The sequence below is a fragment of the Scomber scombrus genome, chromosome 18 (assembly GCF_963691925.1).
Source record: "Scomber scombrus chromosome 18, fScoSco1.1, whole genome shotgun sequence".
Taxonomy (NCBI): Eukaryota; Metazoa; Chordata; class Actinopteri; order Scombriformes; family Scombridae; genus Scomber; species Scomber scombrus.
In genome coordinates, this window is record NC_084987.1 from 9,738,561 (window position 1) to 9,810,649 (window position 72,089).

Genomic DNA, 72,089 nt, shown 5'->3' on the forward strand with positions numbered 1-72,089 from the left:
TACATTACATTACACTATAGATAAAATGTGAAGATTACATGAGAAATAAGAAAACAGATGGGATAATATTAGTTTAAATGAGATGAGATGGCTATAGAATACAGTACAGAAAAAAACACATTATAGACAAACAGACAAAAAACCCCATAAACAAGACTGTTGTACTAAATGTTGTGTATATGTTGTTTATTCTCTGTATAATCTTCCAGTAGTCAGAAAAAAGAAAGGAAATTGATCAAAGTCCCAGCAGGACCACCGGTGATATTTTAGATCAGTCAGGCATCCAGCTGCTCAGTCAATGCCATACCAACCAATTACTGTCCATCTGGCAACAATGTACATGGATGACCTGAAATACACCCTCTGCATCCAACAAAACAAAAACAGAGGACCATGTGCGGCAGACTTGTCAGGGTTTTCGTTAGATCAGCAAGCTGTGGGGTCCGGGTACTTACAGGCAGTTTTGGATTACAGGAAGTAACATTCAGTCCCTAATCTTGCTTCTTTCTGACTCAGACTGTTGAACTCAGAAATCTGATCTGGCACAAAGAGGCCCCCTGTTGTAGAAGATCATTTTTTCCCTCCCTTGTGAGTGAAAGGCTGATTTTGACCACACATATTTTTACAAACTGAAGTAATAGCATTAACGACAAGCCAAATAAATCACATTGGATAAAAAAGATGAACTGTTATCGCACGCTTTGATTCCTATGAAATGTTTTTTTGCGTTGTTCAGGAATAGCTGACTGAAAATGCCTGACACATTAGACAGCTGCCTCTGGCACAGCGTGGGCCGTATGTAATTTCAAGAGTAAGAGAATTGTTTTCGCAGACTTCCCATATGACACAAGATTTAATTTGGAACATTGACTGAACATTCCACTGACTTCACCAAAATGTGTTTCATATGAAAACACTTTACGTAACCAGCTGGCAGGTTAAAGCTGCTATGGAAACGAACATGGTGAAGTTACAGTAGTAGTGGTGGTAGCAGCTGTAGGAGGCCATGGCAGCCTGTTATTCACCATACTGAAAACAATGTGTTCACCAAAATCAATGTGTTGTTATTATTGGGGAGACAAACAAGTGCGGCCAACATTTCTGTGAAACACAGTTAGAGAGAGTGGCCTGTTTCCATGTTTGATAGTCTATTCAGGGCTTAGCAATGTTCAAGGAATGAACAAATCTGCCACTGACCATGGGCGGGACTAAATATGGACATTATTAAGGGTGGCAAAGCTTTGAAGTTCCAACTGTGTTTTCCTTTAGACAAGTTCATTTTTAAAGTTGTAGGGATGAAAAACTGCAAACTACAATCCCTCAGAAATAATTGCATGTACATTATTTAGTGTGTACATGTCTAACTCATAATCATATAGTTTTCAGATTTACAACTTGCCGAAAGACATAAAACTGAGTTCCCTTTTGGCGTTGCACTGAAGGCGTGCTTTGTGGTCACTGTGATGTTCAGTATTATCAGTGCTGAACTGTACAGTTATGATAAAGTTATTCTTATCATGTCTTGATCCTTTACAGGTGTGTGGTCCATGAAAAATTTAAAAGCTGTTCTTTTATCAGGGCTGATAATTCTGTTTGAATTAAGCTTTTTTTGTTAGGTTTTCATAGATGTTTATGTATTTATATTATGATAGAATTCTGTTCTGGTGAGCATAAACATGCATATTGCACATTTGAGAAATGGGGATATTTAGTGTGGTAGAATGGAGACTTCTGCCACCCTGTGTTAGATAAGTGGAATTTGTCTAGTTTGCTTTTTAGGCAACAAACTGAATTAGCTGTACTATACAGATGGGTGACAAATTAAAGGAAAAACCAATATAAAGTGTCTTAATATAATGGTGGAGAGGGCAATCTAACACGTCGGGCCAAAATCTCTCATAAGTGTTCAACTGTGTTGAGATATGGTGACTACAAGGCCATAACATATGATTCACATCATTTTCATACTCATCAAACCTTTCAGTGACTCAGTGTGCCCTACAGATTGCCACCCTTGAAGATAACACTCTCAGGATATAAATGTTTCATCATAGGATAAAGGTGATGCAGAACACGCAGAACAACTTTGTATTGATTTGCAGTGACTCATCCCTCTAAGGAGACAAGTGGACCCGAACCATGCCAGCCAAATGTCCTCCACAACATAACAGAGCAACCAGATCTCCTCACTGTAGGGGTCAAGCATTCAGACTTGTACCATTTTTTTCTTTTAATATATTTTTGCTCTTGTATATGTATGAGATGCTATAGGCCAAAAGGCAAATAAGAAAGTAAGAAAGTTTGGCTGCAGGAAACAGGGATGATTTTTCTCATTTCAGGCACAATACTAGACCAGTTTGAGGCTGCTACAAGCACAATGCACAGACATAGAGGTGACTGTGATAACAATGACTGAGATGGCAAAAATTATTTGATACAGTCACAGTGACGTCTGCTGACAGGACCTTGGTATTGCAAGCCCCTGATGTTATGGTTCAGTAATGGTTGTAGGCTATACTTTAAATATTTATTTCAATCTTGGACTGACTCTGCTTTGAAAGCTTTGAAATTGTAATCACAGTGCAACTATAGTTCAGTTTATTAATAGCTTGAGGTTATCTTTATAGCTTGGTATGTGTGGTATGTGCCTTGATGCACAGAGACAACTTCATTTACATGCATTTTTAATTATGACTGTGTGTGTTAGCAGCAGTGTTGGGGAGTAACTAGTTACATGTAACGGCGTTGCGCAATTTAAATACAAATAAATGTAACTGTCATTTGTTACAGTTACTGAGAACACGTGAAATTAAATTACAGTTACTGATGGAAATATTGATGATTACAAAGTGGGTTACATCTGAAGTCAGACCTTTAAGATTGTGCTCAGGAGGGTTTTTTCCTATTTTTAAAAAAATATTTAACATGTTACTGAATACATATAGTGGTGTTTTTAATTCTTTGAAATCAATATATTTAAAATTTTGTAAATAAATCATGACGTGGATTTATTGGGCGCACACATGGGCTTAAATGGTGTCACAGTGCCAATTAAGCCCATGCCAGAATTTTGACTTTTTTCATAAAATATCTTTATTTTATATTCTAAAATCTACATGAACTAATGAATACATTTTCAAATGAAATAAATCTTGCTTTAAAATAAATGATCCCCCTTATGCATCATGTCAGTATCCATGAAAAACACGTGGGCTTAATGGGTACACTTACCCCAACAGTTGAAAACATTTGTTAAATAATTAGAAAAGTAATCAAAAGGTAATCAGATGTAATAAGCTACATTACTCTGATTACATATTTGAAATAGTTACTTTACTTATTACATTTTAAATAGGGTAACTAACTAGTAATCTGTAACCATTACATTTCCAAAGTAACCTTCCCCAACGAGTGTGTGTGTGTGTGTGTGTGTATGTGTGTGTGTGTGTGTCTGTGTGTGTGTGTGTGTGTGTGTGTGTGTGTGTGTGTGTGTGTGTGTGTGTGTGTGTGTGTGTGTGGTCAGGTGGAGCATTTTATCAGGATGAATAATAGGCTATAACTGGATAATAAAATACTTTTTATCCCTGGCTTTTTGATTTAATTTTCTTTGCTCAGTTGGTTTTTATCAATGGGTGCATTTTACATAAGGTGGATTAGGGTAATATGGGACATTGACTAATGTGGGACAACTAGGCTCCAGTGCATTTATCTCTTTTTCTATTCAGTTATTTTAAAGCTAACTAGTATATGTAAACTGTGTATGTTATATTGTTTAATATTACACATGTGAACATAGAGGCTACTCATTTTTTAACCTTTAATCGGATGCAGAAAGCAAAACAAACAAACATGTGGGCTGACAAAATTAAATGACCAAATATGCAGATAAGGCTAAAAAATAGGGTCCCAGATTACAAAATCTACAAATTCTGAAACGATTTGACACAAGGAAAATTAATTTATGTGCCATTTTCCTTTTGAGTATAGTATCTAAATATTGTCTTCTGATTTAACAAGGAAACATCTCAGGGATTTCATGATGATATTAGGTGTTGATATAAGGTATTGGATTCATATCATATGTAAATATGGTGAACAAGTCAGAATTGAAAAAAGTGTCATGTTTCCCTAACCCACTCTACACATAAAAAAGAGAAAGAAATAGAAGCGTTGAATCAAGCGATGACATCACCAGATGACACCCACTGACACTAGATGGCGGTATGAGCTTTAAAGATTGTTAGTGAACATCTTTTAAAAACAGAGAAGAAGAGTCTCTATCACCGCTAAGACTGGTTAGCTTTAAGTCGGCTAATGTTGTAATATTTTGCACATTGTAAGCCAACAAGGACCATTTTTTATGTAACCGATTAAAACAAGTGAGCCATTTGTATTTAAATCTGGTAATTTCTGGACAGTGAAACCGCTTGACAGTATTAATCTAACATGAAGCTTGAGCCGTATTTGTTGTCGTTAGCCTAGCATTGTTTTATTATATACTGTAAATTAGTACAAATATAAGTCTGGCTGTCTTTTTTGCTGCTGAAGTGTCGATCGAAAACACTAATATTTGTTTCACAAGCTCGGTGTTTAGTTATTACGATTGACTGGCCCTAATTAGCCAACCTTAGCTAGCTAGATAACTTCTCTGTAGTCTTTTGGTTGTCTTAGCTAATTAAAGTGTTTTACATTAATTGTAGTAAATCATGTGTTTCTTTTCTGTTTGTCTCATACGCAGACTGCTCTAAGCCAGGCAGTGAAACATGCTCAACCTGCTGTGAATTTGGTTTTTGACTTGTGCCACCTAAATTAAGTCAAAATGAATCGTCCAAAGCCCACAACTCTCAGACGCCCCAGTGCTGCAAAAACAACGGGTATGATGCCAACCCCAAGTATTATACAAAATGTTAAATGATTGTAGTTATGCAGGAGAAAATGACAAGTTACTATGGTGCTTTTCTCAGGGCACCCTCCACCAGGAGATTTCATCGCTCTTGGATCAAAGAGTCAGGGTGGAGAGCCCAAAGCCCCTGCTGTCCTCTTGAAGCCAGCGGCCACTGGTTTACCTGCTGATCGAAAGAGAGAGACGTCCTCCACTCTGCCCTCATCATCGGGTCTGTCCAGCCTCGCCAAGCGCCCCAAACTCTCCACCACCCCTCCAGTCAGTGCTCTGGGACGACTGGCTGATGTTGCAGCAGTGGACAAGAGGGCAATATCCCCCTCAATCAAGGAGCCATCAGTAGTCCCTATTGAAGGTAAGGCATTAGCTTTGTGATAGGCTTAAAACACTGACTTAAGCATGCTACAAACCTTGTACTTTATATTTGACACATTCTCTTTTTCTATGGCAGTGCCACCAGCAGTGCTTTTGGATGAGATTGAGGCTGCAGAGTCAGAAGGAAATGATGATCGCATTGAGGGACTGCTGTGTGGCGCGGTGAAACAACTCAAGTTGAACCGAGCCAAACCTGACATCACACTGTACCTCAGCCTCATGTTTCTGGCCAAAATCAAACCCAATGTTTTTGCCACTGAAGGAATTATTGAGGTAAGGCTTCTGTGTATGCTGTTACATGTATGCCCAGTGCAAAATGACCCAGAAGCTAGTTATAATGTTGTAATATATTTTTTCTTTTTCTTTCCTTATGTGTTCCTATAGCAAATTGCAAAGAATGGAGTTAGTTTTTGTTGATGGTGATAATCATGAAAAAAATGTATGCACATAGTTTAAAGTACATCAAACCATCTTTTGATTTCAATCTTTTAATGGTGATTTATTCACAGATCTGTCTCAATAAAAATCCCATTAAGTCTTCTTCTGTGTAATTGCGTTACTAACTAACTTGAAACATTTCTGATCACCAGGCCTTGTGCAGCCTCCTGCGTCGAGATGCTTCTATCAACTTTAAAGCAAAGGGCAACAGCCTGGTGTCTGTTCTTGCATGCAACCTGCTTATGGCGGCATATGAGGAGGATGAGAACTGGCCAGAGATATTTGTCAAAGTGAGATTCTCCTAATGACTCCAACATTTGAAATTCCTTCTCCATTGTTTTATATTAAACATGTATGAACTCTTTTTCAAATTTGTCAATCTAATATTTTCTTTTCAGGTGTACATTGAGGACTCCCTGGGAGAAAGAATCTGGGTAGACAGCTCTCACTGTAAGACTTTTGTTGACAACCTCCAGACTGCTTTTGGCACAAAGATGCCCCCTAAAAGTATGCTGCTGCAGGCTGACACGGGTCGTTCTGGTGGAGATCTCAGTGCAGGTACAGTACACTGAGGAAAAACACTGACTTGTTTTGTTGATGCGGGAAACAAGTGCTGGTTGCTAATGTTGCCTTTGTGTTTTCATGTGTGTTATTTTAGGTAGCAGCCCTCACCCTTCAACTCCTGATGAGGACGACAGCCAGACTGAATTGCTGATAGCGGAAGAGAAACTCAGCCCTGAGGATGATGGGCAGGTTATGCCCAGGTATGAAAACCAGCCATAGAGATTTGTGGGATGCTACAGTGTACAATCACATTACGTTACATTTTTTATTCTAGATGATAAGTTATTGATATTTTAGCAACTTATAACAAATATATTATTTTTAATCATTCTTCAAATAACTAAACTGAGTTCCTGGACAATTATGTCTCTTGTCTCTGGCATACTGTAGGTATGAGGAACTAGCAGAGAGCGTGGAAGACTACGTACTTGACGTCCTCAGGGATCAGTTGAACCGCAGGCAGCCGATGGACAACGTGTCTCGAAATCTGCTGCGTCTGCTTACAGCCACGTGTGGCTACAACGAGGCGCGGCTCATGGCTGTGCAGAGGCTGGAGATGTGGCTCCAGAATCCGAAGGTGAGAGCTGTAACACATATCCTGGAATACACATCTGCAGTACCGTATTTCACTTGTCTCACTGGCTTTATTTTCTCTCTGTATTAAAACACTACATTTTGGGAAAGAATTACATGATTTTTTAATACAATACTTTTACAATATGTTGCCCATCATTAAAGTAGAATCATAATATTGGTGGCATTTTCAAAAAGCAGTAAACTTAATTTACTGGTGCCAGTATACATTCTGGTACCACTTTGTTGATTATGAATTTCGGGATTTTGGTTATGAATGTCAAACTTTTTGCAGTGTTTTATCTTTCTCTACCCTTGTGCCACTGCTACACATACAGTTTATTTTAGATGCATATAAAATGATCATGCATAAAATTATACATGTATTAACTTCCTCTGTTTTTGTGTGTACAGTTAACTCGACCAGCTCAAGACCTGCTCATGTCTTTGTGTATGAACTGCAAGACACACGGAGCCGATGACATGGAGGTGGTCTCCAACCTGATCAAGATCCGCCTCAAACCTAAAGTACTCCTCAACCACTACATGCTATGTGTCAGGTCTGTGGAGCCTTTTTTTTTTATAATTTAAACGTTTTGTTCACTCGCTGGTTTCACTAACTTTTGCTTTGGCTGTAAATCTCTAGGGAGCTGCTCAATGCTCACAGAGACAACCTGGCTACTATGGTGAAGCTGGTGATCTTCAATGAGCTGTCCAATGCCAGGAATCCAAACAACATGCAAGTCCTCCACACAGTGCTGCAACACAGCCCAGAGCAGGCTCCAAAGGTGTTTTTTTTCATTCTCAATTGTTTAAACAGATACATTTGCAAGTAGTGTCACGTTTTAAAACTGTTGCATTTTGGAAAGATGCTCATTTGTATCTATTCTCATTTTTTGGCTCTGTGTTTTTAGTTCCTGGCCATGGTGTTCCAGGACCTGCTAACCAATAAGGACGATTACCTGCGGGCCTCCCGAGCATTGCTGAGAGAGATCATCAAACAAACCAAGCATGAGATTAATTTCGGGTCCTTCTGCTTTGGTTTAATGCAAGAGAGAAAGGAGGCCAGCTATGTGGACATGGAGTTCAAAGTAAATGCATATGAAATGCCCTCAATCCTTTTGTTTTCAGCTGCAGTCTCCACTATATTTAGACTCTGAACTGTTTATCCTCGTCTCTCCCGTAGGAACGTTTTGTTATTCAGGTGACAGATTTGCTGACCGTCTCCATGATGTTGGGCATCACTGCTCAGGTCAAAGAAGCTGGCATCGCATGGGACAAAGGAGAGAAGAAGAGTGAGTGATGATTATTTGTTTTAATGGGGTATTTATTAGTACACATGATTAGCTTTTTTGCTCAACATGTATCTGGTTTTCTTCAGATCTGGATGTCCTGAGGTCGTTTCAGAATCAGATAGCCTCCATACAGAGAGACGCTGTGTGGTGGCTTCACACTGTGGTTCCAACCATCAGCAAAGTCGGTGCAAAAGACTACGTTCACTGGTAGGTATCTGTGTTTATTTTAACAGTTTGTATTGTTCAGACTGCACAAGCTATGTTTCCAGCTATATTATGAATAATTTATTGAATCTCTCTCGCGTCCGTAGCCTTCACAAAGTGCTTTTCACAGAGCAACCGGAGACATATTACAAGTGGGACAACTGGCCTCCTGAGAGCGATAGAAAGTGAGTCTTCCTCCAGTTATTCACATATTTTCTTCTGACTGTTATCTACCACTGTGACTTTACTAAGCAGATTTTTTTTTCATCCCTTAGTTTCTTTCTCCGCCTGTGCTCTGAGGTGCCTCTGTTGGAGGACACACTGATGCGCATTCTGGTGATCGGGCTGTCACGTGATTTGCCCCTGGGCCCGGCCGATGCCATGGAGCTGGCAGATCACCTGGTCAAGAGGGCTGCCGGAGTTCAGTCTGATGGCCTGCTTGATGATCGACATGGTCTGTAACTTTTTATTATCAAAGTTAAAGTTGTATATATTACACTGTGGCAGAATATTTACACATTTGCTAAACACATGTGTTTCAGCTTAATGAGCAGACAATAGAAGACTTACAAAGGGCTCTTTATTTATTTCCATCCTTACAAGTTGGGGGAGAATTACTGTACTGGAAATGTGGTCTTAATTGTTATAATTTGAATATTTCTTGGTATATCAGTTTAAAGCTCGACTGACTGTTTCTTGTTAAACAGATATGGAGGTCCTGAAAGTGGAGAGGATCCAACTCATCGATGCAGTGCTGAATCTGTGTACATACCACCACCCAGAGAACATTCAGCTGCCTGCGGGGTACTTCAAACATCTTAACTGACTTGCAAATATTTACCAGTTACACTGTTTACAGTCTAAAATAACAAATGTCTCTTAATGTTTAAGATACCAACCTCCAAATTTGGCGATATCCACGCTTTATTGGAAGGCATGGCTCTTGTTGCTTGTGGTGGCTGCGTATAATCCACAGAAAATAGGTATAATTAAAATGGTATGCTGCATACACAAGATTATAAGCTATGTTATATGTATTTTATTATATGGTGTATTATCTGGCATTTTGTTTCTGTAGGTTTGGCTGCCTGGGATGGTTATCCTACACTGAAAATGCTCATGGAGATGGTTATGACAAAGTAGGTGAAGTGGTGATCATATATGATTAAAGTATTTCATGTTGATGATACTGAACAACTAACACACACGCCTCTGTGATTCCATAGTAACTATACCTACCCGCCTTGCACCGTTGCTGATGAGGACACAAAGACGGAGATGATCAATCGCGAGCTGCAGATCTCTCAGAGGGAGAAACAGGAGATCCTGGCCTTTGAAAGCCACTTGGCAGCAGCGTCCACCAAACAGACCATCACAGAGAGCAACAGCTTGTTGCTGTCTCAGCTTACCAGTCTGGACCCACAGTAAGAAACGAAGAGGAACTTATTTATGCACATGATTTAACTCAAGTTCATTTCTATTGTAGTACATTTATCAAATCAGAAATCACTCAATTAACTGGAAAAATGTGCAGCATTTTCAACACTGATCGTTTTGTTTCTCTCTGTCATGATAGTCTCAGTGTTTTACAAGGCTTTAACAGTCACCCGTATTCCATTATATAGCATGTACCATACGTCCTACACAAAGATTTCAAAGAAGGCCAATAAGCAGCATCCCATTTGTCTCAAGTTTTTTCCAGCTCCTTTTAAACATATCAAAGTAGGACTGACCATTTGATTGAAGCAAGAGCAGCTAACTTTGCAGTCTTCGTAATTTTATGCTGCAGTCAATCCAATGTATTACCACTGGAAAATAATTCACTTAGTCCATAGTTTACATTGTGCTGGTTTCATGAAATTTTGATGAAGTGTTCCTAACAGTTGTGTGACTGGAGGATGAGCTCATGTGTTTTTTTTCAGGGGTCCCCCTCGACGACCTCCACCTCAGGTCCAGGAGCAGGTTAAGACCCTCAACCAGTCTTTGCGTCTCGGCCATCTCCTCTGCCGCAGCCGCAACCCAGACTTCCTCCTCAACATCATACAGAGACAGGTGATGAGAAGCACACACTACTACCAATACTGCCACAACTCTGTGCTTGCTTAACCATATTTCTAGAAGCTTCTCGGTCTGTGGAAGCAAAGATTTTTTTTTCTCTTGCATTAAAAAGTAAAATGAAAGGAGGTTGAATTGCAATAGACCACATAAAGAAAGCTCCATCATAGATTAAAAAAAAATAGGTTTCATCACAGCGTATCTTAAACTGATGGAAAAATCAAGGTCACAGAATCCTTGTCTCATATAGAGTAAATTAATTGACAGAGAGATTGGCAGCTGACATATTGGTTTTGAACAGATAAACTGACCTAAAAACATGTAGCCCAGCTTATACAAGAGGAAACACTATCACACTATCTTGCTTTCTCCTGTCAGTGTGTGTCCTGTAACGTAATTCATGTTCAATCCTTCCACAGGCTTCCTCTCAGTCCATGCCGTGGTTGGCTGATCTGGTCCAGTCCAGTGAGGGATCTTTGGATGTGCTCCCAGTGCAGTGCCTGTGTGAATTCCTCCTGCATGACGCTGAAGATGACAACCTGCCAATAGAGGATGATGAAGAGGGAGAGAGCAAAGAGCAGAGGGCCAAGAAGAGACAAGTATGTAGCAATGATTCATTCATTTGGATATTTTTCTTAATGACAGGACTTTATTCATCTTTGCTCTCAAAGTAATTTGCTTGCCTGCCAAATTTATATTTGTGTTTATTTGGACTTTGCAGCTGGGTGTGAAATAGTTTTGACTAATGGCGAATTCTGTTTTCCTGTCAGAGGCAACAAAAGCAAAGGCAGCTACTTGGACGGCTCCAGGATCTTTTGTTAGGCCCCAAAGCTGACGAGCAGACGACATGTGAAGTTTTGGATTACTTCCTGCGCCGTCTCAGCTCTTCTCAGGTGGCATCAAGAGTCCTAGCTATGAAGGTACGGTACTGGAAGCAGGAAACATCTTATGATCTCTAGCTGCATTGTGTTGCTGTTAAAAAATAATTATATCTTATATTTGTGCGCAGGGTTTGTCATTGGTACTGAGTGAAGGAGGCTTGAAGGACGGAGAAGAGCGGGACCAGCCCATGGAAGAAGACTCGACAGATGCTGAGCTCTTACCCGGCTACCAGTGGCTGCTACAAGACCTCCCAAAGCTCCCCTTGTTTGACAGCGTCAGGGGCATGACGTCCACAGCTCTGGAGCAGGTCAGTATCGCAACGGAGTAGTCGTTGTTCCTGTCAATAAGTAATAATCGTTCAATGTAAACATTTTAGGACAATAGTGAGAATGATTTTACATTGGAAGCATGTCTTATCTGTCTGCTCCTCCAAGGCCATCCACATGGAGACAGATCCACAGACCATCAGTGCTTATCTCATCTACCTATCCCAGCATGCACCAGTGGAAGAGCAGGCTTCCCATAATGACCTGGCTCTGGTAATCACAAAAAGTTGTTTAAATTTCAACTACATATATTTCTTTAGTCAGATTTGTCGTGAAGCTCTGCTAACACGGATCTGTTTCTCTTCTCTCGCTCTCTGCAGGATGTTGCGCGGCTGATTGTTGAGCGTTCCACCATCATGAACAGCCTGTTCTCCAAACATTCGACCAGACCCGAGTCTGATGCTGTTCTCAGCGCTTTCCTCACCATCTTCTCCACCTACATCAAGAGGATGAGGAAGACTAAGGAGGGGGAGGATCTCTACAGCTGGGTGAGCACTGGCATTAGTTGTGTTACTACTAATTACTATTAAAATGAACATAATACAACATACCCTAAAGTATTTTTGCAGTAAAAAAACATGAAGGCAGTTTTGGACCTAGTGACCTGACAAGTTTCCTATGATTATTTGGCAGGAAAATGTATGTATTTTAGCAACCAATTAGCAGACTCTGCAACTGAGGATGAATCCCTGTTTGATGACTGTATGCAGGCAATATTAGGGAAATCTAAAAGGGTGGAATCACTAGATAAATCTTTACATTGGTCTTTTTTTTCCAGTCAGAATCTCAGGATCAGGTGTTTCTGCGTTGGACTACAGGAGAGACTGCCACCATGCACATCCTTGTAGTCCATGCCATGGTTATCCTGCTGACTCTTGGGCCTCCTAAAGGTAGTCCTGTTCACTTTTTTTTCACTGGGATCCTTGCCTTGATAAAGACACTGTGAAAACATGCAATGCTAATATGTATTTTTGTGTGTGATTATTACAGGAGAGAGCGACTTCTACAATCTTCTGGACATTTGGTTTCCCGATAAGAAACCCCTACCCACTGCCTTCCTGGTTGACACATCAGAGGAGGCCCTTCTGCTGCCTGATTGGTTGAAACTTAGGATGATCCGATCAGAGGTTGCCCGATTGGTTGATGCAGGTACAACTACTCATAGTATTGAAAAATGTCTTTTGCTCACCAATATTTGACTTCTTAACAGAACAATGCATTTGTTTTCCCTCAGCTTTGCAAGACCTGGAGCCGCAACAGCTGCTGCTGTTCGTACAGTCCTTTGGCATTCCCGTCTCCAGCATGAGTAAACTGCTTCAGTATTTGGATCAGGCTGTCTCCCATGATCCATCGTCACTGGAGCAAAACATCATGGACAAGCGTAAGAGAGATTTCAAGATTTATAGTGTTACAAGCTTTAGTGGCGTTTCAACCACAGAAACTTTCCCTCTGCTCTAAGAACCTTTTGAAGAACGTAGTTCCTCTATCTGCGTTTCCATTGAAGTGACTACGGTCTAAATGCAGTTCCAAGGAGATTGTTTTATCTGACAAAAAGTCCCTGCTGGGGGTGTAGTACTTTCCAAAGTAACAGGAACATGGTTGATTGGTCAAACACACACAGTGCGGCTGCTTCAACTTGTGTGTCATTTCATTCATAAAACAGGGAAGTACTCATGTATCAATTTAGGAACCTGTTAAAAGGGGAGGACATTTCTTCATTTGTTGATGTTAAAAGTAAAGTAAGACATTGTTGTCTGCTTCCAAACTCAATTTAAAAAAGAAGGAAAGAAAAAAAGAGATAGCAAGAACAAAGCATTGAATCGGAGAAATAAAAGATTATTTTCTGATTGTTTCACAGCGGTTACATTCCAAAGCAATAAATAGTCATCTAACACTCAACAGATGTTAGTTTCAGTTGCATTTTCCTCTTCTGCATTTCTCCTTTTCATTCAGTCATTACATCTGACTCATGCAGCAGTAAATACTAAACACTGGACAAATCTGTGTTGATATTTTCTGGGGTTTTTGATTAATCTCATTTTGTATTTCTTCCACAACAGATTACATGGCCCATCTGGTTGAGGTGCAGCATGAGCGAGGTGCCACTGGGGGGCACACTTTCCATGGATTACTTAGCTCCGCTCTTCCTCCAAACAGAGGTCAGTGGCTTTAACCTCTAAGTGGTTTTCTATGTGGAATTAATTGGCTTTTATTGAATGTTTAGAGAGAAAGTAGTTTAAATCACTCATATTTATTGTAAATTAGTTTAACAATATTAATATTTCTTCCTGATTACATTCCTCCTCACAGATGGTGCTGAAACAAGTAAGGCCAAAGTTACTGTGGAAATGCCCCACAGCTCTGTGAAGATGAGAGCAGCCAGTCAGCTTCCTGCAGTCGGGCCTGATGATGATCTAGCTGGAATGATGCTTCAGGTAGAAACTTACTGTTTCTTTCACATCTTTTTGTGTTCTGACTTTTTCCCCTCGTTTTTTTACCTCCAGACAAAAAGTTCTACCCTTTAGATATTCCAAACGCTTCTCTGTAACACTGACCTGTTCCTATTTTTCTCTACTTCCACAGATATTCCCTTTAAATGTGGACCCTCGCTGGCACGGTCCACCTCCCAGCCAGCTCTCCCTGGCCTTGCAGCAGGCCCTGGCGAAAGAGCTGATGCGGGCCAAGCAGGGTCACATCCAGCAGGGTGGGTTGGCCTTTCGCCTCCTACAGACTCTTGCAGCCCTGCTCACCTCTACCCACGCAGGACCTATTGTCATGTCAATGCACCATAACCACGCCCTGTCCTGTCCTCTGATGCGCCAACTCCACCTCTACCAGGTAAAGCATGCTGACAAACACTGCATAATTCTGTACATTGAGTTATATATATTTATATGCTTCGTGCCATTCTCGTGATGCGATATATCCGAAACAGTGTGAGCTCAAAAAACACATTTTTGGCCATAACTCAAGAATTCATATGCTAATTATGACAGTTTCACACAAATTTCTATAAGCATACAAATGATGACGCTTTACCTTTTTCCAAAAGGTCAAAGGTCAATTTAACTTTGGCATAATGTTCTACATAGGCACTTTCTGGCCACTATTCAACACTTAAACTCAGGAACATTTCACATTTGGTCAGATACAGATGTTCACTACAAATATTGAGTTTGGACAGATATGGGTGTAAACTGCAACTTCACTGTTTGGCGGAGGCATAAAACTGTGAGGTGGTATTTCTAGTCTTTTATTTTCTCTTTCTTGATGCTCTCTGTTTCCAGCGCCTCGTGTCCCAGGACATCGCTTTCTCCTCGCTCTTCCTTAAGGTCATTGTTGAGATGTTGATCTGGTTAGACAATCCAACTGTGGAGGCAGGACCACTGAAAACTTTGCTCAAATCCTTTGCTGGTCAGAACTCTCACAAACACAGGCACAATGATGGTGAGCACCTCAGTTATGGTTGTTTTGATATGTTGATTCATTGATTATATATAAACAGTGAGTGACAGAAGTTTGTGCCCTGCAGTGCGTACAGGTTTCCTCCACCTGGCCGAGGCGTTGGCGTACCGCAGAGATGCAGAAGTGCCAGTGAGAGCCATCATTGCAATGCTGAAGGCTGGAGAGAGATGTAATGCAGAGGCTGAGCTCATTGGGAAAGGTAATAATAGAAGCATAGTGTGGATCAGAATTTGTATTGATTTAGTTTAAAATTAATATTACATCTAGTGTTCCAACTATAAATCAATCAGTTAGCTTATTGATAGAAGTTGATTAATTACAATCTTGAAAATTGATGTATTGTTTTAAAAAGTTAAACTTTTTCATATATCAAATATAAATGCCAACCATTTTGCATAATTGCAAAGGCATTTTAGCAGTGACGGACATTAATCATGTTTATTCACTGCAGGGGGATTTCAATAAAGAAGTTTTCTAAGTAAACAACTCAACACTTAAAAATTTAACAGCTCAACTCTCCCAGAACCATTTTTGCTCGGTTCCACTGAAGCGTAGACGCCAGACAATAAAATGAAACAAAAACCAAAGCAATGAGAAAAACAGAAGGTTTCAGCTCAGCTCAGCAACCACACATTTGAATAAAACGTGATGAGTTTGTAGATTTGTGTGAACTTCGCTGGAGAACGTCTCATAAGACACAAAAGCTCGTTTTATAACATTATAGTAAATATTGGCAGTCCAAAGTGAATTACTAAGCATGTTGGTTTCTATTATTTTTCAGTTTTACAGGGGCTGATGGAGGTGAAGTCGCCTTATTTGGAGGAGCTGTTGTCTCTGTTGATGACTGTTGGTACACAGAACGGGACAGCCGGCCCTGTTGCCATGGTGATTTCCTTGCTGCTTCAGGAAAGTGAGGATCGAGCTGTGAAAAAGGAAGTCGATTCAAACAAGTGAGCACCGAACTTTCATTTCCCTCTCAAGTCATGCAAGAAACATTTATATTTGACTGGACTAAACGACAAACACGGTTTGGCTGTGACAAAAATAGCGAGACGCCTGTCGCTGTCTGTGGTCTCGCACTTGTAAACTTGTGCCGTTGGATTTGATTTGGAACGGTTTAATTTGTTTTGCAGCTTTCTGTTTTTCTTGCAGATTTATGTGCTGTGAAAATCACAGAATCTTTTCTACGTTGCATTCACTTTAACCCTGCCTGTGGTACATAGAAGTAGAAGTGATGGTGTCTGAATCAAACCAGAGAACTTTCCAAACAATTTGCATAATTCATCTGTATGGCACATTATTTTTCCTCTGAAGTTTCATTAAGGCTTTAGGAAATTCAGTACATGTTTAGTTATATTTCCACAAATGTAACCTCTCAGTTTCATCTCTGCCAGCAGCTCAGAGGTGACAAAGTCAGGACTGAGCTCGGGGTTGCTGGTCGACTGGCTGGAACATCTTGACCCTGAGGTCACTTCAGTGTGTCCAGACCTTCAACAAAAACTACTGTTCGCCCTCAACAAGGTAAGATAAGCTCTGCCTGCAGATTGTGTGCTTGTCTTATCACAGTGGAGTAGGTGTTTGCTTGGTGTGTATGATACATCCTTCCTTATGGTTTCTCTCCTTCAGGCGCGAGGCAGTCCTGCATACAGACCTTATCTTCTGGCCCTGCTTACACATCAGTCAAACTGGTCCACCCTCCTGCAGTGCATCAGTGCTCTTCTCAGCAAGCGAAGAGACCACAAGTACATCATTTTTTGTCCTTTTCTCGGCCACTGCTTGTGTGACTTTAGTAGATTGATGTAATTGCATAGAAACAATGTGTTCTGGTTGTGATTAGATTTTATTGAGCATGATGTGAGAGATCAAGTGTCTTGTTGTCACATCTTTCAGACTGGACCCATCATCAGCCCTGGATTTCCTGTGGGCCTGCAGCCACATCCCTCGCATTTGGCAAGGACGCGACCAGAAGATCCCTCAAGTAGGAATCAAAAACCCACTTACAAAGTCTCTAATTGTCACATGGTTTTCTACCTTTCTTGGAGACCACACTCAGTCAGTTAGGTCATTCTTCTGAAGCTGACATCTTGTGTATTTTTCCTTTTTGTCTGTGCAGAAAAAAACAGAGAAGTTTGTGCTGCGACTCAGCTCAGAGGAGCTCCTCAGCCTGGTGGACCTGATCCTATCAGAGTCAGAGCTCAACAGTCACGACCCATCTCATGAAGACAGTGTAGACCAGGCCTCCTGTTCTCTCATCCAGTCTAGGCTGCCGCTCCTTGACTCCTACTGCAACGGAGATGTACAAAACATCAAGAAAGTCTCAGACTATCTCATCAACTGTACAAAGAAATGGGAGGACAGGTAAAGTTTATATTAATTATCCATTATAACATTATATCATTATTAAATGTTAATTGTTTGAATTTTACTTACACCAATACGTTTCTCTTTCCTCTGGCTCATCCTTCCTTAGTTGAAGACACATATGCTCTTCACATTTTGTCATATAAGGTTCACCAAAGTGTTCATCCCATCTAGTTTGACATATTGAATTGTTCTTTTCTAATTAGCCCAAATACTGTAATTCCCCCCCCCCACACCCATTATGGTGTGCTGATAAACTTGGTGTAAATCACACTAGATTTTCCCTCTCAGTGCAGATGAACTTTTCAGACTTCCTCTGTCAGCCACAATGCTGTGGACCAGGGAAAACTCGATAATTAGGTCTATTGGTGTGAAATTAAAACCAGCAGAAGTCGTCTGTACTGTGATCTCTTTAAAAGCTCAGTGTATTATAATGAAGCCAAGAGGATTAAGGCTGAAGCTCTAAACTTGCCTGTGTTGTGAATTCCTGCTCTGACTTAGCTGTCAGAGATCAGGGTGCAACTCTTTGTGGAGGCAAACCCTCCTTTCATGAATATGTCTCTGGTTATTAAACCACTTTAATGAGGAAACTTTGGCCAAGGTCAAGCAAAATTAGCTTCCGAATTACAGTATTTTAAGTACAGCTAAGCTGTCTGGTAAAATGGTTGCTAGTGAAAATATGGCCGGATAAATACATGTTGAAAGTTAAAGGGTTTTGGCCTTGTGTTGTGTAAACACTCGATTGTATGTTAAGCATTCTTCTTGTGAAAGCTTGCTGTCAGATAAGCTGGTGTTTATTCCAATTACACACCAAATATTGAGCACCGAGCAGACTCTTTACTCTTGTCCAAGGTTAATACATAGCTGTAATCAACTCTTCAGTTAGTAGTTAGTAGAGTTCGGTTAACATAATTTGAGCCTGACAAGAGCCTTAGCCAGTAAGAGGATTTTATGAAACTGCGGTGACTTGAAGGCAAATACTTCAGATTTACATTACACTATTACGCTATTCATGTGCCTAGTTTGTATTAATGTACATTCATTTTTGTCGCTTGCGGACAGAAACAATAGAGACGTGTTTTATCATGCTCTCTTATCTGTGATCTCATATCAGCTCTGTTGATAATCGGAGAACTTTTGGGTAATTTTTTTCCTGTGAAGCCGGGAACACTGTCTGCTTTATAATGCTGCTTCCACTATGCGGTCGAGTCACTTCAGTTGAAAAGCTGTGACAAACTTTCTGTGGGTGCACAAAATTGGTCAACCACTCACTGTCAATTAAATAGCTTCAGGCCACACAACTCAATGACATCAGGGATTACAGTCTTGATAGCTACTAATCTTCCAGCTTTACGATGGAATTGGTCTTGTTAACAAAGAGGAGCTCAACTTTGCTCAAGCAATAGTTTTTCCTAAAGTGAATAGCGTTGCCTCAATTGGCGGCTTGTTCCTAAACTGTAGCGTAAAGTATACTTCCCGTTTTGTTTATTTTGTCTTACAGTGCGATGAGTAAGCGCTGCCAGAACTTGCTGCTGCAGATCTATCTGCACTTTCCTGAAGTAATCCAGCACGTTACCTTGCCTGAAGGCACTCTCAGCAGTGGGGGGGCTGCAGACGGCAGCAGCTGCAAGGTAAAGATTTCCTGCTTGTTTCATACATCACACAGTTCTTACCGACTCATCGTAACTGATTTTCTTTGAGGCATTTTATCCGTTTGTTGATCCTCCTGCTCAAAATATATTACATTTAGTAGAAAATATGGATTAGACTGTATAAACTTGGATATTATTAATTTAAAACTGATTTAGTTGTTCTCCAACTGGACAGCCAGGACTGAAGTAGTCTGCAGTTTAACACAAAAAAGGTCATAAGTCATGAGCTTCAACATTAACTGCATAAACTATACACTTGATAATGCTGAAAAATGATTATATATAATATTTTGTCTGAATCTGACAACTCAAAGACAAATATGACTTGTTTTCTTCTTCTCAGCTGGACGTCCTGGTCCATCGCCTGGTCACGCTGCTCGCTGATATAGGAGACTCGAAGTCTGCTGAGGGCCGTGTGTCTGATGCCAACCTAGCATGTAGGAAACTGGCTGTGTCGCACCCTGTCCTTTTGCTCAGGTGAAAACAAGAAGACTACATAATAGTGTTTCAAAGATTCAGTCTACAAACTGGTATATTCTCTGTTGCCACGCAGCCTGCTCACTGTTCTGCCTTCTTGTTTTTTTTTTCTCCAGACACTTACCTATGATTGCAGGTCTCCTCCACGGTCGCGTTCACCTAAACATGCAGGAGTTCCGACAGCAGAACCACATGACGTTCTTCAGCAACGTGCTCGCAATCCTGGAGCTGCTGCAGCCTCTTGTTTTCCACAGTGGCCACCAGAGGGCACTTCAAGACTGCCTTCTGTCTTTTATGAAGGTCCTTCAGGTGGGTGGCTCACACACTTTCAAATCCTCACCAGAGGATTTAGTAGCGAGATTAAATGAATCTATTAATTAAAATGAACTACAAATCCGAGTTTCACAGTGTTCCTGTGTGTTTATGTGTCTCTCTTCTTGTAGAACTTTCAGAGAAGTCGTTCTCCGTTAGTCTTCATCAACAAGTTTCTGCAGTTCACACAGAAATACATAACTCATGATGCAGCGGCAGCCATTCCTTATCTACAGAAGCACTCTAACATCTTGCAGTAAGTGTATTATGCCACCGGTATCCTTTTGAAAGATATATTTGGAGAAGTTGAATAGCTTCAGGGAGTTATTTTTATAATATTTACAGAAACACTGGTTTTGTTTCCTCCTGCCAGGCGTCTGTCTGCAGAAAACCCAGACTTGGTCCAGTTGAAATCTTTACTGGCTGGACTCACTTTGCCAGTGAGGAGTTCCTCTGCAGAGGTCACAGCAGAAGAGAGAGATGGTAAGCACTGCTACCATGTCAGTTCTTTAGGATCTGGTTAGCGCATGAAGCTTTTACAAATCATTCATATTTTAAACATATAATATATATAAACACTGTGCAATCGTTTGCGTATGTTGTGGGACAGACTAGTTTCTGCAGAAGCGTAAGTTTTACTAAGTGCTTTTTGTGCCCTTTATCAGATGACATGTCAACTGGTTCCCTGCCTCTAGTCAACATATCTGCCTCAGTGTCACTGAGTGCGGCTGACATGACGCTGTACCTGAAAAAGATGTCGAGAGGAGAGGCAGTCGAGGGTAACTTGCATACCACTGCAGCAATGTCACATGTAGAACCCCCAAACTTTATGAGTAATATGAGTATTTCTTTTTTATCTGCTGTAGATGTGTTGGAGGTGTTGACAGAGGTGGATGACAAGTCTAGGAGGAGCCCAGAGATCATCCAGTACTTCATTGTGAGTCAAACAAAACACACATACACACACATACAAAAAAAAAGGTCAAACTCAGTACTTCTCAGTGTGTAACCTGTGAGTCAACACTTTGCTGTTACTGTTTGTAGAACGATCTTCAGAGACTCATGACCTCTTCTGAGGAGTTGTGTCGGAACATGGCGTTCAATCTGGCTCTGCGCTGTATCCAGAATAATCCATGGTGAGTTTACAACTTCAACATAACTATAAATAAGGGAAACTCCACCTACAAACGACGCGCCAAAACTGAGAGGAAATGTGTTGAGATAGAGACAGATAAGACAGAGAGAATTTTAAAAAATGCCTTTGTTTGTTACCATTTGCTCTTCACGATGTAATAATAAACCATGTAATAACATTTTGTGTGCTGCAGCCTGGCAACAGACTTCCTGCCGACTTTCATGTACTGTATGGGCAGTGGCAACTTTGACGTGGTGCAGACGGCTCTAAGGAATCTTCCAGAATACGTGCTTCTCTGCCAAGGTAAGAAGTTACTTGCTAATCACATCCATGTTGACAGAAAGCTGTAAGAACCAGTCACTCCGGTGCAGGTTTTGTGTTAGAGTCACATGACTGCACAATTTTCTTCAGCAGAAAAATATGATTTGATAAAACATGAAGCCGAAAATCCAAAGTGAAGAGAATCACACATCTATTGCTACATGTTGATATGTGCTTTCCTTTCCCTCTCCAGAACACGCAGACATCTTACTCCACAAGGCGTTCTTGGTGGGTATCTATGGACAAATTGACACCAGCTCAATGATCTCAGAGTCCATGAAGGTCCTTCACATGGAAGCGACAACATAACAGGAAGCTTACATCTCCCGCCCGATGGGAAATGGTGTCATTCATTTACTGCATTCCAGAGCTAGATTATTTTTTTATTGCCTTTAGTTCAAACGTGGCTCTAATTTTATCATTACAGATTAACAAACTCTTTGGCTCTTCAGTAATACAAATGAAAGGATCCTCCAGTGAGCTGGTAGTAACCAGTAATGTAATAACTTCTGGATAATTTAGTGACTTCAAAGAATTTCCTCTAATTGAGTTTAAAATGTAATAATTAAAACTGGAAAATCATTGTCATTATAATTATGTCACAATTAGTACATTTATTACATAAGGAATGCAAATTATTTTTAACTGATGATACAATACATTAACCAATAATTAATAAAGAATTAGAACATTATTAGGTGATGTTATTATATCATCTGTTAAAGACCATGCAGAATATACACAATTGGAGCCATAGTAAAAAAAAAAACCTATTAAATTAATATTATAATACACATTATATGATAATAATAATTAGTAATAAGTATTAAAGTGATATATGTTAATTGAAAACATTTAAAAACTGTTTTAGTGGGAGATTTTTTGCATTTCTTTAGTTAGTAAATTATCAGCAGTCATATTATTGGGTACTTAAAATCTCAATGCATATTATGAAAGTGGCACACTGTTTTTGGCTTCATATTTTTAATTGTTTGAATTTCAAATATCAATATTGTTGTACAGTTATGTGTATAGTATGGTAGCAATTTTGCCATAGTTTGCCAATAAATTTAGACTTTTCCAAATTTAAAGGTCAACACAATAAGAATTTGACTTTTTACTAAAAAAGGGTTTGAATATGTACGGCTATCTGACAGGAAACCACAAAACAGTGCTTTACTTTCAGATTATTAAGACTAAGAAGCCAAAATACAAAGATGTGTTGCTGCCTTAATGCAATGTTGCAAACTCCTTAAATAGCTGATATCAGGTGTCTTTGTTTTAAAGTCATGATGCTTTACTGTTACTGAACGCCATGTGATGTGAACTGAATAAAATAACTGTTGGACATTTTATTTTTTATTTTTTTATTCAGCCTTAACTAATAGAAACTAAATAGTGTAACTTATTGCAGCAGTTAATTGAAGTAGTTCAGTGACTCAATGGAGCCATTTTACTGCTGCTTTATTTGGAAAGCAGTTTAATGTAGAAATTGTAAAAACTAATTTCACAAGAACCAATTATTACCTTTCATATTAGCATTCTAACACCTCAAACATGATGGAAAGGGAGGGGGAAAAAATAAACGGCGCAAGGTTTGTGGCCTTTCATTTTATTCCAATAATTCATGGACCCTGATAAAGCTGGAAACAGCTGTCATAGGTACGCTTGCTCTTCACTGGGGTGTAGCAGACAAATTAAAGGTGTGATGCACATGCTGTGATGGAAACCGTTTTGCCATGAAAGTGTGAGTTGTTTTGCCCGGTGCCACTGACTTCATCTGAAAACCTCTTGATGGAGTCAAAGGGATAAGTTAAACAATGTGGAGGCATGCCGGTAAACTAGCAAAGTGGACGTCCCTATTTATGGTAAATTAACCATGGCGGTAATTGTTCAATCACACAGACCAAAGGATTCTTTGAAGATGTGATGTGGGTAAGGCACTTTACAGCACAGGCTGCTGCTGGTGTTTTGTTACATAGGAGAACATGAGGATGAAGCCACAGCATGGTTAAGGAGCCTCAGTGAGGGTGAGACATGCCCACACTAGTGGGTCAGTGGAACCTGTCATTCAGGGAAAAAAACAGGCATTCATTAAGATACATGAGCTGGGTGGCTGAAAGCAGCCTGTTGCAGACTTCATTTCTGTAGCTTTTTGTTTTAAAATGTTAGCTGGTAACCAAGGCTACAAGGTCAATTTGCTATAAATTTGAATCAACAACTGCCTACTTAAGGCGTAAAATAAGGACAATGAATTTTACCTATTTGGGTATAACAAAAGATTTAAATTGGCTGAGTACATTATTCAAAGAGTGTGAATAAATTATTTGTGCCTTTGTTTTCTGAACCATCATAATGCCTCCAAATCCCCTTGAATGAATATGTATTCACACATCAGTTCCCATAATTAACTTGTCCACATGTAAACCCGCTCATGTCCTACCCATCATGCACTGTAGCTGCTGATCTCCCAACTGCTGTTTCTGTCAGATGTGTTAATTGCACCTGTATGGTGTCCTATGGCCAAAAGCTCTGTTTATGGTTATCTATCAACTTACTACACAAGTCTTGGCAGCTCGGGCTCTTGGTCAGGCGCCAGCATCCTATTGGCTGGGCAGCAGTGATGCGGAACAGAGATGAGTGACAGCTAACGAGGAAGTAGTGGGAGAGAGGGAGGGGGCTGCCGGCCTGTTGCTGAATAGTGTGACAGATCACTGACAAGTTAACAACCTCTGCCTTTATTCATCATACAAGTCTGGGTGCCCTCAAATGCAGCTGCTAACAGCTAACCCCTCATTTGTCCATGATGAACATTTTGCCCCTAGTATTTAAATATCATCATGGTGTGACTTTGAGGGGGTGTGTGGGTGTGTTGTGTGGTGAAATAGTGTTTTACAGCCCAGGCACATGGTTGTCAGAAGGCCTTCCTGCCCATGTGAAAGTGGACAGTGAATGAACAGCGAGCAGGAATGCGACCGGCGGACGGTTCTTGCTGTTTCTCTCAGCTACAGGAGGGGTCCTGATGTGCCGCTACCTGCCCATGCACATCTGTCTGCTCTCTGTCTTCCTCTCAATGGCACCCTCGCCTTAGATCATCTCCTCTTCCTCCACGCTTGAGTTGCACTTGGCTTGCGTGGAAAAAATGTGGACCGTCTCTCGCCTCTCTTCTCGCTGGCACTTTGATGTCTCAAGTGTGATTGCTCTTGGATTGTGGCCGCTTTCCCTTGAAGGTTTTGACATGAAAAGCAGGCTGGGCTCTCAGGTTTATCCCATGGCCGGTGATCCATGACTAAAACAATCAGCCTGCTCACTGTGGGATACTATTACCAGGGAGAGTGAGGCACCAAGCATAGGGGCTTCCTCAGCCATGAAATACACTTTTCTTCCAAGTTACAAACACATTTTAGCTGTGTTGATTGAATTATACCAATCCACATTCCCATTAATAGATTTTAGTCTGAAGTTTGTGCACTAAAATACATTTGCAAGCAACCAGAGAAGACATTCCTGGTGTTTGCACAGAGGTGGACAACTGAAATGATTCAACATTTGTAATGAATTAAAAAGAAATGAGCACAGTAATTGCAGTTGAGATTGACCCAATCTGATAAATATGATAATGTGACATGTCATTAACAGCAGAGGCATAAGTGACAACCCTTAAGCTTCACTTATACTTTCATTAAATATTGATCTTATCTGTGCTCATTGCTGCTCCAGCCTGCAAATTACACCAGATAGATATACTCCCATGACATTGTAACTGATGATAACCATCCATCTTTGCGTGACATTTGGCAGAACTCTTGTTTTATGAGCTAAAGTGCCATTGTAGTGGATGAGAAAGAATAATACTGTGCAGTGTTCACAATCTCCATTATGTCAGATTGTATCTTATCACAGTGAGGGCAGAATATGATAGTTAATCCACTTCAGTCATGTCTGTCAAGGAAGAAAGGTAGTAAATAGCCTGCATCATTAAATTCAAATATCAGCGCACTAAAAGTGTTTTCTTAAAAAATTCCAAAAGATAAAATGATTTCCACATCAGTGTATGAGCTCTGGTAACAGTTTTGGATAATAACCTTTTTGATTTTTGTGAATAATTTCATTATCTGAGATCCGAAAACCTGCATATAAAGGGGATTTCAGATGTCCCGGTTCCTCTACTTTGCAATGAATGAACGCAAGCTCAAACAAGTCCATTTTAAAGCTGAAGCCATCTTGAAGGGCATCCCATTGGTGGCTCGCTAAACCCACAGATAATGCACATTCTGTCCCTGCTCCTGAAGGTCTGCTAATGATACAATGATTGCCATTTTAGCTGTGGATCTCCTCTGTTTCCTTGTCATCCAGGAAGCTAAGAATACCTGAGAGACCAATAAAGCCTGGCATTAGCCATTACTATTGTTGTCTTAATGCCTCCTTCAATTACCCACAAGCAGCTCTTCTGAACAACTACTGTCAGAACCTCCCCCACTGGTTTTTCACCAATTTTGTCCCTGATTATCTGGATCAATGGGCATTAAAGGACCCAGGCATAGACAAACACAGTAGTTTGGGGGTGGGGAAGGGGGGTCCACTTTCAGACAGAACTAAAATCCCTGTAACTACCTGTGTGCCAGGGACAAACGGAGATGGCTATTCAGTCGTCAGTCCCACCACACACAGTGTTTATTTAGCCACAGCTCAAACCAGACACTTTTAATCTATTTTCCTTTTCCCCACGGAACTTGAAAACCCAAGAAATGATTGTTTTTTCAATCTCTGTCTGTCCCTTTCGTTTCTTCACACACACATGCCTTCACACATACAGACAGAAGTGCTAAAAGCTGTTTTTAATGTGATGGTTATGTTGTCTACCACCAGAGATGACCCTGATTATTTCATCGGAGAGTTCAGGTATCCGATGGTGTTCAAATTGCTGTAAGAGATTTATTTAACAACGCCACGAATCAAATTATGCAATAAACACAAAATCTTTACACATCAGAGACCAAAAAAAACATTCAGATTTACTTAGGTATCCGCTTTCTGTCTCAACACGAGCTTTAAAGAAATCCAAATCAGTCAAACCCTAATCCTGACCTCTTTACCTCCACTAAGGCATTAATTTAGTGTTTGAACAGGTGCAGATGAAAGGGCCACAGGTGAGGGAGTTGCAGTCCTCACTATGAGCACAGGAATGACCATCCTGTGACTCACCTCAGCTCTGACCAGCTGCCTCCCGCTGAGGTCCCGGGCTGATCAAAGCCGCCGCAGCCTGCCAGTTCAGCGGTGACAACACTGACAGGGGAATGTTTTCACCGCCGTCTGAACTGACAAGCAGTTAGCGAGATGTGTTGTTGGGTGATATGTATCTTCGGATTAATTGACACACCTGTGTTTAATTCATCTCATCAGAGATCCATCAACACTAAGCTACAGCTGGCTTGCTCAAAGAAAAAAAGTGTTAATAATCTTCCTGTCTAGGCTGTTAATGTGTTGAGGTGTATGCTTTGATCTGAGATGGAAAAATCCTGTAAGTGTTTGGTAACACTTTGACTACTGTCTGCATACTTACCAAGAATACATGACCACTAATCTTTTGCAATTATACTTGAACAAACATATGATATAACATGAATAAAAGTGCACACATCTGAATGTTTTTACTAATCATCAATAGAAGCAGTTCCTATGACGCTACATGCATGCTTCTTGCATATTAGCAGGTTTCAGGTGTTCCTGATTAGTTTGGTTCAAAAAATATGCTTAAATCACAATTAAGGTTCAGTTGACTGTTTACATTTTACTCATTGCTGTAGTAAAGTTATGCACTTGAGTTGCCCAAGTTTGTGCTTCTCATGAATTAGCATTAGTGTTATATTATATCCAATGTGTAGAATTTAACTGCATCTAGCAGAACTGGAATATAATATTTATAAGTATGTTTTAATTAGTGTATAATTTTGTTAAATTAGAATGAGCCCTTTATATCTCTTGATCCAGTATTTGGTTTGTCTGTTCTGGGCTACCGTAGAAACATGGTGGTGCAACATGGCAGGCTCCATAGAAGAGGACATGCTCACTATGTAGATATAAAGGGCTCATTCTAAGATAACAAAGATAAAACCATTCTTATTTTCAGGAGATTATACACTAATTAAAACATAGTTATGAATATTATATTCCACTTCTGACAAGTTTGTTCTGCTAGATGCCTATAAATTCTCCATACTGCACCTTGAACAAGACTTAGCACTTTTTTGAAGGTTCAGCAGATATTTCCAGAATCCTCAAAGACTCCTAAAAACTTTCTGTAGTACAGTATTTTGCATTTTAAATGGGAAGTGCTTTAAGATATTGGTTATAAAAAAGCTTCCACAATGTGCCTTTTTTTCTTTTTGCTGATGCAAAAAATAAATGACAGAAACACAGCACTCTTCCAATACAAATAATCAGTGTTGACACTTGTGTAAACATATGAAGATGACCACACAATGTGTAAAACTAAGCCACTGAAATACAAATCCAGCTTACCTTTACAGGTTCAAATAACAGTAATTAATCCATAGGGACCATATGTGTTGTCAAAGTCTCAAATATGTATAAGTATAACAAAAGTTATATGATAAGGATTAAAGACATGGAATGTAAAATGCACATTTGTACCACAGTTGTGTAATATTCTTATGGGTATAAAATGATCATTGCATCTGGTTTAAAATTAGTGGATTTCTAGTCTACAATGCTACTACTCAATACGTTAATTGCTATAAAGGCTGACAAACATGTCATGATCATGTTTGCACTTCCTGTCTTGGTGATGTGGAAATTAAAGCATGGCAACTTTAGAAAGAAAAAACAATAAAATGAAATCAACAGTGGAGTAAACACGGGGTTACTAAGAGGGTTCAGCAAATGAGCTCTCAGGTTTGTCACTTTGTTGTCAGGAAGAGTGTGTTTATCCTGGATCCTGCTGTTCAGGGTCCACTGCCTTTGTGCTTGTTTTCATCCTCTCAGACCCACAGGACTGAACAACTTGTGTTTTCATTATGTCTCCTTTGCAGTAATTTGTTGTAATTATATTTGACATCTGTTTAAAGAAAAGGTCAGATAAGGGTTGTGCACATTTTTAAGGCGTACGTGTCTAAATGAACATCTTCTCAATCAGGTTTCCACGAAGGGAGTTCCCATCCATCGCATTGATTGAAATTTCCGAAGATGTTGCAACTTGTCTGTAGGTAGGCACAGAGAGAAAAATGCCTGGGAAACACATCCTATCCATATAATACAAGAAAGATACTAGAGTACATATGTGATTGGGAAACTAATAGTGAACACAGCAGATAGTAATGGGGTAATACTGATCCACTGAGAGATGAATCACAGGTTGGATTTTCACCTCTGTCCTATAAAGCAAGCTGTGCTGTCTGCGTGGAGGTCATGTGACTTGGAAAGGAAGGGGGGAGGATTGGAAGAGAAAGAAAAAGCCAGGTGAGACCACCTCCACCTCCTCCACCATTCAAGTCTTACCTTTACTCTGCAGGCAACACCTTATACCTGCACTGAGCCCCTCAACAACCAACTGGACAATTATATCTAATGGACAAGGGTTTTTTATTATAACTGATTCATTTTCTCTTCTGTTTTTATTCTACACTTTGGGATGTATTTCACCATTCCACCAGCATCCCAGTAGGAATCAACCTGGCCCTTTTCACTGGACTGGCGTTTAATATTGGACTCTTAATAACTTGGACATGTTTGGCCCAGGGCAACTGGTATCTACTCTCCTGCCTGCAGTTTTCCATTCACCTGCAGCTCACTTTTTCCCCGCGTTCCCAACCAGACTGGGCTCTCAACCTCAGATTCTGATCCCGGGGCCCTTTATCAGCTATGAATCTTTGAGGAATTATCTGCAGCCAGAGCCATGCAAGGAAGCTTTGCTCCTGGCCACGCAGGCGGTCGGGATGGGTCAAATCACAGAGGGCATAGGTGAGTTCAAACCGCAGCCTCTGTGGATAAAGAGAGACTGATTCTGTGATACAAGACAGAAAATACACAGCCAAACTGGCACTGTTTAACCACAGTCTCTAAGACAGTCAGTGAGCACCATCTGATTGCAGTGTAAATGTTTACAAAAGATTGGCTAACAGCTCGTAACTAAAAATCAATTATCAAGCAGTGTTAAAGTGGGCCTAATGATCGCTGCGCTAATTATCCAGTCTAGAGCCATTAGTTCCTTGTCACCCGTTGGCGATTGTGTAATTGGTGCTTGCGCTGTGCTTTCCAGATGAACAGAGGCCAGTGAAGCAGCGTCGTGCACGGGCCAACTACAGCAGCTGGCAGCTGGAGGAGTTGGAGAAGGCCTTTGAGACCACCCACTACCCAGACATCTTCATGAGGGAAGCCCTGGCCCTCAGACTGGACCTCATCGAGGCTAGAGTACAGGTAATTGGCACACTAAACTCCTTCTGGATATGTTCACCTCATACTCATTCATAATTTGTCAGTAAAATGTGTGCAGTAAAAATCCTTTCAGACCTTCAGACTCTTCTTCAGGTCCATCACTACCAGTTTGTGTATAATTTAAATCCACAGACCTACACTTATCATATCAATAACTTCTTATATACTGCAGCACATTTCAAAAACAAATCACAAAGTACTTTACAGAGACATGACACCAAAAAAATACCAGGTCAAAGTTCGATAACATTATCAAATAAGCTAAGATAAAAATTATTTAAAAACATATTTGCACTAAAACACAGGAAACAATTTTAAAACAATGCAAGAAAGGAATACATTAATGTGGAACTGACTATATGCATGGGAAGTTGATCTTTCTATCACTGTAAATGTCATATAACTTTAAAGAATGTTTTCACATGTTTAATTTTGTTGGAAAACAGTACTCATATTGCTGTATTGGAGGAGTACCTCTTTCCTGTACTTGTTCCTCCTGTCCAAAGTGTCCATGAAGAGATTAATTCCTAACATAACTACACTGTAAGAGCTGGAGGTCAACATTTACAGTACTCATTCTGTGCAAAAATGTATTCAAAAGTTTCAGCAGAAACAAATATGAGGCTTCAGTAGTCACAAATAAAGTGGGTATCCTCTCAGGTCAGGTTTTTTTCCCAGGACTTTTTAACGCAAATATTTTCATGTGGTTAGACTGAAATTTATATGTATTTGACTTGCAAATTGTGACTCTGCCCTTAAATGAAATGCTAAAACAAGTGTATTCAGAATTTACCTCAAACAGATTGGATAGAAAGTTTTGAAAGTTTGAAGCTAACATTTTAGCTATTATGATCTATTGTATTTGTTTATTCGCATTTCCCTATTATTCATATATAATGATAATCCTCAATTTCTTTCCAGGTTTGGTTTCAGAACCGGCGTGCCAAGATGAGGCGGCAGCTGAAACTCCAGGGCCAGCTTGTGGGGCCTTACGTAAAAAGAGACAGTGATGAAACGTCTGACAAAGCGAACAGGAGTTTAAAACAGCAGACAGAGAGTTCTGACAGCGAGCACTGGGAGAGACGACAGGAAGAAGAAAACTATCCATGGACAAAAGCTTCGAGTGCTCCGCTGAGCCTGTGTATGCAACCTGTGACCCAGAGGTCAGGGAAGTGGGAGAGGCCGGAGGGGCCGAGCTCAGAAGAGCTCCGCTCCTGCAGCATCGCCAAGCTGCGGGCCAAAGCCAGAGAGCACAGGGCTGAGATCCACAGTACTGTAAACATGTCAGAAGGCGTCACACAGCCCCAAACAGAGGAAGCTGATGCCATGCGCAGTGATTGATCATTTTCCTTCTTCCTGTTTGTACAGATAATCATAACTAAACAACAGCAGTAGCATACTTATTTTTAACTTTTTGGGATGAGGAGTTGCATTATTTACCTATCATTAACAGAATATTTCATTTAATATAAAATATTACAGTAATCTTGTATATGATGTTACTCATTTTTTATGTTGATCAACTAACTTTTTTGTAGACAGTTTTATTTAAATAGGACTTTAAGGAAGTTATGTTGAAGTTGTGGTGGTTAACACATATCAGTGCTTTGTTTTGTTTTGTTTTGTTTTGTTTTGTTTAATGCTGCTTCTGTAAAGCTATCTGGGCCCTTAATTCATTCCTTCAAGGATTGATTGATTATTTTACATGTTATTCTGGGTGCAGGTGACAGTGCATAATGTCAGTCTGTCAGGTAACAACTGAAATGGGATAAGACGGATCATTTCTAAATGATTTCACCAATGACAAGCTCACCGCTGACTTCTCGGGTTACCGTTGCAGACAGGCAGGAAGTCTGCATGAATCCACACGTCCTCATGGGAAACAATGGAAATAGCTGAAAAATGAAATCATGAAGAGTGACTGTATATACGTTACATGATAAATGTCTGTTTCCTTCAAAACTGCATGCATCAAAGACTTAATGTACAGTATTTTTTCTGGTTTCCATTTAAAGTGATAGTTAAAAAGAAAAGGTTGTGAATCTAAAGAGGAGATTTGAGTTATCATTTTAATGTCTGAAGTGACTTGAACCCATTCAAAAAACACAAAATAACATCACAATTAAATGATTATCATGGATGAGGACAGAAAATATGACTTGGTGTAGATATATGGAACTGTTTAGGTTTTTTTGAAACATCCTTAATCTGGTTTAATTAAAAAAACAAACAATTTAGCCTAAAAATCACAGCTGTTATGCCAAATTTAGTATATGAAGGCCACATCAATGCCTTCAAGATGAATTAACCGGTAAATTAATTGATTGTGTATATTAGTGATTTTCACATGTTAATCCTATTAAGCAAACACAGCAGTGAATCTGTGTGTGTCTTTGAGTACTGCACACATTATTTCACAATATACTTTACACTCAAAATGCATCATGATAGGGGGTATCTGGTTTTAAACATCTAATAAAATAAGATCCACATAATAAATCCCCAGAGTTGCAAATTAATATTTAAAGATTTGTATGTTATAGATTATATTTATATTTATAGATCTGCAACCACTGATAATAGTTAAAATATTAGATAAGTAATGCATGCTGCCTGACAAAACACTGAGTGTTTGTATTCAATTGTGCACATATTAAATAGTTTGTGTGCTACCATAATTCTATTACATAAATCCTACATAAAGTTTTGCACATACATCTGCAGGGAAATTATGTCTGCACTGTTTATGTGCATGCATTGTTTGTGCATTTGACCACATGGAGTGTTGGGACAGTGTTAACTGTGCAGTGTGACGCTGCCCCCTTCTGGGTATGAAGATGTCTTCAAACAGGGTAGATGAGATAGTTCAAATAAGGGAAAGTAGCTACAGTAGTGTTGTTAAATTTAAACTGAAGCATGTATTTCCTTGGTTTTTTTTTATCATCATGTAATGTCACACATACTGCCATGAGACTTGCTCTAAACATTGACAATTCTGAGGCCTCTTGTTGTGCCAATTAATTACCAATTCATGTCTAATAGTATGTCTGGCCTGTTTCAGTGAATGAGGTCATGGTAGGTCACTCACATTTCAAAGGACTCAAGTTCAGCTCTGGTTCCCCCACTAATCACATTCCCCATGTTAGAGGTCTGGACCCAGTGATGAGGTCTGTGGGTCAAATTTGAAGCTACATTTCAAAATGGGTGAGTGAAGCACATTTGAAGATTTAGTTTCCTGGGAATGCCATTTTCAGTTTTTGAGGAATAAAGTTTGGTACAAACTTTTGTGGGACACCCTAATAGGGGCTAATTTGTTCAGAATCCTTATATGACAATAATTGACCTCAATTAGGCCTCAATTAGGCTCCACACAACGATGAATGAGGGGAGAAAAAATGCATGTCATGGATTCTGTAATTTTTTCATTTATTCACACTACCTTCCTTGAGCATACTGACCCTGAAGTCTAGTGTTTAATTACATCAGAAATATTACAGAATTATACTTCCTCCCCCCCCCAAAAAAAGATGAATTTCATTAAGTGTTGAATATAAATATTATTGTAAATGTCCATATAGTTTATGGAAATGAAGCTTCTGTCCTTATGAGATTCATAGAGACCATTGAAATGGAAAAAAGCACAGCATCATTTGCCAGATAACGATACAGGGTGACCTAGACTATTATGCTATTAAATATTCTGCAAATATATATTCTCCACCAGGAGTAAAGTAAAATAAAACAAAAATGAAGATAGTTCATTTTGACAGCACTGTATAGACGCAGAGCGTTTAGGATGTGGTGCGTTTCCCCACAATAAACAATAGAGAGTAATTATTAATGAGAATGTGCCTTTAATGTGCCTAAAGATCACTTTTGAAGAGGATTGTGGGACTCTTTTTGGATATAGCATTTCATACTGGCACGCTTGAATGACAAACCCAGTCTGTCACCCATTAGATGTCGAGTATGGACACTCGTAAATATGATAGGAGCAGACTTTTAAACCCCACTTCATCCTATTAAGGGACATTGTCTCAGCCATGTTTTACTTTTGTCATAAATCTGCTGTAATTCAGTTTGCAGGGTCAACTTGTTGTTATTAAAAGTTGAATTAAAAATTGACTTTGAAACACACACAAAAAAACCCAAACTATTTTGTCTGACCGAGTTCAAAAGGACGAATCAGCAGACGTCGTCAATTAGTGTAATGAGCGCAGAAACACACACCAGCAGCAGCAGAAGCGCGTCCCGGAGCTCCGTCGGTCATTCAGGTAAAAAGAAGGAAACAGTAACAGGACGCAGCTGCAGCAGCACCACAGCAGTTCACGGTCAAACCCTGAACAGAGACACTGTGTTTTTTTTTAATCTCCTTTTCCTCCGGCTCCTCCACACTGAAACCTCCGCCTGTTGCTCACTCTGTCTCTGCGTCTCTTGTGCTGGGAGCATGGCTGCCATCAAAGCGTTGGAGCAGTGGTGTAAAATACATTGTGAAGGCTACCGAGATGTGGCCATCACCAACATGACGACTTCATTCAGGAGCGGGATGGCTTTCTGTGCGCTCATCCACAAGTACAGACCGGACCTGATGTAAGTAAACGTTGAAGAACTGGTTTAACCTTAATCCCACCGTTTTGGAGATCCGCAGACTTCCAGAGACTCTTTGTTAAATCTCACAGGTGCTTTATTCTATCATCACAATATTTCACGACTTTATCAATCAATTTACTCCCAATGTGTTTGGGGTCCTGCATTTTTAATAGGTGAAACTATTTATTGAGTTCATCCCATGTATTGAGTTGTTTGCCATGGGTCCTAATTGAAAGTATCAGTCACCATCAGGGGTTGTAGGGACACTCTCATTTTGAAGGCTTTATGGAAAGACTTTACTTAGGTACTTTAGATGACATTAATAACACAACTAATACTGTTTTGAGAGGAAATGAGTGTTATGATGGCTGTTTCTTACAATAGTTTATTCTTGGGGTCTCCAGGTACCCCAGTTGGTAGTCCTTTTTATGTTAAATATTTTGTTATGATGAGGGTTAAATGTAGTGAAATTGTTCTGGGGTTTGGTTGAGCGCTTAAGAGAGAAGTATTAGAGCAGCCTGACGCTCACAAAGTGACTGAAATGTAATTTTTATTCAGATAGATAAAAGATTCAGAGCAGTTTCTTTCAGTGGTCCTTAAGTTTTATTTGTAGCGTTACTTCCGTTGTTTTAAAATGTTATTTCTATGGAAACCCAACATGAACGATGTATAACGTCTTTCTCTCTTGTGAATTGTTTTCCCAGAGATTATGACTCACTCAGAATGGAGGATGTGTTTGAGAACAACAGCCTGGTAAGATAAGTCAAGTTGTTCAACCTTTTGTTGCACTGAGAGGAGCAGACTTCATACTCAAGCTGCCAAATCTGACTCACTTCATTAACCCTCAGACACAATGAAGGCACATCCGGCAATACACACACACACACACACACACACACACACACACACACACACACACACACACACACACACACACACACACACACACACACACACACACACACATACAATATTTGTTCTTGCTTTGGCATTTATGCAGCAAAGTTAAATATTTAGCTATTTCCACATATTAACATCACAGCAGCGTAAGCCAAAACCACCTGGTAAACTCTGTCTTCCTACAAATTATCAGTTCCCCTCAAATTTTAAAATTCCTAAATCTTTACTCTTGCTTTCTTCCACTTGACCTCGTTTATTTTCCTAACCCCCGCGTGGCCTGAGCTGCACAGTAGGGACTTTTCCATTATTATTATTATACTCTTCCTCCATTCTTTCCCAGCTTCCTCTGAGGATTACAGGGTCTTGTAGAGTGCTACAGTATGCATTCTGTACAAGTCCTCTAAAAGGCCAACTTCCTTGTTGTCTAGGATGATACTGGCAGTGTCAGCAACAAACCTGAGCTCAATAGGAGGCTCTCTAGGCTATTTATTTTGAATGAGGCTTCCTGTCATCTGCCACTCGATCCTCAAGTTGACGGTTATCTTGAAGACACAGTTGTGTCTTCTTGAGGGATATGCAAGAAGAACTTTAAACCATATTCATGGCTAAAGAATAATATGTTTGATCAGGTTTTTCTCAATTGTCGAAGATGTTCCCTTCGCTGTAACGAAACATGAGAATGTGACCAGCGTGGTAATTCACACCCTTGTATTTTTCATGAATAGCGTCATGTTTCTCACAGGTGGTTATTTCAGGGGTTGTTAAATAAGAAATTACCTTTAGTTTGCAGGCATGAATGCACCTCACACATCTTAGAGATTCTGTATTTGTTTGTGCTCCTCTTATTTTACATTGGCAGGCTTGCTATTCAGTAAAGCTTTACTTTTAAATGTAATGAGCATGCCCAGGCTGATCCTAAACAATGCCCCGATATCCTGCTCCCTCCATCCTCTTTCTTATCCCTACATGCTCACAGGAAGTGTGCTATTCATTATACAGCCCTTTTCAGACCTGTCTGGGCTCAGCCACAGACTGCGCCTTGTTTATTTAAAGGAGGCTGTATTGTGTGACATTTTTGCACATTCTGTAATTGTAGGAGCTGACATTACTGTGCCTAGTGAATACCATGTTTGGTTGTGTTTACTTGATTCATCATACACTACCATTAAATGTTGTCTTGGCTGGAGTTGAGAGTTCTTGGCTAAACAGTGTTTCTTTTCATTTTCTCAAGGCTTTTCAGGTCGCAGAGGAGAAGCTGGGGATCCCAGCTTTGTTAGATGCAGAAGACATGGTGGCTTTAAGGATCCCAGACAGGCTCAGCATTCTTACCTATGTCTCCCAGTACTACAACTACTTCAAAGGACAGACTCCCAGTGAGAATATGGCTGCTTTACACATCCTTAGCAACTGTGTAGATAATCTTGAGTTGTGCATCCTGCAGAGTTTTTTTTTAATGCAGGGATTTTTCTGACATACTTCCTTTTTTAGTTTTTAGGCTTAGGTATATTGTTTCTCTCGTGTGGTGCAGTGTGATGTTTGACACTAATAGTGTTTTTTACCTTTCCTCAGTGGGAGGTGTAAAAAGGCCAGCAGAGGGCTCCAAGGAGGAGCCATCAGAGAAGAAAAATCTCCCTGTGGTTGCCAAAATCTTTGTGTCTAAAACCACCAACAATCGTTTCCCTCCAACTCGCACAACTCAGACCTCACCTAAGTTGGCCCCTGCTGCTCCTCAGGTCAGTACTCATGTCATCACAGCACCTGAAGTTACATTAGTGTACACATTTTGATTATTACCACAACCTGTGGTTTGATTGCTTTTTTATTATATTTAAGGATAAGGTTGTTGCTGCTTATTTCCGTGGGGTTAGGTAAATGTTAAAAATGTAGTATCTCATTAAGGAGGGTTATCTCAGTTTTAGTTTTCTTTCACAGAAGGCAGTTTTGGCAGAAAATGCCAACAAAAATGGGACACTCAACAGCAAATGTGTTGCTTGCAAGAGTCATGTTCATCTGGTTCAAAGGCACTTTGTGGAAGGCAAGCTCTATCACAGAAGCTGCTTCAAGTAAGAATTTATTCTATTTTCTTGAGTTGTACTTTCCTGTTGCATACTGTGTAGCATTGATCCATGAATACTGATGAACTCATAACAGATGCAGCGAATGCTCCAACGTGCTCCATGCAGGAGGCTACAAACCCAGTAAAGAACCAGACACTTACATCTGTAACGCACATCAGAACCGTTGCAAACAGTCCTCCTCCGAGATCAAAAACGGACCCACCAGTTCATCTGGGCAACTAAATAGTGCCAGCAAGGCCCAGCCTGCACCACGCCCCTCTTCTGTGCTGACAGCCCCACTAGATATTGTTCTGAAGCCAGTCAGTGCCAGTCAACCTACCAAGTCCTGGACAACCTCAGCCCAGCGGACTCAGGCGGCTCGGCAGAGGTTTTTCCAGGCTGCACCGCCTGCCACAGAGGCCACAACAGACGACAGGAAGCCTACAGAGCCCTTAAATGGGTTAGGAGGGCCGAAGGTCTCACTGAGTCCTGATGATGATGAGAAGAGCAGAGCCAGGATACTAACTGGGAAGAAACTAGCAGAGGAAAATTGCAACAATAACAACAAACGCCCATTCACTGTCCGATCAGCAGAGAGAAGGTGAATATCGCACTCTGTGGACTTGAATAGCTTCATCTTTGCAATAACTTTATTATTTCTTGTCTTTCCCAATATCTCTATGGTTTTGTAGTGATTTTCATTATTAACGGTGAGGACTTTCTCTCGCTTCAGGTTTGGATATGAGCCAAGTTCAGCTGACAACCCCAGTCTGAGAAAGGATAAATACAGCCAAGGCCCAGCAGGAAACTTGGCAGGAGAGCTCTCCACCAGCCAGACAAACAATAAGGAATCACCACATCTGAAGACCATCAACAAAGACAACACAAGGCCTACAACTGTACACACAACCGCCAAAGGCAAGCACGACTAAATTCATTTCACTTGCTCCTGATCCATTATTTGACATCTAACTAACATCCACCCACCCACCCCATTCTCTGTCTGTCTCAGAACGCATTCATAGAAAACAAAGCCCTTTTGTCATTTTTTGACCTATTTATACAGCCAGTGCATCTAGCGTGATCTTAGCTCAGTGTTGTAATGAACTATGAAAGTTCATGTGTTGAACTGTGATTCTCTTGGGATGGATGTGCATGAATGGCAGCAGCATCCTGACAGTCTGCAGCTTTGTAGAAACACAACATCAGATTATCAGCATTTATATAAGTGTTGCTCTCATGGAAATGAATTCAGTTGCTTTATAATGGACCAAACTCAAAATTGTCTTTTAAAAATCAGGATCATCTTTTGTCAAAATTTAAAAAAAAAAAAATACGGATGAGTTGTGCTAGTATCCATTTGAAGACAGTTTGTCTCATGCAGATGAGAGCATCATTCGGGTCAGTTAATACAGATGTGCAGGTGAAGATAAGCTACTTTGTTGGTGGATACTAGGTAATGAACAGAAAGTTAATTAGCTATTTCCAACTGGTTTTGAAATTAGAGCTGAAACAATAACAGAAGGGATGGGTATTCAGTTGGTTGCAGTTTGCATCTTCACTGCTAGATGGAGCTAAATCATACACACCGGTCCTTTAAGCAAATATATCAAATACTTTTGGTCCCAGTTTCTCTTCCAGATTTTCTATTTGTTTTATATCTTTGTAGATTGAATAAAGTTGGGTTTTGAAATATTTGAAAAGGTCACATTTAAAGCTCTGGGAAATACTTTCACTATTTTCTAACACTTTATAGATAAAATGAGTAATCAGTTATATCAAAAAAATAAAACCTAGTCATAGCCCTAATTGAAATCAAACATGAATTCAGTAGTAATGAAGTAAATAGCTTTACCATCATCAATTTTTTTTCATCATTCATTCACTTTTGCCATCTAAATCTTTGTCTGCAGATCCAGCCTGCGAGTGGCAGACAATCCTCAAACCTGTGAAAACCAAACCAACATCGAGGTAAGCCTGTGCAACCATTCTAATCACCTCTGTTACTTTTATTATTCGCAAAGCTGGGAGTGGGAACGTCACACAGGTGGTGGAAAAAAGGAAAGCTGTGTTTTTAAAGACTGCTGACCATTCAGCTTATTCACTCTCCAGAATGCAGAGTCATCGAACTTCGCCCATCTCTGTTATTGTTGACTGGCTCAGAGTTCATCCGCTTGCTCTGTCTCCGTCCTAACAAGCTTCAAGGAGTTCCACGCCTGAACTTTTCCTACTCTTAACACTAGATTCTCTCATTTCTATTCCCTGTTGATGATTCTTCCATTTCATCCTCTTTCTAATTACATAATAAAAAGGTGAGGCCTTTTTTTCTTATATTTTCAATCTTTGTTAATCTTGTAGCTGTACTGTGTACAGCTGTACTGTGTATTACTACTCAGATAAATGCTCTACTTCTACACCGTTTTTTTTTTAATGGTCACACACTGAAAAGGCTAATTTCATTGTGTCTTCCTTACAGAGATGCTGAAGCCTCTACCGAGCAACATAAGCCTGGATTCATGTCCACAGTATCCCCGAATGTCTCCATCAGTGCAACAAGGCCTCCCTCAGCTCCAACACCCGCAGCACCTCCAGTTAGCTTTGCTCCGTTTGATCCTGCACACTTCAGAGAAGTCTCTCCCCAGAAACCTCAGCATGACTCTGGAAACCTGGGTGAGTCACTTCTTGACATTTATCAAAGGATGTTTGTCGACAAATGGGATCAATTTATATAGTAGTTGAATGCTGGATATCAAAAAGCACCATGTTTAGAATTTACTCCTCACTCAGTGCTATATGATCCAGCTGCATTGTGACATAATATGTACTTGAATCATATTTTTAAACTTGTATAGGTAATCCCCATTTAAAGAAACTTTTTGTTTTTAGCTTTTTTGTCAGATATGGAATAAGATTACTGGATTAATTGATCTGTAAAGTAATTACTTTTTGTTATTCAGTCTTACATGTTGGTAATGTAAACTGATTTTGATATCTTCGGACAGAAACAGGCTAGCTGTTTCCTCTTGTTTCATGTCTTTATGCTAAGCTAACCGCCCGCTGGCTTTATATTGCATCTTTGGCAAGAAAGTGAATAGGTGTAATTCCTAAAATATGGAACCATTCCTTATAAGATAATGAAAAATACAACATTTTGTCTAGCTTAAGTTGCTTCCATGCTAAAGGCTGTCTAATCCACACACATTGAGTTCTTGTGTTGGTTTTCTCCTGATTTTTCCAGTTTTTTGGGGCTTTTCTTAGCAGAAAACAGAAAGTCATTTGCAGATTGACCTTATTACAAACCAACACCATGTAAACCTCCCTGTCCTTATTTTAGCCGTTAAACATGGGAGTCACTCGCCTGTAAAATCCCCACCAAGACGGCCAGCTGTAGAATCTATTAGCTCTTCAACCACTGCTCCAGCCAGTTACGGACATCCGTCAGGTAGGTTTTTCTTTTTCTTTTTTCTTTAAAAAAAAAAATGTCATCATTGAAAGAACATGAACATGTCCTCAGCCATCTTGTTGATTACATACAGTCATTTTAACTGAAAATAAATCAGGTGAAGTCATATGTGACAATGCTTTTCTGAAAAGCTGCCATGAAAGGACTATCTAATCCTATTTTATCTACCTCTTAGGTGCTAAAAAGGGAAAGTATTTGTCACCCACCAACGCCTCCAGGACTGAAATGAGGTCACCCTCTGTAAGTTCCCTCCATTAAGTCTCTTAAGAGATTAATTAACAGCTCTACAAATATGCTGTCATTACATTCCCAGTAAAAAGAAAAGAAAATGGACGACCTTCTTTACATTTAAGTTTCCAAAGTCAGAATTTTCAAATTGAAGCTATCTTTACTTGAGCGTGACTCTTAAGTTCTTTGTTCTATATCAGGTGAAGTCTCCTAATATCCTGGTGGAGCAGATTGAGAGGGAGCTGATTGATATTGAGACAAACCTGGCACAATTGGAGAAGGAGGGTGTGGAGCTGGAGAAGAAACTCCGCAGTTGTGAGGAAGGTACTTTTTCTCATTACCACCTCACCTCAGCAATTCCACATTTTCTCCCACTTGTTCCTTATTTAAACAAGCAAATAAAGTTGAATGTTGACATGTCAGACGCAAGCCATGCCATTTTGATAATAAACAGCCCCTCAGAAACAACTCACTTATTCTACGGCAGAAGATGTCAATGGTCGCTTTTGTTCTCATACAGTGAATAACCTGGACACAAACTTTGATATTTTATTGTATATATGTGCAAACTGCCGAAGTCCCACCGCTGCTTCACTGAGGGCATCTCCGGTAAAGAGTTGCGTCCTGGTTGTTCCACTCAGGACACACGCATACATTCATTCACTCACCATCAGCTGGAGGTTGTGTGTGTGTGTATATATGTGTGTGCGTGGGATCTACCTGCCATTTCTATTACTGTTTTCTCCAGCCAAATGAGGTGAGAGGCACAGACAGCCCACAGGGAGGTTGCTTCCCTTTTGAGGTAGTGGGAGTAGGGGGCCTGATTGCTTTGCTCAAGGTCAACATGACTCGGGTATAGTAATATATATTCTGGTCGATTGCGTACTGCTTTTCCATGCGCCACCCAGGAAGCCTGAGCATGCAATCGCTTGGCCAGAATTTGACATCAATTGCACACCACCTAGGAGATCATATACCTCTCGACTGGAATTTGTCAGCGTAAAAACTAAACCCTGGCACTCAAGTCTCACAAAAAATCATGTTTGTTCTGGTGATGGCAGGATGTGGACTGTCTTGTCCTTGGCCCCTGAAAACATTAACCGTTGTGTTTTGGTGTATGTTGATTGATTTTTTTTTTTTTTTATTATCTTATTGGGACTGACAAATGTTCAGTCCAAAAATCAATTGATCCACCTACTCAGGTGTTGTAGTCTGTCTTGGTGAAGCAGAAAAGTAACTTGTGCTCAGTGCTGTTTCACAGTGTTTGTCCTAATACTGCAGCAAACTAAAGGAATCACTAAAACTGTGGGCTATAAGTTTGGTAAATAGATTTCTAGTTTAAACACTTTAGATGACTAATGCTTCACTGTTCTTTAGGTGTTTAGTATATTTAGTAGTATATATTTAGCAAAGACTTGTTGTGCTCTTTCAATTTCTTTCAGATTGTAAAGCACATAAAAGAAACCAATCTCTACTGGATTTATGCTAAATCATTATCAAATATATGATGAAGACAAGTCTGTACTTCAAGTATTCCCTCTGTGTTGCTCTACATCCTCTGAATATTAAGACATTTGCATTTAGTTAAGGAAATCATACATGATACATGGAAATGCTGGGGTCTCTATTCACTGTAATTTGCTGAGGTTTTTTTTCTCTAAATTAGTCGATCAATAGTTGTTTTGTGCAACCAAAAGTCTGAAACTCAATCTTATGTTTACCATCATGACTCAGAAAATCAGCAAATCCTCACATGTAAGACACTGGAACTAGAGAATTTGGGGCGTTTTTGCTTAAAAACTGAAAAGTTATATCATAATAGTTGGAGATTTTTTTGAGTTTATAATAATCTCAAATGAACTGTTTTTACAAAATGATCTGAACCCAGTTAAAAATATTTGCCACAGTTTTCAGCAAAATAAAGGAAAATTGTGTTCTATACTGAAGAATATCCAACAACATGGATGACTAATAATGTTAATTATACTGTAAATGAGGACAGGTTTATTCAAGCGTCTTTGCTCGACAGCGTTAGACACCTAACGTTGGCTGATCATCAAATTTAAAAGTGTCAGATCCCTGATTACTTACAGCCTCGCAGGACTCCATTGTTAGTTGCAGGGCTGTGTATTATTGGCTGCTACAGTCCCCTTTTTTTTTTTTCTAAAGAAAAGTGTTGACATGGTCCCAAGAGGTGAGTCACATTCAATCCTCACAATCCTGCACCCTGCTGCTTACTGGCCAAATGATCCAAAAAACCTAATGTGTTATTGCACCTAATTTTATTTGTGTCACTAATACAGACAGGTTAAGAACTGGTTAAATTAGAACGCAATTATGGATGAAGAGAGGCTTTTTTTTGTTGTTATTTTGAAATCATCTAATATATTAGAAATCACCTAATTATACGTTGTGGATAAAAGCGAACTGAATAATTTGACAGTTCTTTACCCTCATTCAATGTAAAATTAATGCCGGATAAAGGAGTCTAATTCCTGTGTATTTAAATGTTTCTATTTGAGCCGTCTTGCAGGATTTAATTTACTCACAACACAGAAATACACAATCTGCTTTTATATACATTACATTTTAACATGGTGGTGTGTTTTTCAGAGGGAGAGGGGGACATACTGATGGACCCACTGATGGTTGACTGGTTCAACCTCATTCGAAGGAAGCAGATGTACATTAGGAAGGAGTCAGAGCTTGTATACATGTGAGTTCTGCTTGTATATTGGTTAAAACATGAACAGCAAATGCACAGTGAGATCATTAAATGACCTTCCATATTGTTGACTTTCAATTGAGGTGTAATTGAGATAGTCTCTGTTTTACTTTGTGTTTTCTAGTATTGTTCCTCTTAGATTTTAGCCAGTTATCATTTTCATTATTCCTTCATTTGATACCACACACATGTCCTCTCCACTACTGGGAAGAATCAGTCAAACTTTAACAATTGTTTACAGTTTTGTGATAAATGTGACATGCATAATAAGATCAGCTTAGCCTTTTGATTTCTTTTTGCATGTCATAATTGAATGCTGATCTCAGAGCCAGGACGCAAGAGCTGGAACAGCAGCAGCCAGGTGTTGAAGGGGAACTTCGCAGGCTGCTGGAGAAGCCAGGTAAGAGATGGTAGACTCTCTGCTCCACATCTGCTCTTTTGCCCCCCCCCCCTCCTCAACACTCAAGTCTGTCAACTTGGTTTCACAGATCATTTAAAGTCCACAGAGGAGCAACAACGGGAGAAGAAGTTGTTGCAGAGACTGATGGAGATTGTGGATGGCAGAAATGCAATTGTGGAGGGTCTGGATGAAGACAGGCTGAGGTAACACAGAGCATTTTAATATAATTAACTGTAACATCACAATCGTGATCACTGATAATATGACTCTTTGTTATGCAAACAAAACAAATGAGCTTACCAGAGTCACTATTGAATCATTTTCAGGGAAGTGGAGGAGGATCAGCAGTTGAATGAAATGATGCAAAATCTTGGTAAGTATTGTTTAAAATACTTTTCTTTTGGATATTTTTTTCTCATTAACTATACTATATAATTTATAATATATTTTTTGATGAACAGGATTAAAGAAAGCCAAAAAACACAGGAAATCCTCCATTTCAAAAATGTTCAGACGAAGAAGTAAGAGACGAGTGGAATAATCCTCAGCGTTTTTTTTAACTGAACTTTTATTATCTGCTACATGAACAAAAAATATTTCTGTTTATGACGGTAATGATTATTCTATTGCTACTTTTATTATTTTAAGATTATTAAGACAATTTTAAGATTTGTATATAGTAATATATAAGTACTGTAGAATATAAGGCACTTTAGTGTGTTAATGAGAAAAAGGAAAATGAAGATGTAAAAATAGGAAGAATATTGGATCACATCATTTGTTTTGTCTTAAGTTCAGTTTCAAATTTAAATGATCACTTAAATGTTACTGTGGTGTAAGATTCACACTTTAGTTTGCTGTTACTTGTGTTAGAATGTTCTATATAGGCTTTATTTCCATCACAGAGGGTGTAATGTTTATTCACAACTGTTTTTCACATTTTTTTAAGTGTCTAATTATGTGGGAAATGCTGTTGCGTTTCACAAAACACAATGCCACCATTTATGGATATGTTTATGTGAAGATAATGCATATTTATTTGATAATGGAAAGGGGTATCTGGATTCATACATTTTAGAAGATCAAGTTGCACTGGGTCAAAATTGGGATGTTGGGAGTTTAAATCATAAACCACAAAATGCCACAGAGAACGCTGGCTGTTCCACATGCAAATATGAATGAGCAGAATAAATGTGTAATCCTTCAGTTTTCATCCAAAATGAAATTATTTCAGTATTCATTTAATAAAGGATTTTAACAAATTTCCCTGTAAGGATATTAGCAGGAGAGAAAGCCTTGACAATTAAGTTTGAATTGCTGTGGAGTGCAACATGGAGAGCCACACATGTTGAGCAGCTCTGTTGTAGACTGTCGCTCCTCTCTCATATTGTACTGTAGGTGGCAGCCTGGGTATGCTGTATCACAGGGCGAGAACTTGAAAATCCAATTTGCCACAGTACAGACAGTTAATTTCTTTGCTAATTTTATAAATGCTGCAAAAATGTTCAGCTGTGCTGATGCAATAATGTTATGTGAAAGAGGATTAGGTAGAGCAGTAGCTTATGGCTGGGGAAGGCTTATAAACTATAGGTTGTATTGAGCTCTTTATCTTCAAACCTGGTTTAATTAAACATTACTCTTTACTAATATCTGCATCAGAATTGCTCCGCACCTGAGCTATTAAAATGTTCAAACGACGTGTGTAGTCGCTCATCTGTGAAAATGGCATTCGCAGTGCTTCTGAGGAATGTACTGTAATGTTGTATTTTAAAAGCATTATTGAATGGTATGTACTTGTACACTATTTATAGTATTTTAAACTTCAAGTCTGTTGTCCAATAAATCCTTTGAAGATTACTGGATGTGTGTGAGTGTGAGATTGAATTATTTACTTAATATCTTCTTTTGGTACACATCTTTCTAATTTAAACATATTCCTGAACTTTTTATCGTTCCACCCCCCCCCCCTCACCATGTTACAAGCCTCACCAGTGACTGTTGATTCAACTGCTGCCGAGATCAGACGTCGCTTTCAGTGAGAAACCAACAATGTTGCAACTCCTTTTGCATTTAAGCTGTGCAGTGACCGGAGCTGCATCAATGTATGCTTTTTTTTTTTTTTTTTTTTTTTTTCAAATAAGGTTTTTTTTTTTTAAGGACGGCATCAAGATAATTCACTGGCGTCAATATATTTGCAGCTACTTATAAACTACATATCCCTCATTTTGAGATGCATGAAATTGTGATCATGAACTTGGAACACAATCTTTCTAGCTGAGCAGAGTTGGGGATGATATTGGTACAAAATGCCATGCGTGATGTGGGTGACAGTCGAGACTGAATGTGTGATATTAGAGTTAATTAAAGCTTTGCGCCCCATCTACTGCAAATGCTTGCACTTCTGCAATTAAGAATCAAAGGCGAGGGCTTAGTGTCAGGGGGGTGTCTAATACATGGTTTTAACAGGAATGGGACCTGATTTGCCAAGCTCCTAGCGACAAGCATTAACAACAGCCTCAAATTAGAGGGACATTAATATTCATAAGTAAAACAATTCATCCTGTGAATGTGTGATGAAATGGAATCCTCTGAGGTGAGCTCTTGTGTCCAGGCTGCCATCGTTCATTTAAATATGCCATTACCCATGAAGTGCTTAATCTTTATGAAAGGGTGGTAAAATCTGTTTGAACTGCGTTGACAGAAAGGTGGAAATTGTGATATTGTTCAGCACCTTACATTATGTTAATCCTGTACATTTTTTTTATTTTTTATTTTAAATGTGAAGATGTCAATATAACAATATAGGTTTCTGTATGGCTCGTTAGCTGAATTGTTTAGAATTCCTGAATGAAAATGTGTAGTGAACAATATCTGCATGTGTACACTGACATTAGTATGTTATTCTATTAAGACGTGAGTGCTTTGTAATGTTTTAGCTTAGTTGTTGTACGTCGCTACTTGCAACACAATCTGAATTCTGTGTGTGTGTGTGTGTGTGTGTGTGTGTGTGTCGTCTTATTCCAGTTCCTGCCAGAGTCTCTGCCACTAGCCTGTAATTATGATCCTCGAGGTAATTTTATCAGGCTCATTAGCTCTGATGAGTAAACGAGAAGCGTGCCTCTAATTTATTGGCCATCCAGGCTGGAGACTTAATTCTCATCAGAGAGATCATAATATTTGTACAGAGAGACAGATATACAGTACGTATACTCAGCTGTAAGACTCCTAGAGTAACACAGAGGCTGAGACTTTTTGTGACTTAAAACCAGTAATTACACTCATGACATGAAGACTGTTTGCATAATTGGGCATGTGCTAAAATTATTTCCATAGATGTCATTCTGATGAGCAGGGCACAAAACGGTGTCTCTTTTTGATTCAGGCATGATTTCGAATGAAAGCCATTGTTTGTATTCTGCCGAGTCTTGTAACTTTATCTTCCTGCACAAAATTAGATTCTCACACCTCTGCAAACAAAATTGCATTGTTTTGTTCCCTGTTCAATAGAGATGATCCATTTTCTGTGTCAGAGAATGTGTTAAGGGAGCGGGGTAAATATGCTCACAATTTTCAGTGTGTAGAAATTTGCATTGAGGGGAAATTATGCATGCTGGCTAGTGGAAATGAAATGTATAAAGTGCATGACTGGTAGACTTGACAAGTGCAGCTTTCATCCATCTCAAATGAATAATTTTCACTTCCCTTAAACATCCTTAATCCAACCATGTTATCAGCGGGCATGCAGGATTCTGCCAGACTTTCTCCTTAACGGCACAGCAACTTTCAACTTGCCTGAGATTCTGCACTGCAGTTGCTTACCACATGGTCTTAGGGACTCACTCTTATCCTTTCCTGCTGGTTTTGTGGATCAGTAAAATTCCTTCAAAACACAATATATACATAACGCAAGTCTTAATAGATAGCAGAATGTCTCACTCTACCCTCCTCTGTGCTGCCTCAGAGGTCGACTTAATGCACTGTATTTTACCTCTGATTCACATTGGCACACAACTCAGAGGACGGTGTCTAAAAAAACCTATTTGTTCGGCAGCCCTTTGTCCTCTATTACAAATTTCAGTGACAGACCCTTCCATGCTAGTATAACATGGTTTGGAAATTCATATAGCCGTAAAGGGATAGAGAAGGATATTCATGGTAAATTACTCATTTACAGCACGTCATTCAGCAGTTTGACTTGTTATTTTGGGGACATTTCTTGCTCGGGTGTATTTTGCAGTCTTCTCCACTGAAATACTGAAATACATACTTACAATGATAATACCATATTCCTCCCTCTACACCTCAATCCTTTTAATTTATGCATTGTGGCATGTTTTCTAAATACTACTGACAATAAACAATTAAATGTGTAATTGGTGTTTATGCTGCTAATCCTTGTGATAGCCTCTAATATGAAGGGTTACCTGGCTATTTTCAATATCCACTTTCACAGAAGCCTTGGTTTGCGATAAGAATATTAACCTCATCAATTTCAGGTAACTTTCAACGCTTTAACATCTTGTCTTAAAGACCTACGTGTTAGCAGGAGTCTCAGCCTTGGCATTTAGTGACATTTTAAGCCTTTTAACAGAATCCAGACAGGGATTTGCAGTTTCCACCAAAGGAAAATAATTTATATCCTCCTTTCTGAGAAACTGTGGGTAGAGGGATTAAATGCACCAGAGAGATTTGTATGTGGTGCAAGTAAAACAATATTGTGACTCAGTTAATACATTTCCTACCATCCACTTTCATGTTTTGAGGAAGTCGGGAGTCGTTACTCATCGGGCTGAAGTTAGCTTTGATGCTTTTCTTGTTCAATTTTCTCATTCTCGAGGTTTTAAGTGTGGTACATGGTGATGACAGCACCATGTACCTGAACTCTTCTTACAACAGTGCTATGAGACACCATAAATAAGCGTGTGCAGCATCAGAGGCAATGAAGAGTCTGACCCGGACCAATTATTTTGCATTCCTTCCTAATCAACTTTGTTTAAAACCTTTTAGAACAATCAACATTTCCACTTCACTTAGAGTTATATTTAAAACATAATGATGTCCTAAACTCTCCCTCTCTCTCTCTCTCACACACACACACACACACACAGACACACTAAAACACATTTCTGAATGACAGTTTGGAACACAAAAGGTCCTTTTCTGCGTGCTGGATGGGTTGTGGACTGTGTATCTGCCAGTGTGTGCCATGGCTGCTGTGTAGTGGAGACATGCAGGGCTCTGTTCTCTCTGTGGGCAGGCAGCTTTGATGCACTGCCTCTCTTATCTCATGCCTGGCAAGGTTAATGAAGTGGTGGCACTTTTGGAGGAAGTAGAAATGGGATGAGTAGCAAAGACCAGAGGAAGCTTGGAGATGAAACGTCCTGCTCTTAGCGGCTGTAAGTGGCAATTTTGGTGAATTACATAGACAATAAGAAAGGCGGTTGTCATCCTCTTAAACACAACAGTCGTCTGAATCAGGAATGGTTGATTGCATCTCTTTCAGCGTGGTTCATATTAAATTACATTAGCATTTAGGCATCACTTGTAACTTGATCTGTCAAACATCTCCTTATAAGGCCATGTTAGTGTTAGTGAAGCATTTAAGTCATTTTTTCTGCTCTGCAATGTTTTGAATTGTATAATTTTGGAGACTAACATGCAAAAGAATATTACAGCACCTTGAAACCTGGAAATCGACTTGTGAAATGCTAAATAGACTAAGTTGTTTTCCATCTTTTGGTGTCAGATCATTCCTCATTTAAATCAGGGGAGCTCATATGGTTTTTCAGCAGGGTGTAGTCTGGTTTAGTCATTTGAAGAACGACTTCTGAAAACACACAGTGCTTTTATAAGGGGCGACAAGTCTCACTTAAAGTGAAAGAGTTGGATTATTTTATTTGTAATAAGTGTCTTGGAAGTTGGCTCGTGGTTACAGCTTAAACAAAGGGCACCCTAATATAAATATAATAACAGGTGATGTACTGCTAATGCGGTATATTCCTTAGCTTTTTGGCTTTAATATTCCAATTCCCTTTGCATCTATATGAGCTAATAGGTAAACAGTTCTGAATGGAAGAAATGAAGCAGGTCTACATGCCAATGAATTAGCATATAGATGAGTTCATCTCATACAAATAGTGCTCTTTTGCCCAGAACTCCCTGTGCTGAGCAAAGATCATGTATGTAAAGTATGCATGCAGAAAATGTAAATTAATCCATTTCAATCATCATTCAATCTAATAAGATTTTTTTCCCCTCCCTTCTCTCATTTGTCCCTCGTTGCTCAAATGTCCAGAAATATTGAGAGGGCGGTCAAACTATTCCCCCGAAGCAGCCTAATTGTTTAAAAAAAAGAAAAGAAGGACAAAATGGGGGAAAAAACATAAACACAGAAGGATAGCAGATGTAAAATTGATGTCAATTACAAATAAGCACCAGGGTAATTTGCATGTGGATCAGACAAAGGCTGAGTTGTACATAAAAATGGCATCTCAATATTGCTTAAATCATACAATACTTTGATTTTTTTTTAAAGCAAAGATTCTACAAAAGGAGTGCCATCGACCGTATGTTTTGTATTTGATCCTCATTATTGTAATTCCATAAACAAACACTGCCTCTGTGAAACACAACTATTTGTTACATAGCTCTTGTTAATATGCTAAAAGAAGCTTATGGAATTGGGTCAGCTAATTAAGCAATTAGCTTATTTCAGCTCTCTGGTCAGGCTGTTACTAATCTATGGCATTGTGAGCCCAGATCTGCCAAAACCGAGAGGCTTGTGTGTCTGTGTCTCCCATCCCGTCTGACAAAGGATCATGTTTGAAGCAATCCTTCCCCTCCGCAGAAAGGCACAAGACTTGTCTGCTCACTAATGCTCACGTTTCTCATGCAAATCCCTGGAATTGAATAGGTTGTTTATTGTCTAGTTAATATATTGAGACATTTATGTAGTGCTGTTGAAGTGTTTGCTCTCTGCATTTGTAGCTGTGTTAACACACATGAAATCCCTGACAGATTAGAGTTTGATAGCATGAAAGCCACGATGAATGTTGGTGGCTTTTAGCAGAGCCCACCACGTGGTGCCTCACCAGGCGTCTGACGAGGGCAGAGTTAGGCAGCGTGACTGTGGAACGATAACTAGGCCTACACCAGTGTTGTCATGAAACTTTCTTTCATGGTTTGCTAACTGAGTATCTTAAAAAAAGGGGGATTGTTGAGTGTTTGGGGTAATTTCCCTCATTATCCAGACTGCAAAAACTTATGTCTCGTGCAGTTTTGGGGCAATGCTACATTGTGAGCTTAGCTTAGCTCGAGCTACATGATACTGTGGGATCAGTAGCAGCCAGTGCTCTGTCGTAGATAAATACATGTTCATTGCTAAGAGTTGCATACTTTTTATGCCATAGATTTAAGTTGACAATTTGTATTAAGAATGATATTATATGAGTACAGATTAAGTTCATATTCTTTACATGTGGAACTTGTTGCTCTGCATGTGAATAAAAAGTGGATTGTATGTTTGATAAAATCTCGCTTTCTATCTTAATAGTGAAATCATAAAACTTTATAAATCTTCACATATAGTTTACTTATCAATGGATTCTCATTGTATTGGTTTTACAGCCTACAACTTTACTTTTTTGCTGGACTGTCACCACTCGTATCAGCATTTTTTCTGTACGAAGCTAGCAACTGTTTTCAGTGAAAAAAAGCTTTAAAATCTTTTTTACACTGCTTTTGTAACGCTACATGGCCGACAGACTTTTGCTACATAATTTAACTATACATTTATTTTGGTCTGCAACGCCAACAGCCACATTTGGAAACAATAAAACACAACAACACAACATAAAGATAATACATTCTGAGGTGTAGACTACAGCCACAGTTTATTGTGTCCATTTTTTTTAACATAACAAAAAGCGGCACATTTATTACCTTCAGAGCCAGATTTTTCTCTCAGAAACGAGCTAAAAGAGAGTAAATATTGTACTTACATTCATCAGGTGGCTGAAATGCGACTGCTAATGAATGCTTATGTTGAGGTGATAATATGGCAGCGTTATGTTTACAGCTTTCTTTCCGTTGCCTCCAAACATAAATGATTGAAAATAATTATTGTATATTTAAAACTCCATACTTACCTATGTGCTTGTGTCATTTATGTATAGTTATCAGTGTTTCCCATGACACAAACAATGCATCTAGAGTTTCTCCCAAAACTGAACTATCCAGAAAAAAAGGCTATTCCAAGATAAACCTGCTTTTTTAATAATTTATTTTTGTGATGCATAAAAATCATTTCAAAATGAAATATTGCTCAGATTTGCCAGAGTAACTAGTAAAGTCATCTAACTTCATCACTGCAATAACCCTGTAACATATAATGTATTTCAATTAATGTAACCAGGATAAATGTGCAAAAAGTAATCAGATTGTAGATTGATGTGTGCCTTGTCTCCACCGGGAATAGTAAATCAGTGGGAACTCATTTGAAAGTGTATAGTTAAGGCTTTATACTCAGTGATTCCAGTTTCAGGTTAGATAGCTACACATAAACACATCTGGCTGCAAATACAGTCTCATGCTTTCTCTGAGTGTCATCTGTGCTGCTGAATTAATGATAACTTTGTCATCTACAATAGTTAAAAGGTTGTGATGCCATAGATGCCCAGTATATTTTTATACTATAATATGCTAATAGCAATTTAATGAGAGAAATCTGAGTGAGAAGTGTACCTAATTAAAGGAAAAGGCTTGAAATGCATTGTTAACGGGTCAGAGAAACACCACTTATGGCCATGATGATGATATGCAAGGTGTGGAAATGCATTTCCAATCTCCCTGGCTTGAGCCCATCAGTTTCCATTCAGAAGTGTGTGCACTTGTTCATTAAGCTTATGCATATCATCAACTGGTGCACTCATTCTATCAGGCAGATATGGCAGGGATAAAACGATGTGAAGGATGGAAATTCAAACAACCATTCTCATTTGCAAAGGTCATTAAAGCCTGGCATACATTAGAAAATCTGCTAATTATGAAATGGCTTAACTCCACATTCAGTGGGATTATGTCTGCTCATTTAGAATATGTTGATCCCCTCCCTTACTCGTCACAAGACAGTTGATGTATGGGACTTGTGGCACAGAACTAATGTTCCCAGTGCTTGTCGGTCATCTTAACTGACTGTAAGAAGTCCATAAAAGTGGCCGTCTTGTACTGAATGAATGTCTGCATCAACACTACAAGACTGACATAAGTTTTAGAGCTGCTGGGAAAATCTGTTGTGCTGATGATATTTGGCTCAGCAACTTCATCTTCTTTATTGTACATTTAACTCCCTGAGCAAATAAACTTTGTACCCTCAAATAATAATCACTATAAAACAGGCGACTAAAACAATTAAGCTGCATATAGGATCAGGTTTCCTACCTGCAACTTAAGATGAGTTGAATAATGAGCTCCTCTGGGTTTTCAAAAGTCCTTCCAAATACAGGATAACATATCATTGTAATTTACTCAAGGGTGACATTAATCTGTTATTTGAATATCAATGTACATTATGCACTGATGCTGCAATGCACATTTAACATGTACTGTATATGACTTTAAAACTGTAATGCATCAGTCAGTGGGTGAAGTTATCCTCAGTCCCTGGGTTCAAGAGGTTTGAGTTCTGTAGGTTACAGTAATACTACCCAGAAAACCTCCTTATCCTTGAAGTAATATATACATACATACATACATACATACATACATACATACATACATACATACATACATACATACATACATACATACATACATACATACATACATACATACATACATACATACATACATACATACATACATACATACATACATACATACATACATACATACATACATACATACATACATACATACATACATACATACATACATAAATTTATTTAGTGACACAAATGTAAAATAAAAGCTAAACATAATTATTTGAAATTTAGACAAAGCAGTCAACAGATTAACTGGCAGAATTTGGATCACTTTCATGAAGACCTACTCAATAAGCCAGTGAATCCAAAGTATGCATATGAATACAGTATTAAAATATGCACATGATGCTCCACAGTTACAGTCAGACACGTCACCCTTCTGCATCAGTTACAAACACATACAGCCCTCAGTGCCACATATATCAGGATAAAGTCTAATATTAGTATAATATTCTTGATTTTTTTCAGAATTGTTAAAAAAAAAAAAACAGCATTAAAAAAAAAACACAAAATGAATGACAACTTTTGGAAAGTAAACTCTACAAATGTAAAGCATGTTCATTACATGAAAAGTTTATTGTAAATTAGAAGCTATTTAATATTAACTTTCTAAACAAATACATTAATTTTTCGCAGTGAATGTGTCATTGTAGATGTTCAAATAATCAAAATATTTGTTTTCAGTTTCATTTACAGCATGTGAAATATGTATTTGTCAAGAGGCCAGAGTGTGCCTCTTGTTGCCATGGAGGGAACATCACTTTATGGTTTCAATATGCAATTTACTCAATTTAGACTTATGAGTTAAAGTGGTACAAAGTGCAATGCAATTATACAATGTATTACTAGTCTGTATGTAATTAAACTGTTTGCAAAAGAAGACGGTATGTTTACAGAAACATCTTCACCCTGTTTTTTAATTGCTCAGATTTAAATATCATTCTTTACTTTGTCTAATTTATTGTAATGCCTCTAAAATGGAGAAGAGATTTGAATAAACATAAATGTTTTTATTTTAAAAGTGAGGAATTAGAAAGTATAGTCAAGACAATTTCCATAATTTATCTGTTAGTTGATTTTCTTAAGCCACAGATTTTTGCTCTGATTTATATTTCTTATAGGAACTGATTCAGGCTCTGTCCCATTGACTGTAATTCACAGTTAATCCAACAATTTACCTGCAGTAAGGCTTGCTGCAAGTATATAATTGACTGAAAATCTTCCCAGAGAATTTACTTAAGAAAATTGAACCTCTAACATGGATCGGATGCACACATTGTCACAGGCCGGACCTTTCAAAATAGCCTCCACATTGTAGACCTTGTTGGATCAAATCACTCTGATTTTGGTCTATTTAATAATCCAATTGCCAATTAAGACAGGCGACAGTGCTTAGATCTATAAAAGGTTAATAAGCCTCAGCTGCAGTGTGTTTCTCTTGGGTAAATGTCACTTAGACGTAGGCCACCATGGGTCAAGATCTCCCTCCAGATCTAAATTTAATCACATAGCATCGCCTGGCCCCATCCTCACCCTCATTAGTCTTTGGCTTGTGCAGAAGTATGATCTGCCCTGTTTTAGCCCTGGCACTCTCCTTCCAGCCCCTGACTCTGACCCAGACGTGCCATCACCCAGCAGCCACTAACTCAAAGCTGAGATCAATTCCAACAACTCAGTACAGACAGTAGCTCTACAGTAGATTTGAATATAGTGTGGCATGTGGGTCTGCAGGAGTGTCTTGTATCAGGGGATGCTATGAAATTTGCCGATAACATCATATGGCGCTATCTGTTGGCTGAGCTGTCACCTGATGCAGGCCTGTGCCACCTGTCGGCCTGCCCCACATAATGGCAGAATGACCGGAGTGATTCAAGCAGCCGTCTCATCTTAATTATCTCCTTAGAGTTTAATTAACTAGCTCATCTATTGGACCCCCCCAAAAAAACCCACAAAACCTTGAATCACTTCAAATCACAGCCAGCGAGACAGAACGGATCATCATAAGATTATTGTTTTGTTTAAAGCTGCTAGAACGCACGAGGTGCATCATGACGAATAAATCCTGAGAGGCTGCATATGATTAGAATGGATACATTTCCATATTGTTTGTGGGAGTACCAGAAGGGGGGAAAACGCTGTCATGTGCTCTGTATGAGTGTTATGAATGTGTCCCGTATTTTTACTACAGTGTGCTGAAAAGATGTCATGGTGTAAGGAGTCCACATGGAGCAGAATGCAAAATCATTTAGTTCTGAATGTTAATACGAATTACGTACAAAATGGGTAATAATTCTTCTGCCCTACAGAAATGATTAACATAATTCTGATAAATAGGCAGATGGCAGAATGTGTGAATTGAGGTAGATTTATCTTAATTAATATCTTGAACCTACTTGGAGAAAGGTAAATGGCTCCACCGGGGCCAGAGATGTTCCTCTGTCTTGTGTGTGTATCTTTCTCATGGCCTGACATGTAGTAGTGGCCTGAGGATATTAAGTTGCTCTCCAGGTATGCATCAAACCCAGGCAGCCTGCTGATAATGAACATACGTATACCCAGGCAAGCAAGGAAAGACACACACACACACACAGAGAGAGAGAGAAAGAAATACACACCCCATCATATCCCCCACTTTTACACCAAAAAAAAAGAAAGAATTTTACAGTTTTTTTTCCTTTGGCTGCAATGAGCTGTATGAGACTAACATTCATCATCATTTTCCTACCAACACACTACTGTGAGCTCAAATTTCTTGCTTTATTGCGGGTGTCGAATAAAGTGTGAATTTCTTTTACTCATCACAAATTAAGGCAATTAAAATGTTAATTATTACAAGTAGAAAAGGGACAAAGGAATTCAAATAAATTGATGTATTGACGTTTTTTTAATTAATTCATTGGGGTTCCTACTGAGTTGGATAATTATGCTTAAGTGTTTAATTACATATTTTGATGGGATCCTCAATTACTGTGGCTTAATAAAATATCATTAGCCTGTCTCCCAGGTTCTAAGCTGTGGAGACATACAGTATTAGTCGATGTATTTAAATAAAATATTATATTACAGGCTGGTTGGGATATGTGGCAGGTCTCCAGCCTTCAATCTCCGTTAAATCTCTGTTAACCTGGAAGCCGCTCCTCACATCAAAGTTTGACACAGCAGCAAACAAACAATGTTAAATTTACATATTAATTAGTGGCAGGCTATCAGCACGGCTGATGAATTCAAATGTGTGGCCCTTTGCTGTGTGGCTCTGCAGCGATCTGCAGCCACAGTGCCGCCTTGCGGGAGGCTCCGCACTCAGCCCAGCAGAACAATGAGAAATTACATAGACCTAAAGGCCAACTAAACCCTCCCCATCACAGACAAGATAGGTTTTATTACATGGCGACTGTAAATATTCAATATCCTTTCTACCGACTGTGTGTCTTACAAATCAATTTGCAGTGTCATGACATCAATTGCAAAATATGCAAAGCACAGATAAGTACCTAGTTGTCACCCATCCAGTATTGCTCAGTCAACCTCCTCTGTCAAAATTCACATAAGGAACGATAGCTGCCATCTGGTTGCTGTACGAAATTATCTTGTTTAAATCCTCTAAAGGTTACTGCAGTTATCCAAGTGATCCGTCAGTTTTTCAGCTCTGTGTTACGGAGGCACAGAACATGTTTCCACTCTGTATTCTGTAGGCTTTACCACTTCAACATGTTTTTTTTTTTTAAATGTGTTTTACATCTTCCTGCTAAGAACAAGGATCCTTGGCAATGGCTCGTGGGCAAGATCCTATAATTAGAACACAGTTCAGTTGGTTAGCAGGTAATTTACCTTTAGGGGGAGAAGTCTAATTATTGTCTTTGAAAAGCTAATTTAGCGTCAAACACTTCAGGTGTCTTTTCCCCTCTCTTCAGCAAAGGGAAAGGTATCCTGGAGCTCTGTGGGGTCTGAGCCATCTCCTGTGCGCGTGCTGGGAGCTTTTACTGTTTTATGTTTATATGGCTGATTCCTAAAGAAGAAATTAGAAGCTATAAAAGCAGTGCAAATCTCCTTCTCCCTTTGTTTTCTTCAGCAGGTGTATGTCTTTTTTCATTTTTTTGAGATGAAGGCACCACTCCTTGACCCACTGATAAATGCTCTTATCAGGCAAACCTGTTTCCTGGCAGATGGTGTTTGTGAATGACACCGGTTCCCAGCAGAAGCAGACCGAGGGAAACGTTCACAGTTGAGTCTCTGCAGAGCAAACCAGCCTGGTTACCTGACGGCATATGCTCTGTTGTGGCCTACACCTGCTGAAGGATGGCGTTTACACCACAGTCCCTGGACTCCACCTGGAGAAGGCTGTTACTCACAGCTCACCACTCAGCCAGGCACTTTTAAAACCAGAAAAATAAAACTGAGTAGCGGTTCAAATAACTTGAACTTGTGCTTTTTTATTTGTCAGATATGAAACCATGTTTGTGTGTACAGCATTTAGGAGGCTCTGAAAGCTGTTACTCCTCCATAGAGTGTCTACATTTCAGTGTTTGTTTGTCACTCTGACAACATCACAGAAAAAATATTGTCCTGGCAATGATGAAACTTGGTTAAAACACTGTATACCTCCTGCTCTATAGGTAAGTTGCACAAACTAAGGGGTGGTGGTCACTTTTCAAGAAATTCAAAGTGTATCTCGTGCCTTCTTGTAGCTGCTGAAATCTGTATTTCCATCATAAAAAACGATCTCCCATTTATCAAAAAGCAAATCTTTGTAAACCTATACTCCACAATATTATACTTAGGCACCCAGTTTGTGTTAGTGACATGTTTACTACTATTAGTATTACTTTTGAGATATAAATCCAATTTGTCCATGTCGATATCTAAGCTAAATCTAAATACAAAGCTATGGCTACTTTCCTCTGGCTCTGACACTGTTTATCCTTCATTGCTGGTGTATTCCAGCCACACCAGCAGGGACTGGAGGACAACAGTGTCCGCAGCCACAGGGATCAGTAACAGGTCCACTGCTGAAATATGTGCAAAGTGTCAATAGTCTGGAGCTCCTCTGTCCAACTGGAAGCCATTGAGCTGCTAAAACGGAACTGGTGATTAGAACACAGTCACCCCAGTCAGTGCCAATTCAGATGTCTTAGCAACCCAGGGCACGGCAGTTTGATCTGCCTCGCTGTCATTGATTCACAAGGCTTCCAGCTGGAGCAAAGATCCCCATTGAAGCGTGAGATAGAAACCTCTCCATCTTGGCACATCTTGGCTGGCTCAATCCCCTGCAGGCCATTAGGGATAGAATATGTTGTTTTCTATTTTTTTTTCCTCCAGAAGAAAAATACAGTCTGTCTTCATGCTATAACAGCCATTACTTAATTGTGCCGGATTTTCCGAGCAGAGTGTTGCTTTAATTAAGCAGCTAATTGCAATGTAGCTCTTGATTAGCTTTGGGGGATGGGAATGTTCAGACAGGCTGATATGTTGTGCACACTTCAGAATCATTTACAGAAATTGAAGCTAATTTCGCTCTCTGTCTATTGCTGCATTAATTTAATTTGGGTTGCTTTTAGCTCATTAACACTTCTAATTAATACGTTGACATCACTATTAAGATGTCTCTTTGAAATTGGTGTCTCCTGATAATCAGGATGGAAGAGGCTGACGGATGGAGTGAGAAGCTGACTGGGGTAAATGGAGAAAACTCTTTCAGACGGAAGGGGAGGAAGACACAGTGCTCATTTATAAACCTTTAATACTGTATCATGGTGGACACTAATAGGAGGCTGTGGCAGGTGACTAAATTGGAAATGAAAGGAATGCTGATTGTTTTAAAATTTGATTGGGGTTACTCTCTCTCTCTCTCTCTCTCTCTCTCTCTCTCTCTCTCTCTCTCTCTCTCTCTCTCTCTCTCTCTCTCTCTCTCTCTCTCTCTCTCTCTCTCTCTCTCTCTCTCTCCCTCTCTCCCTCTCTCTCTGTGTGTGTGTGTGTTATCCTCTGGAGAGTTGGGGGGCGGAGGTGCATCAGGGCCAGATGCCATACACAGCTGAAGATCACGCCTGAGTAACTGTGTGTTTGGGTTTGTCATTTTAATGAGCAGAATTTAGTGACTATGGGCTGGTAACGCTGCGTGAGAAGCCCCATTACATTACCATCACTTTAACCAACCTCCACTGACTAGTACACATTATGTGCTGTGACTTTCTTTTTCTTTTTTTTTAGCTCAAATTCAAATTTTGTTCACAACATAAACACTTTAAAGCATGTAACATTAAAAAAGCAAATATACCCCTAAAACAAAATTTAACAATTAACATTTTTTATGTATATTTTTCAGAGTTAAACCTACATGATCCTCCCCTGTTAAACTGCAGCTGGATTATTGGGTTCACTACCAACAAGATTTTAAAATCTGCAGGGGTTTTTCTCCACATGACATCCACACACTCATTCATGTGCCTTAAGCAAAATAACGCCCCTCTGATTGACTTTCTCTCATGTTGTCTTCTATTAGGTTCCATAAGTTGAGAAATAAGCATCGATTGGGAAAGGATTCAGTTATTTGGCATCACAATCAATAGGGGACCTTGTTTTCCTGTGAAGTGCTTTCTTTGCTGAGTATTCCTGAGGACAGGCCACACTGTAGGAAGGCCTTCTGTTTAGCACTTCATTAAAACTGCCTCTAATAGGAGCCACCGGGGAGATGCTCCCTGCATCGTGTGTAAAAGCGATCAACATCTGCATCAATTAACCCCTTCATTCCCGCGGGGCCCATTAGGAAGAAGAACACCCTTTAAAGCTGCATATGGCTTTAGCTCACAATGGAGAGTGAACAAATATAATTGCTTGTTTGCTTTATTTTTTTTCACTTGTTTGTGTATTTCAAGAATATGTTCATCTAATTTTTTTTTTCTCCAAATTGGACAATAGCTACATGTGCCTTTGTAGCAATTTTAAGAGTCAAAGCAGTTACAGCTCACCATGTCTCAAGTAAACTAAATAAAGAACTGTAGATATAAGGTGATTAAACATGAGAATATCTGGCTTGTAATAAAGTTAATTATTATCATATTCAGAAATATAACACTTTAAATAAAACTACTGTCACAGTAATAATAGCCAGACTTATTGCTATAGTATAAGTGGATTTCTGTGTTAAGATCCCTTTTTTCTCTCCTCACTCAGTGGATCAACAGACAGGTCCAATTAGAGTCTTCACGAGCAGCATCAACAGTGTAGACACCTGAAATCAGTATTGGCAAGATGTAAGAGGAGCATTTATTGGTGAGAGTTTTACCAAGAAAACACTTGAGGAGCTGCTGTGACTTAAAATACAATGTAGAAGCAGCTCTCTATCACAACATAAATTCTCTTTTAATTAGCCTGATTAGAGGAAGAATGGAAACGTTTATATATGAGGAATAATAGTACTATTGTTTTAATACTGAATGACTTTTGTGGATTGCACTGCTGCAACTCATATTTTGAACCATGATATTTTATGCAATGTATATTAATAGACCAATTTTTCATTTACAGGAAGGCACTATGTTAAAGCACTGGTGCAGGATAATTAGACACAACTTGTATATTTTGAGCACAAGACGATATTATGTTTAAATTGTGAGTGATTCTTTGCGGTATGATAAGTGACATTAGACTTGCAGTGTATCTGTGTGATTAAATCTGAATTAAAATATTTTTTAATGGGATTATGGTTAAGTGCACAGCAGTGTAGTGCACTATATGACTAAAGAGAGAAAAGTTTATGCTCTTAATTGTGATTTTTATAATTAATCAGAAAAAACAGGAATCAGTGGGGTGTGTCTTTGGAAATAAAGCGAAACCCTTCACCTGTCCACATCTACCAGAAGTGTTTATCCCTCAGTAAACAACGACAGCTGAGCCCTGATACTTTGAACAAACCCCAAACCAAATCAAGAGTAATAAAATCACTCATTTTGGTTAATGAGCATATTAACAGCAGAGGTAGTGTTTAAGCACAAACAAGAACAACAACATTAATAATTGCAACTCTCTAGTGCCTGGCTGATGTAAGCTTTAATAATTAACAAGTCTTTGTCTTATCCCCTGGAGGCTGTATTCCTATTATCCAACTAAGTTACAAACGAGTAATTATCCTGTCACTGAATGGTCACAACTGTTTACCTCAGAATATCCCCTGGTCCAAATTTAATACCTGCTTTGAATCTACACATATCCAGCTTACCTGACAGATGCCTCAGTTAAAGGAAAGGCATGGCATTTCAACTTATTTATTTCACTTTTTCTCCTCTCATTAGAGGATTACTCCTCTTACCTCCTGTGTTTACATATTAGTGCTAATCCAATTGAGTCAACAAGGGCACTTAGTGCAGGCTATGAACTGAGTCTGAGGGACTTAAAACGGGAGGGGAGGGGATATTAATTTACTTCTTCAGATTTTAGGGCTTCCAGGGAAAATAGTTTTGAGCATCTGCTATGACAAATGAAGCATTGCGAGAGAGCATGTTGTCAGTAAGAGACTGAGCTGCCTGCTATTGGACTGACAGTCAGCCTGTAGAGGGAGCCCCTGGTTATGAGTCTGTCTATGAACTACACTGACACTAATGTAAACTGCATAGTGTATATTTTTGTGGATTTTTAAAAAATGGACTTTTTAAAATGGACTTTGGGGAAATATAACTTTCTATTTCTGCCTTTACTATAAAAAAAAAAAACACACACACACACAAAGGAGTGAGGTCTTTCATGCAATCGGCCAAAAGTTCAGATTTTTTTAAGAGTAATACAAGTGATTAGAGCAGGAAATGTATCCAGTTAACTTAAGTCTGGGGTTTGATGTAGAGCAACAATTTCTGGTTAATGAGGATTCCCTCGGCTCTCCCCTGCTTCTCCCTCTCTCCACCATCATCTCCATAACATCAGTCATGATCTTTGACCTGAGGGCCTTACCCTGTGTCAGCTGAAACTAATTAGCCTTTGATCGCTGGTGACTGCACACAACACGAGTCACATTAGAGTGGTGATTTTACCCTGGGATGTGTTTGCTCCACTGGTGTAAAAGCACAAAATACACAAAATACCTTGCTGTGGACACATCTTTGAACTGTAAGCTAAACATATATGAAAATGATTATATGTTCCAGTGTTGATCAGGCTTCAAGTATCTGTAGAGAAACATCAGTCACATTGGCTCTTGAACACCATGCAATGTCTAATAGAAGCCTCATATTATGCAGAACTCAATTAACATGTCATGCACTGTATCGGTTCATTATAGAGCCTGTATTTGTTTAGCTGAACCATTTATCTTTCCCTAATTAGTTATAGATCAATAAAGCAATTGATTTTGCAGTGTGTGCGGACATTCAGTGGAGGACTTAAAGCATGAAAAATGCAATACAACCTAACCATTACATACAGACAGAAACATGACTCCTCAGATTTCCCTACAGACTTTGCAAAGTCAGCCAATATATGTGTCAAAAATATATTATCAGTTCCTGATGTTACGGAAAGCCTCTATTTTTTCTTCTTTTTTTGTTTTACAAACAGTGTCCTAAAATTCCATCTGTGTTTGGAAAAGCGACTACAAATCTGAGCTTAATCAGGTTTTTGAGCATAAATAATCTTCATGGACTTCAAGGAAGGTAAATCACAGCAGTAGTTTACGTCTGTAGAGGACACAGAATGACATGTTTTGTTTTGTCAAAGGTTTTTTTCCTGGCATTTTTATCATTAATCATTACCCTGTCCCCCTTTCTCCGGGGCTCAGAGATGATGGCAGCTAATTAAGTAGTGACTGGTGTCAAGTATGCTAAGAGACCACGTTAGGCAGGGAGCTGCTCTCTCAAACCACTGACTCAAAAAGGCGTTTATTCTCTGAGTCTATTTTCCCCCATAACTTGTCTTTTCTTCCACCAATTTCTTTGAAATGTTGGAATCTACAATTTCTCTTTCCAAATTCTTGTGCTGCAAAATAAAGACTGTAAATGATACAGCATGAAGAGTTCAGATGTGCAGGCATCCAAAATCGTTTGGCTTTGTTCATAGTAAGCTGGAGGAAGACAAAATTTGGCAGTATGAGTTGAGGCATTTCAAATATGGAGGGGAAAGAGTCAGAACATAGTGTCATAACAAAATGAATAAGCATTTTTTTCCCTTGAGAAGTTGAGCTGCTAATGTTTGTATATTATTTTGACATGACTGAAGAGACTACAAATTGTAATTGCTTTTTCTTTCAAAAGGGTGCAGGAGGAACATTGAGTGAAAAGGCTTTGTGTGTGGTAGAACCAAGCTAAAGTAAAGTAACACCCATTAAAACCTAATTTGCACCTTTAGGCAGTTCATTAATATAGTGAATGGTAGAATCACACCAATATATTCTGTCCTCACCTTAGGGCACCATCTCTATTCATCAAAACACACACACACATTTCTCATTTTCACTAACATTAGTCACCATTGCTGAGCTAAGGAGCAGCACGTGTGAGACAATGGACACATGTGTGTGTGATGTCCTACAGTCACTGTCAGCCACCCTGAGAGGCCTGTCCAATGTCATTATTTATCATTTAGATGCTAAATAAGATTTTATGTGATTTGTGCTTTAAACATATCCAACATTTTCTAACACGAAATTCCTGCCTGTGTAGACAAAGAAAATAGAAATATGTATCGTGTAGTTTCACAATTATTGCCATTTTATCAACATGCTGCAGGCATATAATAATTTGTTTTGAATGGCACACATTATTATTTGACTTGAATATATATTTCAGGGAAGTTATCACTTGAGTAATTGCCAGAGGCTGCAGTGATCCAATCAATCAGCATGACTGAACTTCACTGTTCTTAACTCTCAAACTCAGGCACTCTCCACAATGAAGGCCACACATTAACAAATATGACTTGTACACACATACCCTGGGGCCACACTACAATGGCTGCAATTCTTCTATCCACCAGCAGATGACCAATTCTCTGTCTTTTGCCCCAGCGGACCGTTCTGTCTGGGTTCTCCATGAATTTCCCTTTCTTTTCATCACTCTCTGATGTCCAGCTGCTCCTGTCAACACCTTCTTACAGCAAGCAATTCATTGCAACATACTGGCAGCTGAGACCCCTGTGATGAACTTCAATCTGCCGTTTGCAGAGGGGGCTTCACCCTGAGTCGGGCTAATCAAGGGAAACACCCCCTTCCAAGAGGGAGGGCGTCTACAGACAGATTGAGCCCAAGTTACCCCGTAATTACCCTGCCACTGCCCCTCTGCTGCAAGCTGCTGCATCTGAACCCAGTCAGCAGAGGAACAGACACTTTGGTGATTACTTTCCAATCTGTTTAACAGTGAACAACAACAACCTATGTGCTTCCATTACGCTCATAAACCACAACTTTTTTTTTCTCCCCTGAAAACATTTTTAAGGGTTCAGAGCACCAGGCATTTTGTTATGCTTCCTACGGTAACACAGTGCAAATGTCTCTTGCCGCAGGTTTCGATTATTTCCAACTTGGTACAGTCCCTGGGGGGAAGTTCTCGGGGCTTTCTGAATTTTATTAAAGCCTCTACAGCTGATTACTTGGAGTGAGGTGCACAGGTTGGTGCATTTTAGGAGTGGAGTGGAGGCCTGACAGGGTCATGTTTAACATGTCCACAGGCAATCAATTCACCTTAACCCCTCCTGGTACTCCAGCCCTCTCCACCTAAGCTGTCCTTAATAACCAGGCAATGGCGAATTACTGATAAGGCACTGGGGTCTCTGACCTATATATCCCTCCCTGTATGTATTGGAAAAATCCACCCTGAAAGAAATGTACATTTATAATGCATAGAAATGGCGAAATTAAACAATCACATATTGAACGACTGTGAAATCCACTTTATTCTTCAGCTTGCTGTACGTGGAGGATTTGTTTGGTGTTAGCTGGGTGAAGCACTAAAATAGTGTAGATGGAGATATGTCAGGCATGCACAGTACGTAGGGAGCTGAGCGAAAATCAGTAAAATCCAACATAAAAGCTGAACGTGTATGCCAGAAGGCTTACTTGTAAAACTAAATGACTTGTAAATAATCTAAAATTCTTTGTTCTGTTTGGTCCTGCATGCTTTTATGTTAAAATTAAATGTTATTGCAGATATTAAAATAAAGATGGTCAAATCAGTCAAAGCCCAAAAAGCCCACTGTGGTTTGCTGCACATCCATTCATTTCCCCACTATAGCATTTGGTTAATACGACTAAGTTAGATTTTATTTAAAATCACACACATACTTATTGGAATGGTGGAGTTTTCTCTGGCTTATTTTACTCTGGAAATTTTCTCTAGCTCAGTGGTTACACTGCATTTCTCTTACATGTCAGTGACCTCTGTGTAAGTTTTTACTTAACAAGCATGCAAAGGGTTCTACATTTGCCCTCATATGACAGTGACTAATTGCCCTGAGGATGCGAGCTGCTTGTTAGGCTAAGGGAGGATTCTCTTGCTCCTCACCCAGCTAAATTCATTATTTCTCCTTTTCAATTCACTCTACCTCATCTCATAAAGGTTAGAGACCAGATATGAAGATTTTCTTTCTCTAATTGTATGTTGCTAATTTTTCCATGTGGCTTTGCTCCCAGTTGTGCCTTTCAGTATGGAAGCCTCACACACTGTTACTGTTAGAGAGCAATTTAACGTAAAACAGCCATTTGACAACACATTCCTTTGTACAAAACACTTTGAAAGTAAAGTAAACAAAGTGTTTTATTCTTATATTTTATAAGTTTAACATTTCTGCTAATGGTCAACTGATGTCTCTTTGATGTTCCACATTTTTGTGAAAAAAATAAGGAAAACTTTGCTATATTAGAATGTATTCTTCATAGTAACCAGCTTGTTAGATTTCTCTTTGGCTCCAATCATCTAAAAACCCAGTGGTTTTCCGAGTGCTGAAATATAGGTGTGCAGCAATAGGTGATATGCAATAAAAAAAAAACAGTTTTTGCTAACGTATATAAAAATCAGATTTATACGATTTCTATTATCACACATAACAGTTCCTAAACAGGAACAAACCAAATCCTTGTAGTCATCTCAGTGTTTAAAATGATTCCCAAAATCTTGTGTATGACATAAAGGTATGAATAGTTTGCGTGCTTGTTTCAACTGTCTATACTGTTGTGTTGCCAGCTGTCTTGCCTCTTTTTGTTCTTTCACTGAGGTACCTGTGCAGCTGTCAGGGTCGCGGCTGTTTAGACAATTAAGAATGCTAGACGGAGGGGGTTAGTGAATCACTAAGAACATCAATCTGGCTGGACGTTGTGCTCTCACATTACCACCCTGCTGTTTTGGTATTTATGCCCACTGTTTACACAGAGCACACAGAGGGGGTCCTCCAATCAATGCCATTATCTTTGCTAATACTTCTGATGCAGGTTTACCAGACTCTCATCCCTTAATGACCAAAATTAAGGTGTGCTGCATCACAGGACCTTTGCACATGTACAGCATTTAACATTGATCTACTGTACCTCCCTCCTTTGTGCTGGGATGTTGTGTTATATAACAGTTCTGCATTTATCCTTCTTCAGGATCTCCTCCCCACATACAGCATCTCAACCACCTTCCCTTGTGTTCAGCACCGTTTCACCCCACCTTCCCCCAACCTTTACCGCCCTGTGCCTGTCCCTGGACAGGTTTCAGCATATAAATTTGAAAATGATTTGTCCTGCCCTCTTAATAATAGATGAGAGAGCAGAGTCAGGGTCCCTTCAATAAACTCCATCCTCGCTTTAATTAGTGAACAAAAAAACGCTAGGCCTGCTGAGGACTCTGGCTTTGGCTCTGTGTTAGTAATTAAAACTGAAACCACCAAAAGGAGAGAAGAGGAGAAGGCTCTATTTTTAACGGGCAGGCTGTTTGGTGCCGAGTGCCCGTATAAGGTTCTGCAATAAAGAGTGATAATGAAGGTGTGAGACCTCTGGGGGCTGACTGGGCGCTCGCTACAATGGCTGCTCTCACACCAGACTGAAATACAGGGAGCAATTAGAGGAGGCAGTGCATAGACTGGCCACCAGAGATTAGTTAACACCTCAGGAGCTCCGCTTCAGGACAGGCACATGCTTGTTTTCTTTCTCTCTCTTTTGCTTTCAAGATAACACACTGAGGCCTTAATGATGAGATTTATTTTATTCAATTGTCATCTCAGACAGATAACGTTTTCGTGCAGTTGCAGGTTATGTTGGTAAGGAAAAGGGTCACTGATCTTTTCAAGATTTGTAGTTTTCCCTTTAAATTATTCACACACATATAAAATATCTTACTGTCACAAGCCTTTTCTCCACATATGGGTTTAAACACTATGACAAGCGCTGCCTGAGTTGGAGGAGACCTTAAGCCCAAGAACCAATCAAGAGGACATTGTTAATGGAGGCCACATATAAGCCGTTAAGCCAGTATATGCATAATGTTATTTAATTGGAGTCATAAAAAGCCAATTAACCCCCTCCCCCCATTTCTTTCCCACTGTCTTTTTCTCTCTGTCAAATCACTGTGAATGTGTGTGCATGTGTGACAGAAATATGAGTGTCTGATGTCATTGTGCAAATGTATGTAATTTTTTTCTTTTTAAAGTCTTTTTTTAAAAGCAAATTCTTGAGATGTGAAATCACTCCGATGTATATCAGTTTCTATAAATAGGCAAATGAAGAAAGGAGCTTGGTCCTATTGAAATATTTGGGTAAACCACAGAGGTGAGGGGCTCCATCTGATCACCCCCTTTTTTTGACTTCTCATTCTCTGAATATACGGATTTTGACAATATATTTGCTCCCAGGAAAATAGCAACAGTGGGTCGCAATATTGGATCTGTCAGGCTCAGGCCATTTAAATATCAATGCCAGTAAAGTGGGGGGAAGCAGACACTGTTAAATATGATGCTTGAATGAAAATCTAAACCCTCCAATACCTCTAAGCAATGTAACTCAATGAGATGAATTAACTGTAAATGCCTCATTCTCTGTGTGAGTGTCTTCCAATTTAAAATCTCATTATTCATATAAGATCCTGAACAAGGTGACTCTTAGGATAGATCGAATAAGTGAAGATAATCTTACCGGACAGTTTTATGCAAATAGGAAATGTATTGAATCAACTATGAGGAGAATGGGGAATCAAATAAGCTAATAAAGTAGAGTTAGGATGAAAAACACCATGAATAATGTTTCTTCCCTATCTCAGCTCAGTGCTTATGCCACTGCCTGTGAAGCTACAAAGTGTATTAATTCAAAGGACGCTGTCATTTAATGTGCATTCTCTTTAGTATTTTGTGAAAAGTATTAACAATCTGCCTCAATAAGCCTTTCAACGACGCTAAATCAGTGAACTGCTTAATCTCTACAATCTTTAAACCATCACATATCTTAATATTTATTCCCAAATTACTGGCAATGACTTTTCTGTGAAAAAAAGGCTAATTTATACCTAGCGTGCAGGTAATAATAGCTCATATTATTACTCTCAATACCAGTTAGTTCGATTTTCCCAGGCACACTTGAGTCAGAGTAACCACTAATAACTGTTTGTTGGAGAGGTCCATCAGACAAGGATTGATTACAAGTCATCCCATTCAGGGCTGCGCAGGTCTGCACAAGTTCATCCATAATTCATAGTATAAATAATGTAACATTCATTACACAGAAAATATGAACTTTTGTTGTGGTTTGTGTTGCAGACATTCTGCTTATGAAGCTAACATACTCAGTGCTTTAATTTGTTCTTCACCCCAAGGGTGAAACGCAAATGACAAATGCAATGATATAATTATATAATAGCCTCACAGACAAAGCTTGTAGATAAAGGAATTCTGACAAGGCCATGCATGCTATTAAGAGAGGGAAGCATTGTATTTATTAACCTGCAGGATTAACCTTGTCCAGTAACTATACGTTAGAAGTCAGATTTGTTTACTTATTTACATATGGTCACACACACATATCATTTCTCTGTATTATTAGAACTGCAATTGTGCTTTGACTTTCTTCACTGGGCTAAAATGATTTTTGCTCAATAGTGGTGTATACAGGAAGATTCTTACTACGCTTACTTTGAGAGCTGAAGCAATTTACCACTCAAAGAAGTCTCGAGAGAGAGAGGTTTTTTCAATTTTTTTTCGAGTGGATTTGCAAGATTTATAGCAAAGACAGCTGTGTGTCAACGGCTCTGAGGCTACTGTAGGCCCACCCATCACTCCACATTAGAACTCCTTTGAACATAAGTATATTTCACTCCGAGTTGGTGACATGCCGTGTGAATCTGTGGATGTGAAATTACACACATTCGAGCACAACAGTGGTTAGAGGAAGATAAGGGTGGAGAAGGAAGCTGGGAATTATAAAGGAGATCACAAAAATTATGTGCAGTGTATTTTATGGGCTTGAACTAATTTCCAAGACAAAAAATGCACATCAGTTGCTTCAGCTTTTACAGCTATTACAGGCACTTTGATGAATAAGTGCCCTCCAAATGCGATACATGTTTGGTACGTTGTTCCAAAACCTACAATACTTTCTCTGCAGCCACTCAGAAAGAAAGTCATCCTTCATTCAACCACAGAAGTAAACATTTTCCATCTTGTGAAGAAGCTGTGGAACAGGGATGTGAAAGGAAGTGAGGAGAAACGCTGCACTGTAAATCTTGAGCAGTGTGCAGGGCAGAACATGCTGTATAGGTGAAAAAAAGACATAACACACTGAGCAAGGCTGTAAATATGTCAAAATTAAAGGAAACTTGTGGTGAGAACAAGAAACCAAGTCCTTTCCTTTCCCTCATCTGTCTCCACTACACTGACCAGGTCCTTCTGGATCAAAGCAGCTCATGCATGTTCATCATCTTCCCAATCCCTCCACACATATTAGCCTAACATCATGGCATCACTTCCTACAGAATATTTACCGCAAAGCTTTCCTGGCATAAATCCCTTACAATACATAGCATGCTAAAAAAACGTGTGCGTTTGAATTGAGCATATTTTCTCTGCACTGAGCCGCTTCCTGGCTGACCATCCTGTTTGATTTGATGGGTTATTAAACACTTCTGTCAATAAAAAAGCGTGGTGAATGTTAATTTCTGAACCCTCCATCGATAAATGACCATGAAACCAGTGCAAATTAACCTCCAAATGTCATGGGAAAAGCCGGTGCCACAGCCATTACTGTCTCTGCTTCAGGTACATTATAAGGCATGGTGACAGAATATATACAGTAATACACAGGAATTATAGTACGTATTTAAAAAAGCTTATATCAATACTACAAGCATTTATACACAAATCTGCATGATTAAGACAGCAGTTTCATCAAAGGAAATAAAAGGCTTTGGTAGCATAAGTGATGTGCCTACCATCCACCCATGGCTTCTGATACAACCAAGAACCATGATCGTCAATTGACCCGTTAGTCTCCGACAGCTGGCACTTTCTGAATGTCGTAGTGAGCTAATTGAAGCCAAAAGTGTGCCATAAGCTTACTGATATACAGTTTGATATTCATATTGAAAGTGAATTGTAGATTAAAGGATATTTCTGGTAATACTTCCTTTATTGTCAGCAAATCCCATGAAAACAATGAATTGATCCTGCTAATAAGCGAAGCCTGATATACTTTAGCTTATTACCTAGCTTATTTTCCATTGTTCTTCAAAAACCTTTACACTGGGTTAGATGTCCTCTCGTTCCAGTGAACATATAGGCACTGTAGTTTATTTTGATCCCCCATATACATGTCTTGCAGCCATAAAAACCAGTGCACCAAATCCGCAGCAGAAAATGGTCCCCAACTTAAGCACTAGTCACTCCTGTTTTTTTTTTTTTAACTGAATATATATATATATATTCATGACACATTTTTAAAGATTTGCATCCACAGAAGAAACAAATGGGCTTGTAGCGGAGAGCCACATATAATGTAGGTAAGTTGGAAGGTGTTGAGAGACTGATTAACACATTGTTGGTTTTGGTCTTTGCAGGATTTGTTATCACCAGCCATACTCTTTCAGTGTAAACGTATTATGGTGTGATTAGGTCTAATTAGGCTGACGCTCTTATGGGACTCCAGAATTTGTTCTCTGGAGATGTCATGGTGGCACACTAGATCAAGTATCACAGTTTTTCATAAGCAGCATGTTAGTGATGTCGGCTGATGTAGATTTGAGTTT

General features: G+C 39.3%; 3 protein-coding genes across 4 annotated transcripts; all 3 read left to right on the forward strand.

Annotated features, from left to right (window-relative positions):
• The first annotated feature begins 4,273 nt into the window (after positions 1-4,273).
• On the forward strand, positions 4,274-22,677 carry ints1 (integrator complex subunit 1). Of its 2 annotated transcripts, none has more exons than XM_062438410.1 (48): positions 4,274-4,379; positions 4,739-4,874; positions 4,965-5,255; positions 5,352-5,548; positions 5,866-6,003; positions 6,112-6,271; positions 6,372-6,477; positions 6,668-6,854; positions 7,265-7,410; positions 7,497-7,638; positions 7,765-7,941; positions 8,037-8,145; positions 8,232-8,352; positions 8,457-8,534; positions 8,625-8,803; positions 9,057-9,153; positions 9,241-9,332; positions 9,428-9,488; positions 9,576-9,773; positions 10,272-10,401; positions 10,824-11,003; positions 11,175-11,324; positions 11,414-11,593; positions 11,721-11,825; positions 11,933-12,100; positions 12,391-12,502; positions 12,603-12,761; positions 12,847-12,993; positions 13,673-13,771; positions 13,923-14,047; positions 14,196-14,450; positions 14,900-15,059; positions 15,145-15,276; positions 15,859-16,027; positions 16,472-16,598; positions 16,704-16,819; positions 16,968-17,055; positions 17,191-17,435; positions 18,940-19,069; positions 19,434-19,567; positions 19,684-19,876; positions 20,011-20,135; positions 20,253-20,362; positions 20,545-20,658; positions 20,746-20,816; positions 20,924-21,015; positions 21,208-21,317; positions 21,529-22,677. In XM_062438410.1, the coding sequence occupies exons 2-48, from the start codon at positions 4,820-4,822 to the stop codon at positions 21,642-21,644; spliced, it is 6,576 nt and encodes a 2,191-aa protein (XP_062294394.1). In that variant the 5' UTR covers positions 4,274-4,379; positions 4,739-4,819; the 3' UTR covers positions 21,645-22,677. The 2 variants fall into 2 exon arrangements, with proteins under 2 accessions (XP_062294394.1, XP_062294395.1); XM_062438411.1 differs by having other exon boundaries at positions 16,475-16,598.
• Positions 22,678-28,710: 6,033 nt separating this feature from the next.
• si:dkey-43p13.5 (paired mesoderm homeobox protein 2) lies at positions 28,711-32,159 on the forward strand. Its single transcript, XM_062439122.1, has 4 exons — positions 28,711-28,814; positions 29,009-29,315; positions 29,614-29,771; positions 30,711-32,159. The coding sequence occupies exons 2-4, from the start codon at positions 29,081-29,083 to the stop codon at positions 31,128-31,130; spliced, it is 813 nt and encodes a 270-aa protein (XP_062295106.1). The 5' UTR covers positions 28,711-28,814; positions 29,009-29,080; the 3' UTR covers positions 31,131-32,159.
• A 1,918-nt stretch (positions 32,160-34,077) lies between these two features.
• micall2a (mical-like 2a) lies at positions 34,078-44,693 on the forward strand. The gene is made up of 17 exons (XM_062438536.1): positions 34,078-34,379; positions 35,084-35,132; positions 36,511-36,652; positions 36,849-37,012; positions 37,212-37,342; positions 37,431-37,937; positions 38,070-38,254; positions 39,250-39,307; positions 39,813-40,006; positions 40,671-40,778; positions 40,975-41,039; positions 41,228-41,351; positions 43,641-43,743; positions 44,079-44,152; positions 44,241-44,355; positions 44,479-44,525; positions 44,614-44,693. Exons 1-17 carry the CDS (start codon positions 34,237-34,239, stop codon positions 44,691-44,693), a joined length of 2,289 nt encoding a protein of 762 aa, XP_062294520.1. The 5' UTR covers positions 34,078-34,236.
• The last annotated feature ends 27,396 nt before the right edge of the window (positions 44,694-72,089 follow it).

What these genes read in the sequence shown, in the direction of transcription:
- ints1 (XM_062438410.1), top strand. Translation starts at nt 4,820, where the DNA reads ATGAATCGTCCAAAGCCCACAACTCTCAGACGCCCCAGTGCTGCAAAA. An exon ending in CGTCCACAGCTCTGGAGCAG is followed by an intron (nt 11,594 to 11,720) that starts GTCAGTATCGCA and finishes TGCTCCTCCAAG; the next exon opens with GCCATCCACATGGAGACAGA. An exon ending in CCCATAATGACCTGGCTCTG is followed by an intron (nt 11,826 to 11,932) that starts GTAATCACAAAA and finishes CGCTCTCTGCAG; the next exon opens with GATGTTGCGCGGCTGATTGT.
- si:dkey-43p13.5 (XM_062439122.1), top strand. Translation starts at nt 29,081, where the DNA reads ATGTTTGGCCCAGGGCAACTGGTATCTACTCTCCTGCCTGCAGTTTTC. An exon ending in TCAAATCACAGAGGGCATAG is followed by an intron (nt 29,316 to 29,613) that starts GTGAGTTCAAAC and finishes TGTGCTTTCCAG; the next exon opens with ATGAACAGAGGCCAGTGAAG. An exon ending in TCATCGAGGCTAGAGTACAG is followed by an intron (nt 29,772 to 30,710) that starts GTAATTGGCACA and finishes ATTTCTTTCCAG; the next exon opens with GTTTGGTTTCAGAACCGGCG.
- micall2a (XM_062438536.1), top strand. Translation starts at nt 34,237, where the DNA reads ATGGCTGCCATCAAAGCGTTGGAGCAGTGGTGTAAAATACATTGTGAA. An exon ending in AAGTACAGACCGGACCTGAT is followed by an intron (nt 34,380 to 35,083) that starts GTAAGTAAACGT and finishes TTGTTTTCCCAG; the next exon opens with AGATTATGACTCACTCAGAA. An exon ending in CAGGCTGCTGGAGAAGCCAG is followed by an intron (nt 44,153 to 44,240) that starts GTAAGAGATGGT and finishes TTGGTTTCACAG; the next exon opens with ATCATTTAAAGTCCACAGAG.